Genomic DNA, 65,981 nt, shown 5'->3' with positions numbered 1-65,981 from the left:
TGTGTGGGCATAACTGTATGTGTGTGCGTGCATGTGTGTTTGTTTGTAAAGGTGGGTATGTCCGTCTGTCCCTATGTGCGTATGGGTGTGTGTTTTGTGTGTATGAAGTTTTTTTGTGAGCCGGAGAGTGAGTGTGTGTATGTGTGTGTGACTTGGGGTGTGTGTGCGTGTATGTGTGTGTGTATGTGAGAGAGAGAGAGAGTGTGTGTGTGTTTGTGTGTGTGTGTGTGTGTGTGTGTGTGCGCGTGTGTGTGTTTGTGTGTGTATGAGTGTGTATATGTGTTTGTAAAGGTGTGTGTGTCTGACTGTCTATGTGCGTATTTGTTTGTTTGTTTGCTTAACGCCCAGCCGACCACGAAGGGCCATATCAGGGCGGTGCTGCTTTGACATAGAACGTGCGCCACACACAAGACAGAAGTCGCAGCACAGGCTTCATGTCTCACCCAGTCACATTATGCTGACACCGGACCAACCAGTCCTAGCACTAACCCCATAATGCCAGACGCCAGGCGGAGCAGCCACTAGATTGCCAATTTTAAAGTCTTAGGTATGACCCGGCCGGGGTTCGAACCCACGACCTCCCGATCACGGGGCGGACGCCTTACCACTAGGCCAACCGTGTATGTGCGTATGAGTGTGTGTTTTGTGTGTATGAGATTTGTGTGAGTCAATGTGTGTGTGTGTGTGTGTGTGTCTGTGGGTGTGTGCGAGCGTACATGCGTGCGTATGTACATGTGTGTGTGTGTGCGTGTGTGTGTGTGTCACGGTGTGTCTGTTTGTAAAAGAGAGAGAGAGAGAGAGAGAGAGAGAGAGAGAGTGGGTGGGTGGGTATGTGTTTGTGCGTGTGCGTAAGTGTATGTGTGTGTATGTGTGTTTGTAAAGGTGTGTATATGTCCGTCTGTCTATATGTGCGTATGGGGTGTGTTTTGTGTGTACGAAGTGTGTGTGAGAGAGTGAGGGAGTGCGTGTGAGTGAGTGTGTATGTGTGTACGTGTGTAACTTGGGGTATGTGTGTGTGAGTGTGTGTGTGTTCGTGTGTGTTCGTGTGTGTGTGTGTGTGTTTGACAGAGACAGAGACAGAGAGGTTTGTCTTTCGCTGGGGTATGCAGTGCCTTGGCGTTGCACATCTACTTAATTGTTATTTGCAATTTTTAGAATGTTATGTACCAAATTTTATAATACATTTCATAACTTGACGAAATGTAAAACAAGTCGCGTAAAGCGATATAAAAACATGTAGTCAATCTATAGGCATCAAAATGAAGGATAAACTATAAAAAAAAAAACCCAGTCCGATCGGCGAGACTAAATTCAGATAGTCTCGGCTAACCATACCCGAAAACCGTCACGGATCACACTCATCTCCGCGAAGCATACTCAACCTGTTTTCTTTAATTCTGAACGCGTTTTTAAAGTAAACATAACATATGTATATATATATTTTAAATCAGGAGAAGAAGTACAATGCAGTAGTGTTTGAATCTGTAATGAAATATTCGTTTTTGATGACAATTTTAATGAGCGAACTAATTCACTTATTTTCAAGCTACCTGGCTCAAATGCAATATCAAAGTCCCGACTTAATCAAAGATTACTTAACAGGTCCGCCTCAACTATCACAAAAACGGAAATGACGTCATCAAAGACTGTGGCAGAGTACCTTAACGCAGTCCTAGTATATCCACTACTGACTGAACTGTGGCATAGTACCTGGACGCAGTCCCAGTATATCCACTACAGACTGAACTGTGGCATAGTACATGGACGCTGTCCCAGTATATCCACTACAGACTGAACCTTAATGTCTTGCATTTTCTACAACAACTACTCTGCACACATAAGAAAACCCAACCCCTCTCGCACGCACACATGCAAGTACGCACGCATCAACACTCACGCATCAACACTCACACACACACACACACACACACACACACACACACACACACACACACACACACACACACACACACACACACACACACACACACACACACATAAGCTAACACAAACGAACACGTGCGCACAACGCTCGCGCGCACGCTTACACACACGCACACACACACATACACACACACACACGCACGCACGCACGCACGCACGCACGCACGCACACACACACACACACACACACACACACACACACACACACAAACGAACACGTGCGCGCAACGCTCGGCCGCACGCACACACACACACACACACACAGCTAGATAATACATCATCTGATATGTTTCCTTGTTCATATGCTTTTTTCAAGTCATAAACGTAAACAATGAATGGTTTTACTGGGATTTTGTGCAGCGTTTTGTATTATCTGCGTTGTTGTCGGATTTAAATACTCTCTCAAAAACTGGGTATCTAATCACGACCGATAAGATTTTCCCCTTTTCGATTAAAAAGTACAATGAGATTTAGTCAGAACCATAACATTATTCTTCCAAAAACACTTATTAACATCCATGTAAAAGAAACACAACTCTGTTCATCAAATTATCTCACCCTTTGCAAGAAACGTATGGCGAAGGCACATTTCGCGCCGCGGTACAGATGACGCAATTAACTCTCGTGACGAAACGATTGGTTCGTGACGTCGCGTCATCAACCGTTCATGAATGGCCCTTGTATGAATGGCATTCTTTCTGTTGGGATGACGTGTGAACCTCATCATTAGTGACTTGGAAAATCGGTCGGATTTAGGTATCCCCGAAGTCGGTCGGAATTGGATACACTTACCCTACACTCTTCCACACTGACAGGCGCGCGCGCACGTACGCACGCACATATGCAACAATAACAATGACAAAAATCAAACTTTTAAAAGCACTTGAAAGTTAATAAACAAAGCAACTATTGATTCCCTACGATTATATGATCGTGACTGGCTCTCTTTCCAAGTTGGAACGTTTTCAATCTGCTGTCTGACGTCATCAAAGTGTTGAAAAACGTACGGCGATGTCTATAAACCCTCACTTGACCACAACATTCACAATGCAGTGCATTCAAGGATTGAAAAAACCACTGGCGTTGATCAGACACAGTCACTGAATGTTGTTATTTTACAAATGAATCTGCTTAACATTTGGTAAGAAATGACCGTCAATAGTGCCGGGCGGTCGTGAGAATTCAAGGTTTTCAGAGACAGACAGTAAATAACGTGCTCTGAAATAAACACATGCCGAAAAATTCTTTAGTCAGCCAGTTGATCATCTGCCTGACAACGGATAGGAAGTATAACATTGGTCGCATCATGGCAATTTGCTGTGTATGGCGGTCATAGCAGACGATTTGTCTTCAGGACGGTCGTGAGAAAAAATGAGACAGACACCTTGCCCGAGTGACTAGACAGTAAATAACGTGCTCTGAAATAAACACATGCCGAAAAATTCTTTAGTCAGCCAGTTGATCATCTGCCTGACAACGGATAGGAAGTGTAAAATTGGTTGCATCATGACAATTTGCTGTGTATGGCGGTTATAGCAGACGATTTGTCTGCAGGGCGGTCGTGAGAAAAAATGAGACAGACACCTTGCCCGAGTTACTAGACAGTAAATAACGTGCTCTGAAATAAACACATGCCGAAAAATTCTTTAGTCAGCCAGTTGATTATATGCCTGACAACGGATAGGAAGTGTAAAATTGGTTGCATCATGACAATTTGCTGTGTATGGCGGTTATAGCAGACGATTTGTCTGCAGGGCGGTCGTGAGAAAAAATGAGACAGACACCTTGCCCGAGTGACAAAATGACCAAGCGCAAGTAGAATAAGCCGTAGTTAGCCTTTCAAAACCCTTTCATGTCGTGATTTGATGGAAATTGCTACTTATCAAAAGCATGTTACGTCCAAACCTTTTAACAGCCATTCCAACTGAACAGATTTGTAATTAACGTTTTTGAGACAGACACATTTAGAAAAAAGACCGTTTACTTCACATGCGATTGTATCGACTAAACATAAACACATTCATTGTTTTTTTTAACTAAGTGTGTTCATCTATCTCTGTTCTTTGGTTTCTAATGTACTTTTCACTGGATTTCTTTGTGTGTTTTTGTACTGGTGCCTTTGTCTATTGCAATGTGGCTAAAAAGGGAAATCGTGTCTGTCTCATTTCTCACGACCGACCTACCTTTTTCGCTGGTGGGAAATACAAACTTGACTTAAATTCGATCAAAGTTTATTTTTCATATGTAAATTCCGAAGACATTCGACACAGACCAGTGAAAATTCACGACTAAACAAAACGAAACATTTTATTTAATATCAAAGTCAGGGACATACCCGACTCTGAAGACTGTGAAACCTGTCTACTGCGAGAGAGTAGGGAAGAGCGAACCTTTGCATACTAACCAGTCTAACCAGAGGTAAGTTTTCATGTTTCATTCTTTTATTTAGAGTTTGCTGTGTGTACTCGTTTGCCGTGTCACTCACTCTCTGTAGTCTGTCAGTGTCATGCGTCATTATCAACATCCTCAAAGAGTCTAACTCTAAGTCAAACCACAGGCAGAAGGTATCGTTCACTGGACCACTACTTTCATAGAAAGACTACAAGGTATGTCACTCAGCTTCGAGTCGTCTGTGTTCTTGGAGTCGCTTCCTGCGGACAATTTTTTTGTTCAAGACGGTTGGCCTCTTCCCACAGTCTGTGTAAGGTCAAATAAATACAGTTGAATGATTGTTTTAACTATATGTACCTTTAATTTTCAGCTGCCGTACGCTTCAGGTTGTTTCTTTTGACGAAGCAAAGATATATCTGTAAGGACACACTAAAAATCTCTCTGAAAAAACCTTGATATTCAGTTCCAATAATGGCGTAGCATAAGCTATACTGGTGCCCAGACCGCGGAAAACAGAATAATCCACATTGCAGAGCAAAAGCGCACAATCCAGAAAACCAGGGCAGCCACAACCCCAACAGCTGAACACTCGCATGCGGAACGGGAATCCTGGCCCGGACAAGCTTATCAGTTATCTACTGGACAGACTAGAGATCCAAGCATACCATGAGCCTGCGGTCATCTTCCAAAACAAAGGACGAACAACATTTACAATGAAGGTAAATCTTCTGGTTGTTTATGTTGGAGCTACACATAGCTCATTGATTAACAACAATATGTGGAGACAAGTCTCACTGTATAACCATTGAGTGGCAAACATATGCTTGTGTATTTTATGAGTGGCACAATCCTGGTCAAAATTCAGTATGCTTCAGACAGTGATGCTTATCATATTGAACTAGGAAGATAGTGACTTTGCTGGTCATCATTGACATTGATCTAAATTAACCAATCAGTGCTTTATAACCAATTTTAAACTAGAACATTTGGAATTAATGGCGTTTAATTCAGAGGAATTTCTATCAATTTCCTCTCAACATCGTCAATTACTTAAGTTTGTGTGTAAGATAACCATAATTTTATTGTTTTGCTATACTAACTATCAATCACTGTAGTTGTATTTACTACGTTGTGTTGTGTTTTTTTTCATGTATTATGTTCTAAACTTTGTTGCTTATTATTGTACTATCGTTTTAGGGTCACAGTTATTTTACAAATATCATCTTCTAGTTTTGGTTTTGTGCTCAGCTGTTAGTGTGCCTCGCATTTCTCGCTTAGGTTGTCTCCCCCTTTTTGTAAACTCATATTTTTTAATTAGCATTTTTGGTTATTTGGTACGTCTGGTCATCTTATAACAAAAATGTCATTGAACTGAAAAAAGAAATAATAACTTAGTTTCATATTTGAACATTTGGCAGTATGTTTCTTGTGAGCCAGAAAGATCTCACCAGGAACCCAACCTTTACCCAGTTAATTCTACACATTAAAATTTAAATGGAAAATTACGAAACACATAAGAACATGCAACTAAATACACACTGGCAGTACTTGTTATCTACAATCAATTGATATACGGTATACGACACGTCCTTGAAACACATAGAACAGTTCTCAAGAAAGAACATTGGCAATTTCCAGTCTTTTTTGTGTTGCAGACATGCAGTGATCACCACCACATTGACCTCCGTCCTCGTCTTCATCTTCACTCTCCGACAAGTCAATGTCGTCCTCGTCCACGCCATTTTCTATGATAAAGTTATGTAGGACACATGCTGAAAAAATTAACATTGGAACTTCACGGATGTTCGTCATCTTGAGATCCTTCAGTCTGCGGAATTTTCCTTTCAACAAACCAATAGCCCGCTCCACGTCAACTCTTGTCCTTGCCTGGGCTCTGTTGTAGGCAGTTTCCACAGGGGTCAGATGGCCGTTGTCGCGGAATGGAACCAGCAGGTACTTGCGGAGACTGAGGGTAGGCCGAGTCCCAGATCATAAGGTACTCTGGAGGCAGCTTACTTGCGTCAGACTCCAACACTCCATGGAGATCTGAGTTGGGGAAAACTCGGCTGTCATGCACGGACCCAGTGTAACCCGTAAACACATCCAGAAAGAGGAGGTCTTTGTCGCATACAACCTGAAACAAGTCGCGTAAATCAATATAAAAATAATCTATCAGCCTGAAACTAAAAACCAACCACAACAGAGGCTACATGTATATCCTAATGCTTCGCTAGCCTAAACCATAAGACTGAGCTGAGCACAGCTCCTCTCTGCAGAACATGCGGATGAGGTGCCTACTGTCCCATATAATTCATTTATCATTGAGTGCATTTTCAGCGTAACCATGACATGCATATGAAATGATAACGAATAATCAAAAAATATCATGTCTTTGAAGCTGGTAAACATCCCCATTAGGCCAAAAAAAAAAAGGTCTGTTTACGGTAACATAGGCCAAAAAAATAGGGTCGGTAGGTCGGGATTTTTTTTTTTTTTTTTTTTTTTTCCCCAAATGCCCCAAAAAAAGTCTAGGGTCGCGCGAAAAAAATAGGGTCGGTCGGGTTACCGTAAACAGACCTATTTTTTTTTTTTGGCCTTATCACACCAGGGACTGTGTTCCGCCTTATTTCAGCCGGGCTCGTTGTTACTCCGTTTTCAGCCAGGCTCAGTGTCACGCAAACGAAAGTGTCTTCATAAAAACACAAACTATGACTTTCACACTGATTTAAGCTAAAATTGATGAATGTCAGTAGAAAGAAGAATAATTGTTTTCTTTGTAGACAGCTAAAAACGTCTTTTGCTTACCTGGTTAATTGACAATAGCCGAATGGAAGGCATGCATGCGGTTTTTTTAGTGAAAAATGAAGGTTCAACGTACATTTCTCTCAAACATGGATTTGAACAACAAATATTCCTCTATTTTTACTATTTTGGGTAAAGCTATAATCATCTGTATCAATTGCGTGCTTCAATGCATCCTCACTATGTCATAAGAAGCAATCAAAACAAGCAAGTGGTGTACGTTTTGTTCTGCGCTGGGCCTCCTGCATTTTTGCACTGGGCTTGCTTTTGTTCTGGGTGTCCAGCGCGGAACAAAACTCGCCTGACATGGGTTTTGGTTTTACTTCTCGTGCCTCAACGCAGGTTCGGGAAAATGCATCAGCATAACAGCAAGAAACTATAGAACAAACTTATGATACAGAAAAACCATAACATGATACCATTGCTTATCATTTTTTCAGTTTGATCAGCTTTTTTGCCCAAAAAGCAACAACCCGCATGTATTTCAAGCCGATGGGGGTCACATAATAAACCTTGTCAGATAAAAATAACACCAATAGAGCTCTAGACAAATTACTTAGGTTAGTGCTAAAAACATCCGTTCCTGGAAATGAGGTTTTTTTTAGAAGACATAGTTTGTACTTTAGTGCAGACACTTACGTTTGCGTGACACCAAGCCCAGCTCAAAACGAAGTAACAACGAGCCCGGCTGAAATAAGGCGGAACACAGTCCCCGGTGTGATTATCCATGCTTAGTCAAGAAATGCTTGAACAAATTTTTAATAAATTTGATCAGAAAGTGCTGCCTCAACTTTCACTAAAAGCGGTATATGACAAACAACAGGAAAAGAAAAGTCAGAGAAACGATGTGTAGGTACATTTTCATGATGGTTTTCTTGGAATAAATCCACACACCATCATAATTCATACTTGTCTGAACTCCCAATATCGGTTTAAACATTTAATATTTCTCACGTAAACCATCACAGATACTGTCAGGCTTTTACACACAGTACAAACACCCTTTCATTGAAACACTCACCCCTTGAGAACATAGGTGCTTTCCGTAAAAAGCGAGCAATTTTCACACAAAAATTGTTTTGCATGGTTTATCTTACCCCGGAGCCATCGACATCGTGAACTCTGTTATTCCACTTTCCCTTTTTGACAAAGCAGTCGTCAGGAATTTGAATGCGACTCGCTGTGAGCTTGTCTGCAATAGCACGTTATTATGTACCTCTGACTATGCACGAAACAAACGGCTGTGGTTCACAAGAACCCTCGTGATGACTTTTGACTATTCACAGGAACTGGCACACCTTACGTGAACCTGCTTCCGGGCGTTCCTTATTTTAACTTTAAATACTTCGAGTTTTAATGATCTTGTCTTGATGAAAAAATATTTATTTTATGATTTAAGAATGTTTGTGTAACACGCTGTCAATTTATTATTTAGATTTGAAAAGTTCGGTCTTGCGCCAAAACGCACCTCGGTCCGATTGTCTTGAAGACAATCCGCAACATTAAATCTTTGAAAATTACTCGCTCAGCCTCTTTACGTAGGGCACCTAGGATGTTCCCTTTGGTGAGCGTGATGGTTTACGGGAGGCGCACTTTGCCTTTAAATACTTGTCTTTAAATTCAAAGATTCATATAGTGACTTAAAATTACAGTAGATTCCAAAATTTATGAAATGACACTGCTAGTGTTACTCCAGTATTTCAATAGGGAATAAATACACAGGCACCATAATGGTCAGGTCCTCCAACCTTTCAGTTCTGCCAACATTAACAATCCACCTATCTGAAACAGAAAGTGATCAAATCTGTTACCTGGAGATGCATCGCTGGGAAACCTTTGTGGCAGATGTACGCGTCGCTGTTCTCAACCCTGGTTCCTGGTATCTTTATGTAGGTCCCACCAATCGCTCCAACTACGCCGGGAAACCAGCTCTGGCTGCCCATTTCCCAGCTAATCGAGCCAGGTCACATCTTGGTGGCCACTGGATGACATCTCCTGTAAAGAACAGAAAATTGCGTTAAAATATGCTGATCACAGTGTTAATTATATTCAAAATTATCTGACAGTTTACCCATGTCTGTACTATTTACAATTAAAGTTACAGGTCTCCCAGTCCCAGCCACACGCCGGGGAAGTGTTACGACAGAAAAAATTGCCGTTTGTTACGATAGCATTCTGCAGTCCCATAGTCAACAAGGTTTCGAGCCCGAAAGGTGTGTAACTTCCAAACTAATAATTATTGTGGCGTAATTATCGAAGCCAGCAAAGTTTATTTGTTCTCAGCGGATTTATGATTGCATGAGGATTAACATGTTATCGATTTAATTTTTGAGGCTTCTGTTTTAGATTTGTGACAGTCGTATTTGTTGAAATTGTTTGATTTGGGGATTTCTTTTTAAATGGTGGAGATTACAAGAGGCTTGAAGCAACAACGGTCATTTGATCAGGTAATGTGATGTATCATAACTGAAATGCATCAATAGCAGTGTCCCAATATTCAAGTGTGTTTGTGTCATCGGCTGAGGAAAAGAGCATGTGTATTTTTTTTGGTACGCGTCGCCGTGCTAGCAGTTACGACCGCCAGCGATGCACTGATACGGCCGCCCCACTTTTCTGTTACGACCGCCGTTTCGGCTAAGGCAGCCGGCAATCATTTTATTCGTTTAATAATGTTATTGCCAAAGTTTATGACAGTTTGCAAACAAATATGAACGGGTTGTGCACCGTCGTGTTATCAGGAATTTTGATTCCCTGCCCTCTTTTATTTAATATCGCATTCGTCACAGTTTATATCTAGAGTTGTTCTACTTCCAGTTAAGCGTGCACATAGTTTCAACGGGCATGTACATGACAAGTTCAAATGTCAATTGTCAAAATCAGTCGCTGAAAATCCAACTCGGTCTAAAAGACGGACATAAAGGAATCCCACTCACCAATTACTCGGGTGAGTCAGGGGGGAGATTGGGGTGGGGTGGGGGTTAATAACTAGGAGTCAAATTCAGATTAAAAAAAAGATTTGAACTGGGTATGCATTAATTACTGTTGTCAATATTTTTGAAGAAGAAAAATGCCTCTATACAAAACTTTGATTGTAATTAGTTACCTTGATGCGTCTATGAGTATGAGACACTGAACCGCCTAAATATCTTTCTTACCTGCACAATCTGTATATCCAGGACTTTCCCCAGTCCCTGTTCGATGAGAGTGTATGTGCCATATTTGGCACAGTGTCCTGGGCTATCTGACCGCCCATCACCAATCAGCTCTAGACTTCTTCCCTCGTCCTGAAGCTGCGAAATGAGCTCTGACTGCTCCCGTTTCCATTTTCTTTCCACTGTAGAAAAAATGAAGTGCCGCTGATGCCAGAAGAACTTGCTCTCCAAAATGTAACGCACATTGAGCAGGTAAAACAGCCGGAGAATTTTTTTCGGGCTGCAGCCAGAGAGCACAACAGTTGATGACAGGAGCAGGTTCCCGCAGGGCATCTGCTTTATGTACGGTTGGCTGGTCCACTCTCTGAAGAAACAGCACTTGGAGCAGTCTTGTCGGACGTGGATGCAAGATCCAACTGTCTTCGATATGAAGGCCTTCGCAGGGTGAGAGCATCGAGGACAACTCTCAAACAGCTGCATCAAGTTTGCCTGGAAGACAATGTACTTGTCTTCCAGGTCGGGGCTGGGTCTCGGCTCAGGGGCATTCCTAAAACACACAGGTTATACACTTTCTTAGCACATAAAGGGTTACTATGGAAACTACATGTGCCATACACAAGAACAAATTGTTTCACTGCTAGTGCTATGGATATAATTACTTCATGTTATACATGTCGCAATGACAGTGAAATCCAGTATAACAAAAACATTAAGATGAAATTAGCTTCTTACTTGTGATGAGAAATTAAGCTAAATAATGTCACAACAAAAATGTTTATTGACATGTTTTTGGTGTTTTCCCCCCATTTAATAGACAAAAAGGGGCTATGGCCAGTGAGATAAAGACCAGAGAGAGAAAGACAAAAACAAAGGACACAGTGATAGCAGCTAAAAATAGCTGACTGTCACCCAAAGTAACCCTTGACTTCTGTCTTACTTTTTAAAATGTAGAGAAGTAGATGTCTATTGAAAACTTACAAGAACTGCGGATCTTCTGGTTCACCTCCATCCTCGTCAGCAGGCTCGTCCTCTTCCGCAGGTGCAGCGCGCTGTCGTTCGTCTTTTCGTTCTTCCTTCCCCACACTCTCATCTGTTCCCACATTCTCATCTGTAGAACCGGCATTGTGTTTTAGAGGTGGGGCGTTGATCAGGTTGCATTGGACGCTGACATCCTTGGTTTCGGCAATGGCAGAAACATCTGAAGAACAAATGACATTGCTGATAATTGATAATTACAAAACAATGTACAGCAATAGCCGCGCTCTGTGAATAGCCGCGCTGCACAGCGCGCCGCGCTGCACAGCGCGCCGCGCTCTGTGAATCGCTTGCCATTTTATAATCCCCGATTTCCTTTTATCTTCTTTAACCAAAGTTCACCTAGCCTACATCAATTCTAATAAACATATATCACATATGTTCTGAAAAAGAGTGGCACTGGCACAAATTGACAAAACATATATATATGGGGATCTAAATCAAACCAAAGCCGAACATCTGATGGGACAATGTGATACTGAACAGCTGACTGGCAATGGCATGGTGACTTGTTTGAATCTGAATCTGATGCCTGTGTATGGATAAACTGATTTGCAGAAAATTTTCCTTACATGAATGTATCACTTCTACTGATCTAGATGAAAACTGTATTTCCTGTCACTCACTCACTGTGTCAGGTCACTCCCCAGAGGAAAGTTATTCATCTAAAGTTTGAAAAAACTTAGAGTAGACTTACTCGTGTTGCGAAAAAAACCAAAGTAGGTTTTTGGAACAAACAGTGTAGAGTCAATATAGGGAGGACAGAGGACAGAGGAAATTATAAGGCGACATCTTGAGTTCTAGTCTACCTACCTCGCAGTTCGTCGACGACACACGGTCTTCGAGTCACTTTCAAAGTGACTTTTGAGTTTTGTTTCCCCGGTGATCTGTTCTCCTTGGGTGCCCCGACATTTTTGACGCAGACCTTTGCTGGACGAATGGTCGGTACTGCTCCGGTTTTAAGTTTAAGAGTGTTTGAAAATCCCATTTTCCACTTTATGTGATTGACAAATAAAAGTTGTCCTCTTCAAAGTTTGCACACGGGTCCGGTGCTGCCTTTCGACGTCACAAAAGCGGTCTGACTAATTACTACGCGACCGCACGCGACCACACGCGACCTTGCACTACCTTGCGCGACCTCAAACTAAAGCATGTGCATGTAATTTTTTTTTTATATATAGTATCTTCACAACATTATCTGACTTTATACCAAGGGTTAAGTCAAAGAAATTATCAAAACTTGACTAAATGTAAAAAATAACGGAGCGACCCGAACTTCCCAGCGACTCATGATGGGACAAAGAAATGGAAATGAAAATGAAAATGAAATGATTTTTTATTTGAAAGCTAGAGGAATAGTTATAGGTTATTTTCACCCCTCTGAATTAATCAAATTAGCCTTTAGCTTTTATGTTCTCAGTTGAGTTGATGGTGGTCAATATTTATTATTTAGGCGACACACACGTACGGGCTCAATCATCAATTTTGTACATCAACGCCAACAGTGTTGTTGTCCAAAAATAAAAGATTTGCACTCCGTCCTAAAACTGAACGATAGTTCAAAGTTAAAGGGGTATTGACCAAAGTGCTTTTGATGAACAATGAAACACTCCCCCCAAAATAATTATGTTCATGGTTTTTATTTTATTGTGTAAAAAGCATGCTGATACCGGGATGCAGTATACGTTAAATGTAAATGATATGATGCTGAATATTTAAATGTGAACCAGAAAAGATGCATCTTTTAACTTAATGGCGCCGTTAAAAACAAAAACTAATTTCTTGGTTACAAAAGCAAATGAACCTTAGTAGTCGATAGTGTAGTACTATTTGTCACTTTATTAGAGGTTGGTTGACTGAGTTACCGACTTCTCCGCTTTAATTCCTTTTTCAGTTTTCTCTTCACACTTTTCGTTTTCATGCGATACGTACGTGTAACATTTTCCCCGGCCTCGCACATGATGGACAGCATTCATTGGAGCGATATGTTTTCACCGGGTTTTCACAAAATTGTTTTTCATGCCACGCTATTATCGATTACCTCAAAATAAAACAAGTCGCGTAAGGCGAAAATACAACATTTAGTCAAGCTGTCGAACTCACAGAAAGAAACTGAACGCAATGCAATTTTTCAGCAAGACCGTATACTCGTAACATCGTCAGTCCACCGCTCGTTGCAAAGGCAGTGAAATTGACAAGAAGAGCAGGGTAGTAGTTGCGCTGAGAAGTATAGCACGCTTTTCTGTACCTCTCTTCGTTTTAACTTTCTGAGCGTGTTTTAATCCAAACATATCATATCTATATGTTTTTGGAATCAGGAACTGACAAGGAATAAACTGAAAGTGTTTTTAAATTGATTTCGAAAATTTAATTTTGATCATAATTTTTATATTTTTTAATTTTCAGAGCTTGTTTTTAATCCAAATATAACATATTTATATGTTTTTGGAATCAGAAAGTGATGAAGAATAAGATGAACGTAAATTTGGATCGTTTTATATAAAAAATATTTTTTTAACAATTTTCAGATTTTTAATGACCAAAGTCATTAATTCATTTTTAAGCCACCAAGCTAAAAATGCAATACCAAAGTCTGTACCAATACTCTCTCTGTGCCTCATTGTGCTTCTCTCTCTCTCTCTCTCTCTCTCTCTCTCTAGAGCTCTCTCTCTCTCTCTCTCTCTCTCTCTCTCTCTCTCTCTCTCGCCCTATATGCCTCTCTCTCTCTCCCTCTCTCCCTGAATGTTTTTGCCCCTCTCTCTCTTTCTCTCGCTGTCTCTTTGTTCCTCTCTCTCTCACTTCCTCTATCTCCTTCTCTGCCTCTTTGTGCCCCTCTTTTCTCTCTCTCTCCCTTCCTCCCTCTCTCTAGAGCTCTCTCCCCCTCCGTCTCTCTCTCTCTCTCTCTCTCCCTCCGTATCTCTCTCTCTCTCTCTCTCCCTCCGTCTCTCTCTCCCTCCGTCTCTCTCTCTCTGTGCCTCTGTGTGCCTCTCTGTCTCCCCCTCTTTCTCTGCCTCTGTGTGCCCCTCTTTTGGGTGTAACTGTCGACGATTAAAGGAAATGACAAACGTAAAATATGTTTGTTTCGATCACGCGGTATCCGTCTGGGGTAATCGATATAAAAACAAAGTAATAAGTCTCAATCTTAGCGTTTGCTTATTTATTTGTCATTACTATATCATTTTGTATGCGGTGACGATGCCCCCGACAGACAGAATTTAAATGAATTGAATTGATATAAAATCTTCTTTTTTTTAAACTCGATAAATGGGGGGTTTTTCCCGCGCTAACTTCATCAGAGAAGAGACAATAACAGGATCGCCGCTTTTGAATTTCCTATTTTCTGTGTAAATTTTTTCACACGTACTGAACTTATTCAGATCTGAGATGCCGATGAGTATGTCACATCGGCTGTTCCCTGAGTCGTAAATGAGTAAGTGGACCAATGCTTAGGTCTGCTCTTTTGTCGCGGCTTGTGAAAGCGACACTGTCGCGACCAGCTTCCACTTAAATACTTATCAAGAGCCAGATGTTTTTCAGTAAACGATTGTGATCATCAAAGCTTCGCGTGTTCAACACCTACCCGCCACATTGCGCAATACAGCCATAAACAGAATCCGAATCATCCGATGTTGAGAATGAACGAAACCTTGACATTTATGAGAAAATCAATTTCAATTTGGATGAGAGTGATCAAAATTATGCGAGTCAGCAATCTGTTCTGTCTGTCTGTCTGTCTCTCTCTATCTCTTTCTCTCTCTCTCTTTCTCTCTCTCTCTCTCTCTCTCTCTCTCTCTCTCTCTCTCTCTCTCTCTCTCTCTCTCTCTCTCTCTCTCTCTCTCTCTCTCTCTCTCTCTCTCTCTCTCTCTCTCTCTCTCTCTCTCTCTCTCTCTCTCTCTCTCTCTGTCAGTGTTCATTATAAAAGCTTTAATAACACATTTACTCATGCATGTGTATTCAGCATTGTTTTCACTACGTTACAGTCATATATTTGTGTATAATATGTAATATGTAAATATTCATATGTTGTTGTTTTTCTCTACCTTTTTTTCTACGTGAATATCCGTGTAAATAATTATGGGCTGGTTGAAAAAAAGCTCGTTGTATTGCTTATGCCACAACTCTCAAAAAGTAAAATTTGATTTGATTTGATTTGATTTGATCTCTCTCTCTCTCTCTCTCCCTCTCTCTCGAGCTCTCTCCCCCTCTGTCTCTCTCTCTCTCTCTCTCTCTCCCTCTCTCTCTCTCTCTCTCGCTCCGTCTCTCTCTCCCTCCGTCTCTCTCTCTGTGCCTCTGTGTGGCTCTCTCTCTCTCTCTTTCTCTCTCTCTCTCTCTCTCTCCCTCCCTCCCTCCCTCTCTCTCGAGCTCTCTCCCCCTCCGTCTCTCTCTCTCTCTCCCCCTCCGTCTCTCTCTCTGTCTCTCTCTCTTTCTCTCTCTCTCTCCCTCCCTCCCTCTCTCTTTCTCTCTCTCCCCCTCCGTCTCTCTCTCTCTCTCTCCCCCTCCGTCTCTCTCTCTCTCTCTCTCTCTCTCTCTCCCTCCCTCCCTCTCTCTCGAGCTCTCTCCCCCTCCGTGTCTCTCTCTCTCTCCCCCTCCGTCTCTCTCTCTCTCTCTCTCTCTCCCTCCGTCTCTCTCTCCCTCCGTCTCTCTCTCTGTGCCTCTGTGTGCCTCTCTCTCTCTCCCCCTCTTTCTCTGCCTCTGTGTGCCCCTCTTTTTGGTGTAACTGTCGACGATCAAAGGAAATGGCATACGTAAAATAAGTATATCTTTACAATGGCCAAAAGAAAAACTGACCTTAAATCGATCTTTTTTTGATCGTAAGATTTCTATGCGGATCTTTCAAATGTAGGCTATGTTTGTTTCGATCACGCGGTATCCGTCTGGGGTAATCGATATAAAAACAAAGTAATAAGTCTCAATCTTAGCGTTTGCTTATTTATTTGTCATTACTATATCATTTTGTATGCGGTGACGATGCCCCCAACAGACAGAATTTAAATGGATTGAATTGAATTAAAATCTTTTTTTTTTAACTCGATAAATGGGGGGTTTTCCCGCGCTAACTTCATCAGAGAAGAGACAATAACAGGATCGCCGCTTTTGAATTTCCTATTTTCTGTGTAACTTTTTCCACACGTACTTAACTTATTCAGATCTGAGATGCCGATGAGTATGTCACATCGGCTGTTCCCTGAGTCGTAAATGATTAAGTGGACCAATGCTTAGTGGTCTGCTCTTTTGTCGCGGCTTGTGAAAGCGACAGTGTCGCGACCAGCTGCCACTTAAATACTTATCAAGAGCCAGATGTTTTTCAGTAATGAACAAAACCTTGACATTTATGAGAAAATCAATTTCAAATTTGGATGAGAGTGATCAAAATTATGCGAGTCAGCAATCTGTTCTGTCTGTCTGTCTGTCTGTCTGTCTGTCTGTCTGTCTGTCTGTCTGTCTCTCTCTCTCTCTCTCTCTCTCTCTCTCTCTCTCCCTCTCTCATTCTCTCTCTCTCTCTCTCTCATTCTCTCTCTCTCTCATTCTCTCTCTCTCTCTCTCTCTCTCTCTCTGTCAGTGTTCATTATAAAAGCTTTAATAACACATTTACTCATGCATGTGTATTCAGCATTGTTTTCACTACGTCACATATATTTGTGTATAATATGTAATATGTAAATATTCATATGTTGTTGTTTTTCTCTACCTTTTTTTTCTACGTGAATATCCGTGTAAATATGTGATTAGATTAGTCCCCTCTCTGGGCGAGGGCTGGTTGAAAAAAAGCTCGTTGTATTGCTTATGCCACAACCCTCAAAAAATAAAATTTGATTTGATTTGATTTGATTTGATCTCTCTCTCTCTCTCTCTCTCTCTCTCTCTCTCTTTCTTTCTCTCTCTCTCTCTCTCTCTCTCTCTCTCTCTCTCTCTCTCCCTCCCTCTCTCTCGAGCTCTCTCCCCCTCCGTCTTTCTCTCTCCCCCTCCGTCTCTCTATCTCTCTCTCTCTCTCTCTCTCTCTCTCTCTCTCTCTCTCTCTCTCTCTCTCGCTCCGTCTCTCTCTCCCTCCGCACATCCATCAGCATCTCAGGTATGCCAGGAACCCACACAGCGCACTCACATCCCTGATGTGCCTTGCGCTAATGCTACCACCACACACTCTAAAACAACGTTATCGTTGGCTACGCTTAATGTCGAAGGCATCTGGAACTTTTTGAGAGATACAGATATCACAACCTTGTTAAAGTACGACATTCTCCTTTTCACGGAAACATTTAGTGAACTGGTACCGAACTCGTTATTACAGTGTCAATCCCATGTAATTTTCCCATCCCCAGCTGTAAAAGTGTCAGACAGTATTCATGCGCGGCGATTGGGGGGAATTATGTTTCTAGTGAGAAAGGAGTTGTGTAAGTACATTAAGCAGATTGAGATAGAAACGGATAATATTATTGTGTTGAAGTTGTCTCACCATGTCTTGGGGATCGACACTGACTGTTTGCTAATCGGTGCTTATCTCCCACCAGAATCAGCCCCATATTACGAAGAGACAGATATATATAATGGTGTTTCACTTCTTGAAGATAGTCTTTTAGAAGCTGTGAGGGAATGTGGATATCTGCCAATGATAATTTGTGGTGATTTGAACTCAAGAACTGCATCTCTGAACGTTAAAAACACAGACCCGATTGCTGATCTTTCCGACATTACTGCCCGCGTCAGTGACATTGATGACCTTAAGATGCCGAGAGTTTCCATGGACAAAGTTGTGAATGCGTTTGGCCGATACCTTCTTAACATTTGCGAAGAATTTGGTCTAGTGATTCTGAATGGATTACAGAAAGCAGGCTTCCCTGGAAATTTCACATACATATCACAAAGTGGCAGCAGCGTTATTGATTATTTTATTGTTTCTCAAAAATGACGTTCACTTTGCGAACATTTAAAAGTTGTGCCCATGGTTGAGACCAAACATTTATTGGTGGAATTGTTTATTGCCACTAAGAATGGCGTGTGTTACCCCAAAACCCATGGTAAACAATATTCTTGTTCGAAATACCAATGGAACGAAGAGAAATGTGCAGAGTTTCACTGTCACATGCAGAGCGACCATGTTAAAGGTATTATTGAAGAAGCAACGGTGCTCATTGATATTGATGTCAACCAGTCGCTTGCAAAGTTTAATGAAAGTTTGTTTTATGCTGGAGAATGCATGAGAAAGGTTATATTTGTCGGCTCAGAAAAAAGAAGAATTTGGTTTGATCTTGAATGTAGGCAGAGCCGTCAAGTTGTTTGGCAACTCCTTCGCAGGGCTAGCCATTCGGACGAAGATGAAGACAGATTGCAGTATTCTCAGAAGCGCAGAGAATATAAAGAGTTGTTGAGGCAAAAAAAGGAATTATATAAAGATTCTGTGGTTGAGTCATTGCATGCAAATTTAAAGGACCCTAAAAAGTTTTGGGAAACAGTCCGTTCAGTGCGACCATCTCTTGGTGGACAATGCAACATATCGATGGAACAGTGGTATGAGCATTTTCGTGATGTTTTTGGTACCGTACCACCTGCGGAAACAAATACCCCAGGTAATGAAGGTGATCAAAGTTTTGAGCAAGGAGAGCTGAGAAATTGTGACTCTTTAAACCAATTGATCACACATGATGAGGTAATGCGTGCAGCCCGGGCGCTAAAAAATGGAAAGGCAGCTGGCCCAGATGGGTTGATTAACGAGTTTTATAAGAATGGTATTGATATACTTTTGCCTTTTTTGACCAATTTTTTTAATCATTTATTTGACAACGGTTTGTTTCCCGATGAATGGTCACACTCGATTTTGCACCCAATTCATAAGAAAGGAGATATTGATTCACCGGATAATTATAGAGGTGTTTCGTTGCTGAATGTATGCAGCAAATTATATAGTTTTATTTTGAATAAACGTATTTCTGATTGGATAGAAGAGAACGAAGTTGTTGGGGAGGAGCAAGCTGGTTTTCGCCAAGATCACTCTACAGTAGATCACATATTTACACTGTTTGGAACCGTACAGAAACAGTTGTTGAGACATAGAAAACTGTATGCAGCCTTTATAGATTTTCGGAAAGCGTTTGACTCTGTTCACAGGGATAAACTATGGAAAGTACTGGATCAGAATGGCATGAGTGGAAAGATTGTTTTAGCCCTTAAAAGTATGTATACGACAGTGAAAACGTGTGTTCGAGCAGGAGGTGAACTTTCAGATGTATTCATGTGTCCAGTCGGCCTAAAACAGGGTGAAAACTGCTCACCGATTTTGTTCTCATTGTTTATTAACGAATTAACCAAAGACATTATGGCAAATGGAAGACACGGTATTCAATTGTCACCGGATTTAGTCGAATTATTGATTTTGTTGTTTGCGGATGATGTGGTTTTAATCTCTGATAGTGTCATCGGTTTACAAAACCAGCTAAATGTTTTATTGACCACCTCAAAGAAGCTTCAGGTAGTCGTAAATATGGCTAAATCGAACATAGTTGTGTTTAGAAACGGTGGTCATCTAGCATTACGAGAAAAATGGTTCTTTGGTGATAGTGAAGTGAAAGTTGTAAACATGTATAAATATTTAGGAGTCTATATGTCCACAAGAATCTCTTTCTCCCACACTCTAAACGACCTTGCTGATCGCGCGAGAAAGGGAGTATCAGCTATCCTCAAACTTCTTTGGAGTATTGGGGAATATTCTCCTGATACATTTTTTAAACTGTTTGACAGTCAAATACAACCGATCTTGACGTACGGTTCGGAGGTCTGGGGACTCTCTGCTGATCAACAAATTGTTGAAAGAGTACATTTGTCTGCCATTAAAAGGTTTGTCGGTGTCCATTCGAAGTCACCAAGGCATATAGTTTACGGTGAAACAGGACGTTATCCTCTGTTTGTGGTGACGCACATAAAGTGTATGAAGTTTTGGCTTCGATTAACTCGGATGGATGGCAACAGGTACCCCCAGAAAGTGTATAATATGCTACTGTCTATACAAAGGCAAAATTACACGACATGGGCTTGTAACGTGCGCAACAACTATTTTTTGAGGGGGGATTGTACTTTAAATCAATATTTCTAACTTGATTCTGTTTCCAGATGCTGATTCTGAACTCGATGCTCAATTTGAATGCTCTGACGTTTCTGATGATGACAACAAAGTCCCTCTCAACGTGACAGGTAGGTCCTATATGCACAGCTAAGCAGGCAGCTACCCTGCGATTTAAGTGGGAATTTCAGTATGGCAATAGCACACAATATTTCTTGTCTATTTTTTTCAAAGAAACTAGTTTCTGTGTGTGTTTTGTTTTGCTTGAATAATTGGATATCTACCATATATAGTACTTTCAGGACTGTAAGGTGCTACTGTTTTCCCCAATTTGGACCCATGTGCCTTATTCAGTTATTGATCTCTTTACCTATTGTATGGCTAAAGAAGGGAACACTTGTATGAATGTATCCGTAAACGCACCAAGACTTACTTAGAAAAATTGAAGTCGTGCATCGTCAATATGACTACAATCACAAACCGAATAAGGGGAAATCATGTCAATTTGGTGGTCTGGATCATCAGCTGTTGCTCATTCGCTATAATGGTCTACTTGACAAAGCCCGTCTTCATGTGCTTCTTTGTTTCTTTATACCTAGTGTAGACAACATGTAGGCGTTTGCAGACCGTTTATTGTATTGCTGTTGTTTGTTTGTGAGTAAACTATGGTGTGACCTCAATTGTTTGAAATTTGTTGCGTATGTTCTACTTTGTGTAAGGTGTTTCTCCATGCCCCCAGAAGAACCGACATTATATTAAATCCTTCATACCCTGAAAATACTTGCATACTAGATGTTGTTTCTTATTGTAATGATTGGGAACAGGCAAGCTCTTAAATTGTGCAAGCCTTCAGAAAACTGTCAAGTCTGATTTGCTAGAACAAGCGATATTAACACGTTATTAAGATGAATATTTGATTAAATATGTGCAGGAACTACTTCAGCAGATTCATATGGCCAGTCTCACAATGCAAGGAAGGTGAGTAAATTGAATTATGTCTTTCCCACCTGTTCTGTGTTTAGTGTCAGCCGTGATTGCCTGATGAGAATTTGAAAACATGTTGCTAACTAACATGAACCCAACCATGAAACGTGATGTAGGTGAGTAGCCCATCTAGAAAAACGAACCTGTTCTAATTCCGAATTAGAACAGGTTCTTTTTTCTAGATGGGCTACTCACCTACATCAAGTTTTATGGTTGGGTTCATGTTAGTTTGCAACATGTTTTCACATAGAAAATGGTGGGCACCTGAACAAATATCTGCACATTACAATGAAGTCTTACTTTGTGATCTGATGGTTTAATAACCCCCCCCCCCCACCCCCCAAGACGAAGCTCACATAACTACCAACTACACAATTTCCTTACAGAATCAAACAATGGGAAGAATCAGGATTCAGCAGTGCTAGGTCGTTGAGGGGGATAGCTATCACTAGGCACTCAGCAATGAAAAGTTGAGGTTTTCACGGACATTAACAAAATCCGGTAACCTACGGACAGTAAATTTCACAGGGAAGGGAACAAGAACGTCAAAAATGGAAAAGTATGTTTTTTCTTTCAAACCATTGATAGAGCTCTGAACACTGGGCGAAAAGTGGCGTTTTGTATCTTACAAAACTACTCAAAATCCCAACAAAACTTCAAGTTTCAATGGGTTTATCACATTTTGGTGTTCACGACAACGCCAGATTTTGATTGGATTTTGTTGAAGTTATCGCAGCGAAATTGCCTGGAATTTCAGCGCGTTTTGCGACGGTCAAAACATCATGTTAAACCATGTTACAGCATGTCTGTAACATGCAAAAATTCCAAGTTTTGATGGCATTAAAGCTTTGGTTTAACGCCAAGTAACATCATGTTATCGTAGACTTAACTTGCAAAACTGCTTGTTTTGGTGGTGTTACAGCTTGCTTGTAATGTAATTAACATCATGTTATCGTAGACTTAACTTGCAAAACTGCTTGTTTTGGTGGTGTTACAGCTTGCTTGTAATGTGATTAACATCATGTTATCGTAGACTTAACTTGCAAAACTGCTTGTTTTGGTGGTGTTACAGCTTGCTTGTAATGTGATTAACATCATGTTATTGCTGGTATAACATGCAAAACCCCATGTTATGTTGGTGTTAAAGCTTGCTCAAATGCCTATTAACTCCATGTTATGTTGGTGTTAAAGCTTGCTCAAATGCCTATTAACACCATTTTAGTTGGTGTAAGGCTTGATTATTAATGTAAAAAAACACCATGTTATGACGTTCACATAATTGTTTTCCACTGGATGGAATTTTGTGGAAAAGAAAGCATGTTGTTTGGGAATTGTGTGCGGGTTTCATGCTTGGATATTGCACTATGCTGACTTGTCACAGGTCAATTTACATTTAACAATATTAGTTTTCAAATGCATCATCCTTCACACATTATGTAAACATCTTTAACATTAACACTTTGGTTGTAAAATGATTGCACTTTATTCAAACAGGACAAAAACAAAAATGCTGATTCACAATGTACAATAGCAAAGGACTATTTTGAGTGGAGACAGTGTTCATCCACACTATAGATGCCCTGTGAAAACATTGGCCATAGATATATGTGAATTACTTCCCTTGGGTATGAACATGTATGAATGATTAAATGGGTGAAAGAAGGCCACACAAAATGAAAATCAGTAAATAACAAAATCACTTCCCTTGTGAGTAAGAACAGTCATACCATGTTCCAACTTTTTGCTAAAAATTCGCCCACAATGTGACCTTCAAAGTTAAAAAGGGGTAACTGAACTTCATGTTTGGATGTCATGGAGTCATGGAGTCCAACATGAAGAAATGTATAAGAACACAAGAATGTATGCATGACAAAGAACAAATGTTTATTTTTGAATGTTTTATGTATGTTATTATTACGGACACAAAAGCTCAGCAATGCAATTTCTCTTTTAGAGATTAATAAAGTTATTTTATTGTATTGTATTGTATTGTATGTCAGTAAATTTTGAAAGCCCTAGATTCATAAACATCTGAAAACTGCTCAACGTCTTTGCATCACGGCACATTAATAAAAGTAAGAGTTAGTAAGACTGGCCTAACTGCTATGGTGAGGCAGTAATAACTCGTTGATGAAGAATTATTTGAATTCTGAATTTCGAACAAACAAATAGTGTCCTTCCAAACCCCCTTTTCAGGCCTCCAAGAATAAAAAAATAAGCTGGTCTTAAAAAGGAGGAAATCTGCTTAATATCTAGGTAAATGTACAACAGGTTGTGAACAGAAAATCCAAAAATGTAAGGTCTGAAAAGCGGGGAAGTTTGAAAAGGGGGGAAGGGGGGGACCTAAAATGTGACGATCATAACAACCATAATTTATCTAACAAAGTTCATTCTGAAATCTTCTTCAGCGTTTGATTATGGAGAGACTAAATCCTCAGTTCAGATGTGGCCTTAACTCCTTGTCTCCCAGGTACACACAGTCACTATGTACATTGCATCTGTTATCATTCGGCACATATCCGCATCCTGCTTAGACTGTTAGCTTCAGTCGCTTCCTGTAACGTTGATCTAACGCCAGGATTCTAGCCTGTTGATACAGTTTCTACAATTCTGAGTGACCTGCTGCAGCACAGCTGGTCTCGGCTTAAAAAATCTTGGTCAACATAGATGGGGTACAAAGTGTTAAAATAAAGCGTCCTTCCAAAGTTGATGACAGGTCCCCAGAGTATTCACAAAATTATATGGTACTGGAACTGGAAGCCTTGCACGGCGACGAAAAAGATGTCCACGCCTACATGAAGAAGCATCCTTCACGGCTTCAGCGGAAACAGTCGGCTGGGGATGAGGACAGCACCTATGTAAAAAATATAGACAAGAACAAAATATATGTCAATGGGAAAACAAAGAAACAAGTAGAGAAGGACCTCCCCACCTTTACACAGTGAAAATGAAAAACACATGTGAATGTACTTATGTTTTAAATCTCCCCCCCCCCCCACCCCCCAATTAAGACCAATTATCCAAGATATATTTCAGTCCTCAAAGGAGAATTTCACTGTTCTCACGGAACCCTGAAGACAAGAAGAGCAAACGCTCGATCGAGTCACTTTCGCAGTTCTGAATATTATATGAGGCATCAGATGGACAGGAAGAAATTGCTATTCACAACACAATGAGTCACGTTCACATACAATTTGAGCCCGGTCACTTTTATAGTTTCCGAGAAAAGCCCAACGTTAAGTTGTGTGTTGCCGAACAGAAAAGGCTAGTTATCTCCCTTGTTTTTCTGATAACGTTCGTAAAAGGCTACATATGTAAATACTTTGATGTAAAGAATAATCCTACAAAGTTTCAATCACATCCGATGAACTTTGTCAAAGATATAAAATGTCTAATTTTTCCTTTGACGCTGACCTGTGACCTTGAAAAAGGTCAAAGGTCAACGAAACCATCGTTAAAGTGTAGAGGTCATTGGAGGTCACGACTAAACAAAATATGAGCCCGATCGCTTTGATAGTTTCCGAGAAAAGTCCAACGTTAAGGTGGTGTCTACGGACGGCCGGCCGGCCGGACAGACTAACACTGACCGATTACATAGAGTCACTTTTTCTCAAGTGACTCAAAAACTGAGCTGTGCTAATATATTACATAACTGTAAACATCCCTCAAATTCAATATTGCAAGCCACTATACATTTCTCATAAAGGCACTTCATGCTCACGTGTGAAAACTAACATAAGTTTACAAGTGTGTATCTACTTATAATAATAATAATAATAACGGGCATTTATAAAGCGCCTTATCAGAAGTTCAAAGCGCGTGACAACAATACGTGTATAAAAAATTCATACAATCACTGTCAGATTCAAACAACACATCATGCACATCTCACATCCCCAGACTCTATGCTAAGGCCAAAAAAAAAGAAGTCTGTTTACGGTATCCCGACCGACCCTATTTTTTTGCGCGACCCTAGACTTTTTTTGGGCATTTGGGGGAGAAAAAAAAAATCAAAATTTTAAAACAAAGTTTGTTTTTTGGCAAAATAATTTGATGTTTTTTGGAGAAAAAAAAAATCCCGACCTACCGACCCTATTTTTGGGGGCCGATGTTACCGTTGGCCTAAGGAACTATCCGTAATGTTGTTGGAACAAGTGAGTTTTCAAATTGGACTTAAAAGATGAAATGTATGGAGAGTGACGTAATAGAAAGGGGAGTGAATTCCATAACTGAGGGCCATGATATGAAAACGTGCGGAAGCCATGAGCCTTGCGTTTAAAGCAACCTTGACGGAGAAGTCGAGCATCAGCAGAAGAATGAAGGGTGCGAGAGGGAGTGTAGAGGGAGACCAGTTCCGAAAGATAGGCAGGTGCCGATTCAGAGATGATCTTGTAGCAGAAGCAGGCAGCTTTATACCTAATACGTTGAGACACAGGAAGCCAGTGAAGTTCTTTCATGAGAGGAGTGCTGCAGAGTGTTGTACTTTTTGCAAGGGTTGGAGAGTGGAGTCAGGGCAGCCTATGAGAAGGGATTTGCTGTAATCTAATCTACACAGAATGCAGGATGTAACGAGAGTTTTAGTGGCATCAACAGTCAGAAATGTTCTTGTGGAACCTATTCTTCTAGTTCTAATGTAGTACCTGTTTGTAGTGAACTCACCAGCAGGAGTATTGCATACATAATTACGCATTACTGAATTAAAGTAACTATTTTCAAAGCTTCTCGCTTACCTTGGAATAGTGTCAAGCAGCTTATGTTGTGTCTAGATCAGCAATCAGATCTTCACACTCAGCCTGCACTTGCTGAAAACTGGACATGCCTGTATCTCAATCAAGCTGTTGTTGCGGAGACAACGGAATCATGCTCAAGTCAGGTCCAACTGAAATAAAAGCATATTGTTAGCTGATAAATGATTTGATCAAGCAAAACCATGCGGTATTTTTTTAATAAAATATTTTGTATACCCCGCTAATGCAAAAATAATGTACTTATTTACTATTAGCATTAATTTTAGCTGGTCATTCAAACCAGAGCTTGTTCTAGAACTCCACAAGAACAACAATGGCAGTTGGCAATGGCACTGGCAGAATACAGATCAAAACAATATTAGTATTAGCCTCACCAAGGGTTGACTTCCCATCAAAATGAATGACGGACTGAATCAAACTTCAGAGACATTACAATTTTTCACAACGATTTTTTCAGCAAACAGCCACGTTTTAATACCTGTACAAATGTATCAGTGATATCACTATGAGTATGACAGTATGACAGTGTGGTAAGCTTACCGACGATTCGTTCAGTATAGTCTTTCTATGTAAGTAGTGGTCCAGTGAACGATACCTTCCGCCTGTGGTTCGAGACAGAGATTAAGTTGAAACTTAATTCGAGAAGCCAAACACTGACGAATACTTACGTATTTTGAGCAAAACCCACGCACGTCGACCACAAGTTGATGTCTGCTGGAGTACGTAATCATAACGTAGAGGACAACAGTTTCACTTGGCTGGCTTCGGTTATTCCCACCTGTATCTGTTCCTTGCTGTTCTCCAAGAGACACCATGGTGCAGCAAGCTGAAGGGTGTCCTGTCGTATTTCCTCGAAGTTGTAGTAGGCAACCAGGTCCAGGAGCAGGAGGTGGGGGGCGACTGACCTGCAGCAGAATTCAAATCAATTAGTCAAGTCACTATGACATATCTTTATTGTTATCGCCACACGACGGGCGCTGTGGCGGGGTGGTAAGACGTCGGCCTCGTAATCGGAAGGTCGAGGGTTCGAATCCCGGCCGCGGCCGCCTGGTGGGTTAAGAGTGGAGATTTTTCCGATCTCCCAGGTCAACTTGTGTGCAGACCTGCTGTGACTTATCCCCCTTCGTGTGTACACGCAACCACAAGACCAAGTGCGCACGGAAAAGATCCTGTAATCCATGTCAGAGTTCGGTGGGTTATGGAAACACGAAAATACCCAGCATGCTTCCTCCGAAAGCGGCGTGTGGCTGCCTAAATGGCGGGGTAAAAACGGTCATACACGTAAAAACACGAGTGTACATGGGAGTTTCAGCCCACGAACGCAGAAGAAGAAGTTATCGCCACACCAACCCTAAATTTTTCCTACCATACTGTATTTGTTATCCGAGAGAGAAAAAATCCATGTTGCAGACTCAACTGGAAAAATTCCCTTCTCCATCATCTAGTGGACAGAGCTCACATGATTTCAAACAAATCTTTTTTTAAAGTCACATACTTTGTGCGACAGTGTTAGTTTACTATAACTGTAATTTATAAATAGCAAATTAAAAAATATCACTTATCAGATAATCAGCTAAATGCTAAACTGTTATTCAATCTGTGAATATGTCATGTGTGAGGGGTATAACTGCAAGTAGCCTACGTTCGCTAATGTAGAGAAATAATTTTTGACTCAAACTTCAAGTTAAATTGTTTCTGCTGTCAGAGCCATCTTTCTGAAGGAACAATATTTTACATGCCACTGGATTGTTGTATATTCCTTCTTATTTTGCAATGACAGGCTCAGCTTTCATTTGATTGTAATGTGTTTCTTATTTGAAGCTTTGTATCATAAAAGCTCTGTAGAAGTGTTGCACTTGTTTTGCAGACTGCATTAGGCGTGGTGCCTATTGCACACACCCACACACCCCGCCTATTTATCTAAAACACCCACCCACACACATACACAGGGTGCTGATTTGCTTTCCATTCTCCTTCAGGCCATCGCTTAATTTCTTGCAGACTGAGGAGCAATGGACGTTTGAGCAGCTCCTAAACCTGGGGCACACAAGCCACAAGGTAAATAAGGTATCAGTATATGAACAAATGTTTTCCCTTTGATTTTTATCGCATCATTTTTTCATAAAACTCTGTAAATTGTGACAATTACACATGTATGTATGTGTGGGAGGGGGGGGGCGCGGGAGATGGAAGCTTGCTGTATGTTATGTAATGTATATATTGTGTGTGATACGTGGAAATGTGATACTATTTATTTGCATGTATGATACAGGTACAAATGTGATAATTGTAGGCTTATACTAGTGATTACTGTGTGTGATACATGAAATGTGATATGAATGCTGTTTTTATATGTTATACTCTTACTTTATCCCAAGCGCAAGACAAATTCTTCTATGAAAATTGAAGCCAATAAAATTTGAGTTGAGTTGAGTTTATGTCAATAACATTATTATGAAGAATGAAGATTTTCAACTTATCATTGAAGAAATGAAATCAAGCATTTTTGTTCATTCTGTATTTGATTATTATTTTCCAGTCTTTGGGTTGGCATAGTGGGTGAAATAAGGGTGAGGAGTGTCGGTTGGTGTTATTTTTTAGGTCTTGGTGATGTAATATTTTCCCTACGGTATTATTCATGGTTATCATAGTGCAGATTCCAGGGAAACTGTTTTTTGAACAGCCTCTTAAACTGAAAAACTACAAGGTCAACAAAATAAACAGGTTACTGGTGTCTCGGGCATTGATGTTTTTAAAAAGATTTGCACAGCAATTTTTGTGTGTGTAAAGAGATAATGAAAATAAAGCATAACAACTTTTATATTTTTGAAGTGGAATTAAATGTTTTCATTTTTTTATTTTGAAGTGTTTTTGTATGCAGGTTTTATTGGATGGGTGGGGGGTGGTTTTGATGGTTCTGATTTATTATGATGTAAGGGTGGTTTTTTTCCTTAATTATTTATTTAATTGATGCAGACTTAATGGCAGCCACTGACCTGACGATATGACAGCCATGAATATCGAACGCAGAAGAAGAAAAAGAAGAAGACAGTCTTACAGGAAAATAATTCTGGTATGCTCATAATTTCTATGCCAGTTAAAAAAAGTCATGAATTGAAGTTTACCCAGGGTAGACATTAGCATGTCGTAATTGTGACAATGAATGTATCCGTAAACGCACCAAGAGACTTACTTTGAAAAATTGAAGTCATGCATCGTCAATATGACTACAATCACAAACTGAATAAGGGGAATTAATCATGTCAATTTGGTGGTCTGGATCATCAGCTGTTGCTCATTCGCTATAATGGTCTACTTGACAAAGCCCGTCTTCATGTGCTTCTTTGTTTCTTTATACCTAGTGTAGACAACATGTAGGCGTTTGCAGACTGTTTATTGTATTGCTGTTGTTTGTTTGTGAGTAAAACTATGGTGTGACCTCAATTGTTTGAAATTTGTTGTGTATGTTCTACTTTGTGTAAGGTGTTTCTCCATGCCCCCAGAAGAACCGACATTATATTAAAACCTTCATACCCTGAAAATACTTGCATACTAGATGTTGTTTCTTATTGTAATGATTGGGGACAGGCAAGCTCTTAAATTGTGCAAGCCTTCAGAAAACTGTCAAGTCTGATTTGCTAGAACAAGCGATATTAACACGTTATTAAGATGAATATTTGATTAAATATGTGCAGGAACTACTTCAGCAGATTCATATGGCCAGTCTCACAATGCAAGGAAGGTGAGTAAATTGAATTATGTCTTTCCCACCTGTTCCGTGTTTAGTGTCAGCCGTGATTGCCTGATGAGAATTTGAAAACATGTTGCTAACTAACCATGAACCCAACCATGAAACGTGATGTAGGTGAGTAGCCCATCTAGAAAAACGAACCTGTTCTAATTCCGAATTAGAACAGGTTCTTTTTTTCTAGATGGGCTACTCACCTACATCACGTTTTATGGTTGGGTTCATGTTAGTTAGCAACATGTTTTCACATAGAAAATGGTGGGCACCTGAACAAATATCTGCACATTACAACGAAGTCTTACTTTGTGATCTGATGGTTTAATAACCCCCCCCCCCCCCCCCCCCACCCCCAAGAAGAAGCTCACATAACTACCAACTACACAATTTCATTACAGAATCCGTTCCAACATCACGGGTCTCACCGAACCCTTGGCAACGGTACGCTGACATGCGTCACAGGATCTGACGTACCTGCGTATGTCGTTACACATGCCCGGCCAATAGAACTCTGTCCAAATCCGGTTCGTTGTTCTTCGTACTCCTAGGTGCCCCGCCATAGGAGGATCATGCGCTAGGCGTATCACCTCGTTCTTCAAAGATGTGGGAACCACAAGCTGTCGGTGATCAACACCGTCAACTCCAGTGTACTCTCTCTGGAGTAATCCCTTCCTGACTATGAATCTAACTTTCCCTTTCCCCTGTTGTTTTGGAGGCATCTGATTACGCGCTAATGTCCACAATCTTTCCAGGTTGGGATCATTTTCCTGCTCATGCAGCACTTCTGCTACAGTCTTACCTGACACAGGTTCTGGCACAACAATCTCTGCTGGCCCTCGGTCCTCTTTCTTTTGCTGAGCACGCGTGACCACCCCGACAACACTCTTCTTTTTCCCATACACAGGAATCTCAACGCTCTCTCCTGAAGGGAGCTGTGCATAATTGCCAATGAGGACAGGCACATGTAACGTGGGTGCGACAGCAACAACCACCCATGTCGTGATATAACAGGAATCGAGGTGTACAATCTTTAAGGGACAAACCGTTCTCCCTTCCACCCCGGGAAACACTCCTTCGAGCTCCCTAGTCCTCCCTGTCTCTTCAGCGTCTATAGCCATCTCGTTGGCAATGACTATTCCCCTACACCCAGTGTCTCTCCACACTACACAAGGCCTTCCGTCAACTTTGGCAGTAGACTCAAACGTCTCCCCTTGAGTCCTAACTATGCAATCCTCACACAGACTGTTATGAATTGCGCAACCCTCTGGCATGTTCTTGCTGATTTCATCTTTCTTCATCTTTGACCTGTCAACTACACACTGGCGGGCCACGTGACCTAGCTTCCCACATTTCCAACAGTTACCTGGTCCTAAATGATGGAATGGCAAGTGTCTGGGAGAACTGGTTTGATCACTTCTATTGACAGGTGATGAGACATTTGAATTGTTTGGTTTTGTTGAGTCACTTGTTGACAGAATCTTTCAAACCGAATGAGGTACGTCTCGATATCTTCATCCTTCTCATTGAAATCGGGGAACACAATCTTAGCAGACTCAACTTTGATTTCCTTCTCTTCCCTATCTTTCTCTTTCTCTTCTCTTCTATTTCTCTCCTTCCTATCTTCCCTCTCATCAATCTGTCTTTGCACATCCTTAGCGGCTTGGATCTTGATGTCTTCTAGTTCCCTAGCCTTTTGGATTTTGACGTCCTCTAGTTCTCTAGCCTCATTCACACGCTTCACCTCAGCTTCTGCTTTAGCTTGAATTTTTAGTTCTTCTAGCTCTCTGGCTGCTTTCAACTCTTGTTCTTTCAACTCTTTGGCCTGTGCCCTAGCCAACTTGGACTCTTCTAACTTGGCTTTTTCAGTCTCTATTTTGATGGCTTCTAACTCCCTCTCTTCCCTAGCTGCAATAGCTCTCTTCTCGTCAAGGATATACTCACGCAAAGCCTCATCCCTAAGACCCAACTCCTCACCGACTGTACGAATAGCTTTAATTTCTTCCAAAGCAAGAGCTCTGGCTTCTTTCGCTTTTGCTTCCATAACTGATCTGGTTCGAGCCGCAACAACTGGCCTCGCTGCCATAAGACGGAAAGAATGGCTGTTTAAACGTTAATGGATCGATATAGCTCACAATATCTTTACAAGTTACAAGTTACTCATACATTAACGTTACAAATGTATCGAAATAAATTTACTGCATCATAGATGAAATCGAATTTGGAAAAGGAGATCTTTGTCTTTACAACAACACACTTGTTTCTCGGTCACTAATTGCGGACGTAATCCAACACTGGTTTATTTCTAAACAGGATCGCGGAAAAATAACCAGTACTATTGTTTTGGGAAAACAACAATAGAACAAGTATAATAAAATGTCAATTATATTTTAGGGAAGGAAAATGTCTAACCAAAAATGAACGTTTGCGAATAGTTTTGAAATTAAAGGACTGGGAAAAGATACTACCCTGGAATGAGGAAATGGGAGGCAGGTATCTAGCCCGCGGCAGTCCTAGCTATAGGACAAACCACCAGACAACCTCAATAACCACCCGCTGCTGTCACTTACACACCAGCACTCACCCAGTCCAACAAACAAAACCTCACAAACCGTCACAAAGAATAAAGATAGAAAAGACAAAGAAGATCAAATAAGAAAAAAAACAAAAAAAACTTGCTCTCTATTTATCTGATGGGAACTCTTACAGAGTATTCCCCGGCATCTCCACCATATGTCGCGGGCGCAAACCGCGGGCTTAGAGAAAATAAAACAATTCACTCGCACCGAGCCTTACACACAAGTACCACACACTCTCACATGATTCGCACCTCACTCATAAATTGTAATAAAATCTCCAAACGTAAAACGCTTTAGGGTTCAGATAGACAGGAGAGCAAAAGGGAGAGAGAAAAAAGAATGAAGCAAAAAAACCAGTTACTATTTATAAGATTAAATTCAACATGTAACCAACAACAGTTTACAAAACAATCAATCAAATCACACCCCAGTGGCCTGGTGGTTTCTGAAGAACGAAGAGCCACACAAACTTAGTATGCAGAATTGTTCGATGAACATACAGTACGTTGGCCACATGAAATACCAGTTATTATGAAGGAAAAAAAACAAATCGCGCACATCAATAGAACTGTTTCAGTGTGTCATTACACTGCCGAACGGCGACCCCCCTTCCACATGTAACCAAGTGCGAGGGATTTGTGGTGTAAGGGAAACAACTACGTTAGTCAAAAAGGGTTTGCGTTGCTGAGGTTAAAATGTAGATTTGCTGCAAATTATGTTTTGACAACAAAATACGTTTTTGTGTTATTAAGATTTTATTTTGATTGATAGGGTATGAGTTCACGAAGGACTTGTGAGTTGGAAAGTGGTTTGAATCACGAGTACTGAAGGATTTAGGTTTTTGGCAGGAGAGTATTTTTGGGTCATGTGATTGGAGACGCGCGCGAAGTTGTTCCTTTTCCGCCTGACTGAGAAGTCGAGAAGACATGCTGGCGCAGTATTGAGAAAAGAATCGGGAAAGAAATAGAGATTCTTGGCAGCATCCGGTGATCTAATGTGGTAGATTGTGATGCCAGACGTGGAGGTAATTTTGATTTTATATTTGTATGATCGATGGTGAGATTAAGGATGAAAATTTGTTGGATTTGAAGTGGTGCTTGTTGTGAGAAAAGCCTGTTTGTGGATGGCGCCGGTGCAAATCATATTTTTGATGAAAATTGATGATTAATCACAGGTATATTGGTAAAATAGGATGATATTTTGGGAGAATATTATGTTGGTAGTTATAAGGAATGGTTTTGAAAACGATTGATCAGAAAATTGAACTTTTAGTTGAGTTGTGAAAGACAGTCTATTTTTGACGAGGTGACGTCACAGGGTTGATTAAGAGTTGAAGTGGAAGCGTGATGTGACAGCCGATACTATGTTGTTAAACCGTGTTGTACACAGTATTAGAAGAAAGTGTACTATGATAACACATAAATTGTGGTAGATTTCCGGGAAAAGTATTAATTTCATAGTGAAGTCAGTCAGTAATCTGAGATGACAACATCTTGGATACGACAGGAAATCAAAATCGTTAATTTAGTCGCTATTGATAGTTCCGTAATAATTGCAGATGGAGGAGGATGCCGCGGTTTGCATGTTTTGGTCAGAGGTAGCGTGACCGAGAGAAGAGACATGAGAAGAGGTTCGTACATCCTTTCCTTTGCTTATAGTTGAATTCAGTGAAGAACAAGATGGCATTAATGTGTTATTAATGTAGTGTTAGCTTTGTTAATGAGTTGTATTGAAAGAATTACGACAGACATTGTGAAGATTTGATGATAAAATCGCCATTTAAACTTGGTGAAAGGGAGTGAAGAAAATTATGTTCCAACACAGAGAAAGCAGGTAAGAGGTTGTAATACCTTGATGTACATACCCACTGTGAAACAGGCAGTAATGTACCCTGGGTGTGTGTGCTTTTGTGTTTACAGGGAGCAGACGTCGTTTGTAGACTACTCTTTCCTAAGGGGTTTTCAGTTTAGTTTTAGGTTTAGTTTTAGGTTCAGGTTCAGTTTTATATTTTATATTTTATTTTTTTTATTTTAGATCTAGTTTTATTGTCTTACGGGGTTCTCTCGGTAATCATTATTTGTGACTGTTGTGAACGTCAAGTGTGCTCTCCCTGTATAGTGTAATCCAAACTTTAACCGGAAGTTGTGATGACATTGTCCATGGTAGGGGTGTTTGTAATAGTTGGCATTGTGAAGAGGACAGTGTATTGAATTTTTTGATAAAAGGATGGTTGTGTGATCTGCTAGTATTGGGGTCAGTGAGTGCCCTGTAGATGTATGAGAATGATCTAGCATGGGATTAACCCTTTTGTCGCCTGACAGAGATATTGTACGCTCAGGCTGAAGCCCACCAATCCTCTGAGAACTCGTCTTGTCTGTACGTATGTGTATTAGCTGCCATTATATTAAGCAATAAAGTACAAAGTGACAACATTTATTGTGTGTCGTGGTGGTGAAAGCAGACGCGAGTTTGTGTTGCAATTGTTCTCTACGTTTGTTTTTGTTTTGTGAAATTATTTTATCTTTTTCATTAGTTTCAATTGGCCAAGTCTTTCCCGGTTCTTATCTTATTTCTCAGCGGGGTCTCGAGACACGAGCCCACGGCAGGCCTTGGGTTAGAGCTCCCCCCAAGTAAATTTTGGGAGTTCAAAACTAGTTCCAACCACTCTTCTTGTATTTTTATCACATATTTGAGTGAGAGAGTGGAAGTTGATAAGTTCGATCCGTGCAAGTCTCGCAAGAGGACGTAGGAAATCCTCTCCCGGGCATAGTTCGTACGGAGAGAACGGGGCTAACTCAAAAATGTGATTGGCACCTCCTTGTTTATCTTAGATTTTTACTTCGGTCTTATTTGACCCATTGTGGCCTTTGTTGGGCATATTTGGGCTGTTATTTGACCGTGGTAGGTCTTACACACAACACCCAAGATATATAAGTAATAACTTAGCCTGTGTGACGGAGAAAAGTCCCGTTACTGTCTGCGATGAATGGAAGCAGACGACGTTACGCAGCGCCTCGCTGACGAAGAACGGCCCCCACAGACGTTGCTCACTGACGTCCAGTGTGGAGGTCTCCGCCTGACGATCCTGCGGAAAGATGTAGAAGGCGAAGGCAGGAGAAACCCGGATCCATCGGCCTGTAACTCCTCCTAAGATGTCCACGGGTCGAGATCAACAGTTGTCCTCTTGTGATGGACCCAATGGTAGTAGTAGCAGCAGTAGTAGTAGCGTGATACTGGTGCGACCATTACCTATATCGGAAAAGTGTGTCAAGACTTTCCGACCCTACGATTTCCCGAGTGCCATGCGGGCAGAGGGGAAACCGTAGATCAGCATGAAAACCATCAACATCATCACAACATCAAACGCCACAATGGCAAGTTATAACCTGAGTTATGGATTCCTATCCATGCCATTGCATAAATTCCAGCGTCAATTCTATCAATAAAATATAAAGAGAAAAATATTATAATAATTAAATGTTTCAAACACTTAATACAATTTTCCTCTCGCTGATCATCACAACAGTGACCCTACAATCTACCAATAAATTGTCACAGCTTCAACTCGAAAGTTGGTGGAAAAATTATCATAAATGCCAACACACAAGTCGACAAAAATATATCCACCACAGTAATTGTTATGCATTATACAACATAAAAGTTGACCTTTCTAAACATATTATTATTTAGAATTATTTTGATTATCAGAATACATATAACTGACTTATCAAACCACTGAACCACTGCACAATTTAAGCATATCAACGCTCGTCAATTACTGTAAAAATCATTCTGATAAAAGAACTTGGTTCATGAACTTTTGCACTAAACAACCCACGGACAATGCATGTCACTATCGTAGGAAACTTGCTTTTCCTCCCGCACAAAATAACAAAAGAACAGCTAAGGGCTGCACTCTTTCACTGACCAGTGGTCACACCAACAGTCTTTAATACCACAGCACGAATTCTACACCCGCAGTGCAAGGTCTTTCATAACAATGATACCCAGCTACGAACGCGTGCTGTCAGCAATATTAACTCAGTGCAGAAGCACGGAATATGTTGAACCAGCAATCTTTCGGATCACTGAACTCACTAGATAGCCACTCTTTCTTTTGTTCATTCACACACACAAAAGACGTCCATGCATACGACAGCAAACAAATACCCGCCTGCCATTTTCCACCCATTCCATGCAGCATATTTAAGAGGAAAAGAAAATGTACAACTTACTTTGCAGTTCCGAGGGACATACAGTGTTAAATTTACCGGCCTCAATGATACATGATTTTACCTTGAAAAACTTACGGAAAACGTTCAATAATCATGTTGTTCTTCTCCTGTTCCCAGTAAAACATTTTATAATATCATTGGTTGACGAGGGTAGGGATAAACTAAACTCACTAATTTAACCTCACCTGCAGTACATTGCAGAGTTGTCGCGTGTCGCTGGTGCTAATCTCCCGACATCTTTCCTCCTTACCAACTGGAATAGGAATGACTTGTCTCGCTCACTTGACCCACGATTTCAACGAACAGTTCTCAAACGGGAGGGAAAAAGTGCAGAAATGTTTCCACCCCAATCTACGACGCTCCGTTTGGTGACACTGTCTCCTCTACACCAATCTTTTCGCTCTCGCTCTCTTCGTATTTGATGGTTGGGTTTGCAATTTACGGGCATTTGATTAGCTAGTTATTCCGTGGCGCGACAGTCGGATTGGGCCTTCAATCAAATACTCAGAAACCAGCAGCTACTTTAAGTAATACTAGTTTTGTTGTTATTTTTTACAGCTTGTACTGAATGTGTTTTCTTTTATCTCCTCAGAATCGAGTCAGCCAGAGAAAGATCATTGAGAGGGAGAGCGCACAGTAAAGCATATAATTATGGCATGCACTTCGGTGGACCAGTGCCATCATCTTCATAACAAGAGATACAGATCATATTTTTTTATGTTTAAGTATAGCTTTTAGCAAAAGTATTTGACGATTCTTTCGTGTTTAATCCTATTAGCTTGTGCACAGCCCCAAAATCTGTTTTATTTTGATTTATCATTTATAGTTTGAATTTATTTTTAATGGAATTAGTCCAAATGTAAATACATCTAAGGTTGCAATATTGTTTTCTTGTATATACCCTTAAAACTACCTCTTCGTGTAAACAAAATTTAATTGTAAAAAGAAGTGTTTGTTCAAGGGAGATAATTTGAAGCGAATTTTTTTTTAAATCAGTAAAACTGCGTAGTGACATCCTCAATTAAATAAAAAGAATAAGGAATAAAGGTATACACACAGGTTGTACCCATTTTCTTGATTGCACTGCTTTTAAGTAGAAAGCTTTTTTTCTCAGAATTATTTTACAAATAAAATTCAAGGGAGGCAATTGATATGATAAAAAGGAAGAATTTTTCTTTTCTTAGAATACTGTACACATTTAGTAAAGTATAATTTACAAGACAAAACACAGGGTTTTTTGGGTTTTTTCTGTGCCTACTACTTGACAAGAGAACCACGAGATTTGTGCAGATTATTTAGGCTGTTCTGTACAGTATATTTTGCAGAGACAGATCCATACAAGATATATATAATTTTGTAATAGATGTTTACAATTTGTAGGTATGTTTTTGTTTTAAATCAACAGTTCGGATAGCCACAACAAGTGTGTATGTCTTGTGATTTGAGAGCTTTAGCACTGGATGCTTAGAATCCTCTTGATCATTTACTTCAGTAGGTTAAGCCACCTTCTCCAAAATCTTCTCTCCTATTCTGTGCTTACTACAGTGGGTTTGACAAGAGAACCACGAGATTTGTTGTTGTACATATGTTGCTTTTATTCTGTACACTTTAATATTTTAATCCTATGTGCACATTTTTTTTTAACTGTGTTTTTGTTTTTGTTTTCCTGTATTCAAAGTGTGTATGGAAACCACAACCTGTCACAGCAATATTATTAATCTGGATCTCCCTGCTAAGAACGTAATTAACAGAACGTGTGAATGTAGCTAAAGAACTTAAAAAGAATTTCTGCTATTTCACTCAAAATACGTCCATCCTCACACTCATATTTTCTTAAAATAATATTTGTTCATACAAACATGTTTGCGAATTATTCAATTTTGCGTAAAATATTCAATTACGATTTCTTTGTGTGTTGCAAAATTAAACTGTTCAAAAAAAGAAACGCATAGCTTGTAATATTTGGTTAATTTAGTTATATGGCTACAAGGATATCCACCAAACTGCAGAAAATGTTTATCTGGTCGTCGACCTTTCGTTCATTGCCACAAGTGAGCTCTGCACGTGACGCATGCATTATCAGTGGCTACAATGTCAAAATTGCTCATTTGGCATGACCACTCGTCATGCTTCAGTGTAATCTCGTGAAACTCGGGGAATATTGAGCTCTCACCATGTCTTCCAAAACCCATACAAGCGGATTGTTCGCCACAAAGAAATCAGACGACAATTCAGCGACGAAAGATGGCCCGATTGAGCAGAGAAGACCGCCAAATTACATTGGGTCGTTTACAAGCAGGCCAAAGTCAAAGTGCAATCGCCAGGCACTTCCACGTGTCCCAGAGCACCATCAGTGGACTGTGGGTCAGGTTTCAAGCCACTGGCTCCGTTGCTGACTTGCCACGAGCGGGAAGACCAAGGGCGACAACTGCTGCTCACGACCGCTTCATACGGCTCCGCCACCTCCGGAATCGTTTCCTGTCGGCCTCATCTTCTGTCCAGGCTCTCCCCGGGCCACACCGATTATCGGACCAGACCGTGCGGAACCGCCTGCATGAAGCTGGTTTGAGAGCTCGCAGACCTCACAGAGGAGCTGTCCTCACCCGCCGCCATCGCCAGAACCGAGTGCAGTGGGGCAACCAGCACCTTCGCTGGACCGTCCGGAATCACTGGAGACACGTGTGGTTCAGCGACGAGTCCTACTTCCTGCTTCAGCGACATGATGGTCGGAGGAGGGTCTACCGGAGAGTAAACGAACGTTACGCGCCCAACTGTGTGGTTGAGGCACCCGTTCATGGTGGTGGAGGCGTCATGGTGTGGGGACGATCAATACCGCTGGAAGGAGCACCCTGGTGCACGTCCAAGGGCGCATAACTGCCCAGCGATACGTGGAGGAAATTCTGCGCCCACACGCCCTTCCTCTTCTGGCTGACCAGGATGCCATATTCCAGCAGGACAACGCTCGCCCGCACACAGCACGACTCACCACCCAGTTCCTCCCCGACCACCATGTCCATGTGCTTCCCTGGCCATCCATGTCGCCAGACATGAACCCGATAGAACACCTCTGGGATGAATTGGACAGACGTGTGCGCAGGCGAGAAGAAGCGCCGGCAAATCACCGCGATCTATTGCAGGCACTTCAGGAGGAGTGGGACACCATCCCACAGCAAGATATCCGGCATCTGATCCAGTCCATGCCCAGAAGGTGCCGGGCAGTTGTTGCTGCTCAAGGCAGTCACACCCCCTACTGACTTGACAGCCTCGGCACCCAATCGTATTGATTAACTGATTGATTTGAAGATGCAAATGAACTGTGTGTGCATTCAACTGTGTCCATACCAAATTTCAAACAAATAATCTAAATATTGGATTTTCTGTTAATTTTTTCGAAAAATAAAACAAATTTGGCAAGTAGCAACTATGCGTTTCTTTTTTTGAACAGTATATAACATGTATGCATGTGTGTAGAGCACAAAGGAAAACAAATAATAGAACTTGACACACAGTTTCACTGAGAATGAGATATCCTGACAGTGAGTAAGTGAGTGACTGTTTACAGCAATACATTGTACTTTATTAAACTTAAAGGTACACACTGAAAGTCATGCGCGTCTAGTATTAGTAATGATTCTAATTTCTTTCTTTATTTGGTGTTTAACGTCGTTTTCAACCACGAAGGTTATATCGCGACGAGGGAAAGGGGGGAGATGGGATAGGGGAAAGGGGGGAGATGGGATAGAGTCACTTGTTAAGTGTTTTTTGTTCACAAAAGCATTAATCAAAAAATTGCTCCAGGGGCTTGCAACGTAGTACAATATATGACCCTACTGGGTCGTGGGAGAATGCAAGTTTCCAGTACAAAGGACTAAACATTTCTTACATACTGCTTGACTAAAATCTTTACAAACATTGACTATATTATATACAAGAACCACTTAACAAGGGTAAAAGGAGAAACAGAATCCGTTAGTCGCCTCATACGACATGCGGGGTGCAGAGAAATAAAGATGTGGAAAAGAAGACTTTTGGTAAGTGAAATAAAGGTGATGGATCCAGTCAGGTAGAAATAAGACAACAAGAAAAGAATTGGAAAACTGCAGGGAATAGTAAGGAGAGTTTTCTTGGAAGGAAATATAGGTGAAAGGACTGGTAAAGCAGAAATAAGACAAAAGAAGAGAAGAAACAGAAACGTTAGTCGCCTCTTACGACATGCTGGGTAGCATCGGGTAAATTCTTTCTAGTCCCAACCAATATGGGACTCCCCCTAACCCGCGGGGGGTAATGATTCTAATACTGGAGGAACTGCATGATCATCATACTGGTGAAATAAAGCTAAGAGATTCGAGCAGTTCTGTGGTTTGGACTCTAAGTCAGTAGGTGTTCATTATTTTATTATTATCCCTGAACATGAATAATACAAATAAAATGAAAACACTCTCTCAGTCTTGCTCACAGTCACACACACCTCCATATGAGTTATTCTGACCAGAACTTGAGAATCTGAGGGAGGGGAAGGAAAAACACACTGTACTCATAACACTGACAGTTGTACAGTATAATAAAACCTCTTCGCCTTACTCTTACCTGATTTGCGGCAGTGGCATCAAATATTTTACTTCTGTCAGTGACAGCCTCAAGATCATGCAGCAATCGGTTGGCTTTTTCGGCTGAGAGGAGACATTGAAGTTGAACATACTAGCTCTAGCTCTCTTCTGATTGATGCCAACCTGCAATAAAATAATTGGGAACCGATCAGGTTACCTATTTGAGTATTTCAAGTTAGACTCAATCTTTAAAAACAAAAGGAATTTATAAAATATTATCATTGATCATGCACCTTGAAAAGAGGTTGCAAAAACGTGGTAGTGGTAATCTTCTTCAAATTAATGAGAAAATCCCTGTACAGGGCAACTATCTACGTGTTGGTTCAGTGAACGATACCTTGCGCCTGTGGACTGACACAGTGACTCGAGTGAATCGAAATGACACATGTTGCAACACATACTACCATAAACCCACTCTCAGTTATGAAACGAAACATGGAAACTTACCTCTGGTTAATATGCAAAGGTTCGCCCGTCCAAATTCTCTCGCATTAGCAAACATCATTGACATTGGAGATTATTTCCAAACAGATCGCCGTCGACCGCCATTAACTAAAAACCGAAACGCAGTAGGTCTGAAAACCACGCTCAACGTCTAAAATAAGGAGGACAAAAAAGAGACCAACAATTTTTTGGGGGCAAAAACACTGTTTAAGCCCCACAAATATTTGTCCTTATTTTTTATGAAGCTTAATTTGTGCCCCTTATTTTATGCTCCACAAATACAGTTTGTGGCCCACAAAACCAAAATGTGTCCCATAAAAATAAGCCCCCAAAAATGTGAGGCACATTTGCAGTTTGTAGGCCACAAATTTGTGCCCTTATTTTGTTGGATTAATGACAACGAATGCCAAGGATACATAGACGCACAGAAAACTTTGGCGGTGTGTGTATCAAACAGTTGTCTAAAGACATGCGAAGTCATGAATTTGTTGGACACAAGTGAAGTAAACGAGTTTAACAACTTGTTCCAAAACAGTGCATACCATCTTAACACATAACTGTAACGATCCAACATTTCCTTGGTGCGACATTTGTTGCAATAATGTTTTGGCCAAATTTACTTTCAGGCCACCTACCTGCAAAGGTCACGTCCAAAGAAATATGTCTCCGTATTCCTATCTTATCACTCTGCTCTTGTTTTTTTTACATTTAGTCAAGTTTTGACTAACTGTTTTAACATAGACGGGGAATCGAGATGAGGGTCGTGGTGTGTGTGTGTGTGTGTGTGTGTGTGTGTGTGTGTGTGTGTGTGTGTGTGTGTGTGTGTGTGCGTGTGTGTGTGTGTGTGTGTGTGTGTGCGTGTGTGTGTGTGTGTGTGTGTGTGTGTGTGTCTCAGTGACTGTGTGTGTGTGTGTGTGTGTGTGTGTGTGTGTGTGTGTGTGTGTGTATGTGTGTGTCTGTGTGTCTGTCTGTGTGTGTGTGTATGTGTAGAGCGATTCAAACAAAACTACTGGACTGATCTTCATGAAACTTGACATATAGCTGGGTATATATAATATCCCCACTTTTTTCTTTTTTCTTTCGATAACTGTATTTGATGACGTCATGTCCGGCTTTTTGTGATTGTTGAGGCGGCACTGTCATTTTCTCTTTTTTTGTTTTAAACCAAATTGATTGACATTTTGGTCAAGCAATGTTTGACTCAATCCGGACTTTGGTATTGCATTTCCGCTCATAAGCTTACAAATGATTTAATCAGTTTGCTCATAGTTGTCATTAAAAACGATTTTTCACTTACAGATTAAAACATCATTGCAATGTACTCTTCGTTTTCTCCTGAATTCAAACATATATAGATCTATATGTTATGTGTACTTGAAAAACTCGCTCAGAATTAAAGAAAATAGGTCAAGTATAATGTTAGCATGCTTCGCGGAGACGAACGTGACCCGTCTCGGTGTTAGTGGAAGTTTAGCCGAGACTATCTGAATGTAGTCTCGGCGATGACTATTTGTTGGTGTTTATCTTTTAGTTTGATACAGGTCTACAGATTGACTAAATGTGTTTATATCGTTTCACGCAACTTGTTTTCTTTTACACACATTTTTCCTTCTTTTTTGACGGGTTTCTGGACAGCAAACTCTAAACAATTTATTTTCATTCCAAAAGTGATCTTTGGAATTGACTGACATTATCTGAAGAATTCATGCATCAACTTTCGTCAAGTATTCGACGTCATTACTTCGCATACCTTATGGTCTCGGTATTTCGTAGGCCTTAATTGTACATTTCTTACTTTTAAAACGACCCTCAAAGCTAACCGAGACTAGTTGAGGTTATATCAATGCGCCTCACCAGCAGGTGATCATTGGCTTTTGTAACTAGTGTTCATAGACAATTGGTGACCGGTCATTTTTAATGACCAATCTGACCAATCACAGAATCTGTTTCATTGAGTTGGCAACTTGATTGAATCTATATATATATACAACTTGTGTCTGTCTGTCTGTCTGTCTGTCTGTCTGTCTGTCTGTCTGTCTGTCTGTCTGTCTGTTCGCGATGCGCGGCCAAGGTTCTCGATGGATCTGTTTCAAATTTGATGGCCATATTCACGTTCACCCGGGACACAATCTGGTCGATGAGATATTTCAACACGTGCTCTCAGCGCGCAGCGCAAACCGATTTTGTTTTTTTCGGGATCCACTACCAGTAACTCATCCTTATCTCTCCAGTGTTGTCAGCGTTTACCTCCCTTCCTACGTGTGGCGCGCGGATATTCCCATTCCGTTACTATTTTTAGAAGGTAACTACACTGTCCAGAACGCTGTCCTTGCACCCCTACATTTTCCTCACTGTAAAAGTGCAAAGGTCGAATCAATTTATAGCCACGCGAAAATTACACTGTCATCTATCTCTATATATTTATAGATGTATCTATATATATATATATATATATACGGCTTCTCTGTGTGTGTGTGTGTGTGTGTGTGTGTGTGTGTATGTGTGTGTGTGTGTGTGTGTGTGTGTGTGTGTGTGTGTGTGTGTGTGTGTGTGTGTACCCATGTTTCCACAGGTTTGGTTGCCTAAATCACCATAAGGCAACCATCCACACGTGGATGGCAACCTAAACTCTGGATGGCAACCTAATTGTGTGGATGGTCGCTTCATTTAACACCGTTAAATTGACTTTTTTGACGGAAAGAATGTCATAACAATGTTCAAAATGACATTCTTTCCGTCCACACGTGTGGATGGTTGCCTTATGGTTAAATTGACACCGTTAAATTGACTTTTTTGACGGAAAGAATGTCATAACAATGTTCAAAATGACATTCTTTCCGTCCTCTATAGGCGACGAAATAGGTCAAATTTTGTGCATTTTTTAGTGCAAAATTCTTCGATGCCGGAGCGAGTACTGCACCCAGTGCTGTTGTAGTGCAAGTGCACTAGAAAGGCACTACACCCAGTGCCGCCTCTTAGGTAACCATCCACACTTTAGGTGTGTGTGTCTCTATGTGAGCAACACCTGGGGATTGTTCAGTTCTGTTTGTGATGTGGTCTGGCGGCTTTTGTGTATTTGTATGTTCTGGCCTTCCTTTGAGAAGCCGTAACAGTTTTAAAAGGGCTTAGAGATAAGCTCTAAATGTCTCATTCCTGTGTGAGTGGACTTCGCCTCCAAAGGTGATTATGGTGTTTCGGCACTCGATCACATTCGGCGTCGTCGACATGGATGGGACTCGACATGATATGATCAGGAATGGCATTATGGTCACTGAATCATTTTCGTGCTGTTCCCATTCCACGAATCTGGGAGGGACCTAAGCTTGGCGGGTCCATGGTTCGGTTCATTCAAACGGGGGCGGGTGTGACAGGGAGACTACCGCCGCCCTTCACAGCAGACTCTGCAGAGTTGTTCGCCTTAGAAGTTGTGAGATATTTATAGCTCTTTATAGCTCGCAAGGCAACACCTGTGGATTGTAGAGTTCTGTTTGTGATATCCTAAATATTCTGCATCAAATTTGGTGGGCATATTCAGTTGGACCCCGGGCACAAACTGGTGGATAAAAACCGGCGAAGCCGGGTATTTCTCTAGTTACAATATATTTTGATAACTGAACGAGAGCAGTCTAGAGATTCTACAACATGTTACAATGATGTCAGTTTTACTGTGGCCTGATTGGACCCGGCTTTCATAGCTGGATCAGAGTAAGGTTTAATATAACATGACAACGGCTGCCTCACGGGGGTTGTTAGCTCACGTAAAGACAGATACATCCGAGGTTTTCCGTTGTGCGTTGTGCGTAACCTGTTTGATGAGACTAAAGAGAAGAGACTTACCTCAGCATCGCCCTGTCTGTGTTTTGTGTCACCCAGGGCCTGTATTCCTGAAAAAAATGCAAAATTGTGTCCGTCAAAGTCAAACTGTCGTGTAACTACCGCCCAGTATTCGTTTATATCGCCCGATAATTATTTATGTTCCCCTGGTATTCATGTGAGTCTGGTAGAAGGTTGGCCACGATATCAGTTTACACATTCTCGACACTGTAATGCATTAAAGAAGACGCTTGCACGCTTTCGCCACAAAGCCGGTATGATCGAGCATCGGCGAGCAATATCTGGTATTTGTCCGCAATGCATTGGTGCTTAAATGACACCATTGTGTGACCATGAGGGACATAACCCTTCTAACAATATTGAACAAGATTTATTCAGAATTGACGGTTTGAATAACTATGAAAAGAGTGACATTGACAGTTTTTGTGAAGTTACCTGACAGGTAGCGACTTTAGAGGAGGGGGAGGGGTCCTCTAACTTTACAGCTCGGTGACACCCCGGTAAGGCCTTATCGGGGTTTCATAAATAACACTTAGCGGACTTATCGAGCAGAAGTCGTTCTATACTGGCCAGTATATGAGTTGCAGCTTTTTCAAGAATACGGGCCCAGGTCACTGCTGTCAGTTGCGGTCTGACTGGTGTCTGGAGAAATACGCTACAGCATAATATTGCTATGTGTTCAGTGTCCACTTTACATTTAGTCACATTTTGACAAGATGTTTTAGCGTAGAGGGGGGAATAGGGATGAGGGTTGTGGTGTATGTGTGTGTGTGTGTGTATGTGTGTGTGTCACTGTGTGTGTCACTGTGTGTGTCACTGTGTGTGTCTCACTGTGTGTGTCTTACTGTGTGTGTGTCACTGTGTGTGTGTGTGTGTGTGTCACTGCGGTGTGTGTGTGTGTGTGTGTCACTGTGTGTGTCAGTGTGTATGTGTGTGTGTCAGTGTGTCGCTGTGTGTGTGTGTATGTGTGTGTCACTGTGTGTGTGTGTCACTGTGTGTGTCACTGTGTGTGTCACTATGTGTGTGTGTGGGTGTGTGTGTGTGTGTGTGTGTGTGTGTGTGTGTGTGTGTCACTGTGTGTAATAGTGTGTGTGTCACTGTGTGTGTCACTGTGTGTAATAGTGTGTGTGTCACTGTGTGTAATAGTGTGTGTCACTGTGTGTAATAGTGTGTGTGTCACTGTGTGTGTCACTGTGTGTAATAGTGTGTGTGTCACTGTGTGTGTGTGTGTCACTGTGTGCGTCACTGTGTGTGTCACTGTGTGTCTGTGTGTGTGTGTGCGTTCCCAACTACATAACTGGGTTCCTTGCATTAACACACAAGCGTCCAACTGGGTTTGAAGAAAAAGTCGGTTTATGAAAATGGGACCCACTTTTTTTACTACTGTTTCTTGAAGAAAAGTGTCAAATGAGGGTTCTCAGAAGTTTTCAAGGCTGGAACCTCTTTGTACACTTTAGTCAATTTTGTGTGTATATTAGTTCACACATCAAAGTGTGTGAACAAGTTTCTGACATGCCAAAACACACAGCCCAAGGACAGCTAACTCTAGTTACTGACGCGTTGCAGTTTCAAGGTGGCGATGCCTCGTGGATCCAAGGTGAGCGGGAAACTTAATTTTACGATTGTTTGATGTATAATATATATTAGGGAACATAAACTGAATGCTTTTGTCATTGTTCTTTTTACTTTATTGTGAATAAGGGATTTTGTGAAGGCTATATTGTCTTGGGATGAGGCAGTGACTGATCGAATGGTTGCGAACGGCGAAGATAGTCTGGATCTATTTTTCACGCAAGACAAATTTCGTTACTTCGAGACATAGTATGTCTCTGCTTCTAATTTCATGCTTTTTTTTTCCTCCAGTGCTGAATTTATAGGGGTAGGTAACTTGAGAATGGTGATAATAATATGGCATTTCTTAGCTAAGCTTACAGAAAACACGATTTAAAACGACTGGCTGTCAATCCGATCTCTAATAGACGCACGCTGTTAGTGTTTAACACAGCACTCTCGGGGCAACTCTAATAATATTGATAGACATGCACAACAACATTGAATATTGACAGCATGCGCATGCATGTGTATATCATTGCTGTGAGTGTAATTGTTTGCATTTCATTTGCAGATGATTTCTTCAGCAAGCCAGGTCTTTGCATTTCTAAAGGAACGACGGGTAATTCAAAGGTGAGAAGGATCACGTTTAATCAATGTCAGTGCATCCTGGCTGGTCCATGAGAATTGGGAAATCTGTGGGTTGATCTGTAACCAAATGGCAAATCAAACCAATACATTTCATTTTTGTTGAGCTCCAGCCTGGCATTTAATATTATAAATGATGAGAAAGACTACATGGATCATTGGGTGAACATTCCATTGCCAGACATGTGTGATTGGGTTTTTATTGATTGTTGGATGCTTAACGCCCAGTCCACAACTATAGGCGACCTCCGGGACGACTCATGATAGGGTTTTTAAACGGGAAAATACAGGCGTATGGACATAGGGCGGCTAAAACAAAATGTCCCTCACAAAGAGAACACCACCTTGCGGCGAAGAACATTGGCGACCCCTGGAAACTAAAAGGGCTTAACCCCCTGTCCACCCCAACCGTTATGACTGCTTAAATGTCATCTGTCCCTCCGTTCGATTGTTCATCTGGCTGTCTGTCCGTCTTACTGTCCGTGCACGCCGGAGACATATGCAGACGAGTGTTCACTGAAGAAGCGGAGTCCGTTGGGAAGAACAAAATATCAAAACAAAACAAAATCCGTGAATCATGTTCATGCCCAGTGACCAGTAACCCGTGTCAGCCCGGTGTGGTGCACAGATTTACAAAATAAAATATCAGCCAGTGTTCAAACTGGGTCATCAGCTCCTCGCAAACCAGACAGCGAGACTGGTGTAGTCACTGGGCGAAAAGTCACGTTTTGGCACTATAACGTGGCATATAACATGAAACATGAAGTTAATCAACTGAATTTTGTGGCATTATACCTGTGCGATTCACATCAAGTTAGAAAAACTGCCGTAACGCAATAAAATCCCTGGGATTTTAGCGGGGTGCAAAACACGGTAAAACATCGAGTTTTGGTGTCTGCGTTTTGGACGTTTTCGCTACGTTAACGCACGGCGATTCACGTCGTGTTAAACGCGTTTCAGCAGTGCGCAAAACACCACAAAACCTATGGAGTTACGATAAGTTTTTCTGGTTTCTAAAACTTGATGTTAGAGTGTTGTTTTGATGGATTATTCTGCGTTTTAATCAGCCTGGTGCCGAACCCCGGCCGCCTCTCGGCGAGTCTGCAGAATCAGACGATTATCGGCTCCCTCTCTCTCTCTAGTTTCTCTCTCAGCACGGTCACACACACACACACACACACACACACACACACACACACACACACACACACACACACACACATACACACACACATTCACACACACACATTCACACCGTCACTGCACACGGCACACACACATGCACACACACACACACACACACACACACACACACACACACACACACACTGTGACTGACACTGACTGACCGTCACACACACACACACACACACACGGGCACACAGTGACACACACACACACACACACACACACACACACACACACACACACACACACACACACACACACACACACACACACAACTGAACACACACATACACACACTGATCATCAGTTTATAAATGTAAAAAAAAATGCAGTGCATATACATTTTTGGGGGGTATCTCTTATTTTCTCTATATGAGCCTTGTCACGTGTACAGGTTTAGGAGAGTAGGCTATGCATTTCCCGAATGCCCGTGCGTTGAGCAGAGAAAGTAGGTCAGTTCTAAGCTCACAATTTTAGTGGAACCAGATCGTAGTTTCCTTCTGTATTGCCATGCGCATGCAACACTTTTGCTTGGGGCCCTAGCCGAGTTAATCGTTTTCCCATGTGTTGCTGACCACAGATAGGCCTTTGTTCTACTTCCCCCCACCCCCCTCCCCGAAAAATCCGTCCGAGATGGTGGCTACTGACTGGACTTGCAAATTTCTCAACTTGTAGTACGTACAGTACAAACTGGATTGACTCGAATTTGAGTTTTGGGATTTCTCTTGCTCTACCTTTTCTGATAATGTTTTACTCACCTCGTGTTTAGATGCAATACATAATGTCTCTTTACATTTAGTCAAGTGTTGACTAAATGTTTTAACATAGAGCCGGGGGAATCGAGACGAGTGTCGTGGTGTATGTGTGTGTGTGTGTGTGTGTGTGCGTGTGTGTGTGTGTGTGTGTGTGTGTGTGTGTGTGTGTGTGTGTGTGTGTGTGTGTGTGTATGTGTGCGTGTGTGACTTGTGTGTGCGTGTGTGTGTGCGTGTGTGTGTGTAGAGCGATTCAGACCAAACTACCAGACCGATCTTTATGAAATTTTACATGAGCGTTCCTGGGAATGATATCCCCGACCATTTTTTTCTCTTATTAAAAAAATACCTTTGATGACGTCATATCCGGCTTTTTGTAAAAGTTGAGGCGACACAGTCACACCCTCATTTTTCAATCAAATTGATTGAAATTTTGGCCAAGCAATCTTCGACAAAGGCCGGACCTCGTTATTGCATTTCAGCTTGGTGGCTTAAAAATTATTAATGACTTTGGTCATTAAAAATCTAAAAATTGTAGAAAAAAAATGTATAAAACGATCCAAATGTACGTTCATCTTATTCTTCATCATTTTCTGATTCCAAAAACATAAATATTTTTTTTTTTTATCAAAATTAAGTTTTCGAAATCGATTTAAAAGCAATTGCATCTTATTCCTTGTCTGTTCCTGATTCCAAAGACATATAGATAAGATATGTTTGGATTAAAAACACGCTCAGAAAGTTAAAACGAAGAGAGGTACAGAAAAGCGTGCCATTCTTCTCAGCGCAACTACTACCCCGCTCTTCTTGTCAATTCCACTGCCTTTGCCACGAGCGGTGGACTGACGATGCTACGAGTATACGGTCTTGCTGAAAAATTGCATTGCGTTCAGTTTCATTCTGTGAGTTCGACAGCTTGACTAAATGTTGTATTTTCGCCTTACGCGACTTGTTTTGTTTTAGGATCGATTTTGATAATGATTGAGAAAGGAGAATAGCCGGTGTTAGTTTTACAGTCGGTTTTATGAAGTTTGAGTAAAGAAGTGCGTGGTTTTTACCCTCCCTTTCGTTTTCCTTCCCCTTCTTTAGTTTGCTATTATTGTGCCTAAGAGCCGAAATGGCTGCACTCTAACTCATCTTTGATCTCCCAAAAGACTCCATAAACAAACTAGTGTATCAAGAGGCTGGCTGCCCCTCGATGAAGAAAGAAGACTAAAGTCGGCCCAGTACGTATCAAGAGCAAGTACTTTTGACAATGCGGTGAACGAAGAGCTCACAGCTGAGTTCGACACAATAACCTCGGCCTCTTACCAAAACCTAACAAGTCGCGTAAGGCGAAAATACAATATTTTAGTCAAGTAGCTGTCAAACTCACAGAATGACACTGAACGCAATGCCATTTTTCAGCAAGACCGTATACTCGTAGCATCGTCAGTCCACCGCTCATGGCAAAGGCAGTGAAATTGACAAGAAGAGCGGGGTAGTAGTTGCGCTAAGAATATTTATATGTTTTTGGAATCAGAAAATTATGGAGAATAAGATGAACGTAAATTTGGATCGTTTTATAATTTATTTTTTTTTTACCGATTTTTCAGATTTTTAATGACCAAAGTCATCAATTAATTTTTAAGCCACCACGCTGAAATGCAATACCGAAGTCCGGGCTTTGTCGAAAATTACTTGACCAAAATTTCAACCAATTTGGTTGAAAAATGAGGGCGTGACAGTGCCGCCTCAACTTTCACGAAAAGCCGGATATGACGTCATCAAAGACATTTATCAAAAAAATGAAACAAATGTTCGGGGATTTCATACCTAGGAACTCTCATGTCAAATTTCATAAAGATCGGTCCAGTAGTTTGGTCTGAATCGCTCTACACACACACACGCGCACAGACAGACACACACACGTACACCACGACCCTCGTCTCGATTCCCCCTCTATGTTAAAACATCAAAACTTGACTAAATGTAAAAAGAAAAACACCCAGAATACACGAAGCAACGATCCCACTAGCAGACTATATGTTCAACCGATATTTCAAGAAAGTGGGGGTAAACCCAGGTAGGATGGCCCACATTCCCATTCACCCCTTCCCATTTTGGTTCATGGAATCCCCCATTATCATCCCTGATCATGATCTGGGTGTAACAAAAAAAGATAACCCTGTACTTGTCTCATCAATAGTAAAAGAAATAATCTCAAACAATAACAAAGATCACCTACAAATATTTACTGACGGCTCCCAAAAAATGATGACCAAGCTGACTGTGCTTTTGTCATTCCTGACCTCAAAATAAGTTTAAAAAAAATTAAACTCAACAAGGATGTGTCCATTTTCACTGCAGAAATGCTGGCTACGTTATCTTAAGAGCATGCCACTATATCAATGACCCCCCCCCTCGACCTCCAACAAGAGTCGTGATTCTCTCCGACTCAAAACCAGCATAACTGCTCTTCAAAATGGTTCCAGAAACCGGGAAGAGCTTCAGACGGAAATATTGTTCCTCTGTCACCAGATCATTGCCTCTTGAACAGAACTGACCCTTTGGCTACGTATACTTCCCCTCACACACATGGATCAGAGGCAAGGATATGGCTGATCTACGACTCGTTTAAATGTAAAACAGAAATGTAACACTATCTGTGACAATGACGGTTCTACGACTCGTTTGAATGACGGTATAGATCGAACCTTAACCCACAACTACGAAAATTTGTGTCAGACTTTTTTGAACAGGAAAATATGCCTCTATTCAACAGTAACCAACACATAGAAGATGTTTTTGAAACTTTACAGAAATGTAACACTAGCCTATCTGTGACAATGTTGCTTTTGAATTGAACCCACATTTGTTGAACAGGAGAGAATGTTCCTGTTCAACAGTGCCCAAAACACTGAATCTGACGTTTTTGAATCTTTTCTGTCATCTAACTGAATCTGACGTTTTTGAATCTTTTCTGTCATCTAGCCCAATTGCTCATGACTTCATCGATCTTGAACATGCCTACTTTTCAAAGAAAGACAGACAAAAGCGAAATCTGCATGTTAGCCATCTGCCTGAAATGGTCAATGCACTTTTGTAAAATTGTCACAGCTGTTATGCACTTTTGTGAAATGGTCAGTGCTGTTGTGCACTTATGCAAAACTTGGTGCTGTGCTGTTAACATTTGAACAAAAAGCATTTTGTTCAAATGTTTAGTGCAACTTGCTACTATATAATCGCTGTATGCGCTTTGTGGTTTTTCATGCACTGTTGTGAAAAGTTTGCGCTAAATGTTGGCACTATGCATCATTGTTGGAGCACCCTCCTGTAGTAGATGCACCATGCATAAAAATGTACTTATGTGAAATGTTTCGTGTAAATTATTGTCACAATAATGTTTTGTGCGCCCCCATGTATGTGTTCTGTGCTAATAATGCACGGTTGTGAAATGTCCGTACACATTTTGTGGCACTATGTAATTGTTAGTGCATCCTCCTGCGGATGCTTCGTGCTAAAATTGCACTTCCATTAAAATATTGTACGCTCATGTCAACTGGTACTATATTTTCAATTGTTTCTCTGTCAATTTCAGATGTTTGTTTCCAATTACTTCAGTATCTCCCTGTTGCAATTCCAGGTGATTCATTATGCATGTGCCAATTTGAGGTGTTTAATTCTGATTCCTGTATTTACAGTGTAAAATTAAAACTATTGTTTTCAAACATTCCTATGACACCTGGTAATGGTTCTGTGTTTTTTTTTCTAATTTGTATTTTGCTTTTCTGCAATAAATATTTGAAATGGATCTGAGACTGACTTACTACTTTCAAGTTAGCACTCTTTTTCACCACATTCCCACGTACAGATATTGCAATATCAACTCTTCCTTTCTACCTGTTTCAAACAAGCTCTATTTTTTAATTAAAAAGTTTTTTTTTCTTGTGGCTGTTTGATCAATTCATAGCAAGCATTGACTGAAATAAACAATTTATATATATCCAGCACAACATGCAATTCATTAACTTTTGACCCTAACCTTTAACACGTCCCAAAATAAATCTTTGGTGGACATTGCATCGACGCTGTTCATTTTGAATGAACATTTTTCTTGTTAGATCAGTGGTCTATGCCGGCGCATAGTTGTGTATTGACCGCCAACTCGCTGCGCTCGCGGTAAGTGCTGACAACCGGAAGAAAGCTGCATTCCGAAAAAAGTCACTTCCGTTTCGCCATTTTTCGATGATGCCAGAGAAGTGAACCATGATTTCAAGATGCCCGGTGCAAATTGTTGTATGCCTGGATGCAGCGTGAGCTCACTAAGATCTTCAACGCTTATAACTTTCCATGGTATACCAAACGGAAAAGCGGATGCCGAATGGAGAGCTGCTCTTATCCACAAAATCAACCGTGCTGACAAGCTTTTCAACCCGAAGAATGCGAGGATATGTTCCCGACATTTCAAAGAAACATGCTTCAAATACGGTACGTAAAAAACTAGTAATATAGCGAAAATAAGCTTTCATCTGATTGTCTGTGCTGTGTTGTTTTGCTTGTAATGCTTCAAGTGACGAAGTTCTAGCTAGTATCAATCAATCAATCAATCAGTATGAGGCTTAGTACTAGTAGTAACTAGTACTTTTACAGCTCGCAGACAAAAAATAACACAATCGTATTCTGAATCATACATTGACAAAGGCGTAATTCTGAGCTATAATTATTAGGTAATGGGGAAAAAAACCACTCTTTGTTCTTGTGATAATGTGTTTTTGAATATATTCTAGTAAACTTCTGGGTTAGAACTTAGATTTCTTTTGTTGTTTTACTCGGTCACTGAGTCAGTCTTGTTCATTCTTGACAGATTTGCAGTAGTGTGTTTTACTAATTCTTGTTTCTATTTCAATAGATCTAAATGTATAGGTCTGTTTAGTTAATTTAACTTATAATTTCGACTGAGCATTTTGAACATTTTCTTTGCATGTTTTTTTGCTGGGCCTACAGGCAAGCGAGCACTCATTCCAGGAAGTTTGCCAACCAACCATGTGCTACAGAAGTCAGTAGAAACACCAAAGACTCCAGCCAGGAAACCCCCAGTGAGTAAAAATTGCTGTTATTTGCCCAGTATAGTATGCTATTAGTGATACTGATAGTGATAATATGCTACTTGTAACTCTTTTGTGAGTACCGGTACATGTATACTGGGTGTTTTCTCAGTTTTTGTCCGCTGTCAGTGTGAGATTTATATTGTGGTATAACCTGTTTTTCTAGTTTCATGGTTTAGCCACGACTCACTTTGAATGAGGGTCATCTGCCAGGCATTTAGCTGATTATCTGATAAGTGATATTTATTAATTTGCTATTTATAAATTACAGTTACAGTACACTAACACTGTCGCACAAAGTATGTGACTTTAAAAAAAGATTTGTTTGAAATCATGTGAGCTCTGTCCACTAGATGATGGAGAAGGGATTTTTTCCAGTTGAGTCTGCAACATGGATTTTTTCTCTCTCAGGATAACAAATACAGTATGGTAGGAAAAATTTTGGGTTGGTGTGGCGATAACTTCTTCTTCTGCGTTCGTGGGCTGAAACTCTCATGTACACTCGTGTTTTTACGTGTATGACCGTTTTTACCCCGCCATTTAGGCAGCCACACGCCGCTTTCGGAGGAAGCATGCTGGGTATTTTCGTGTTTCCATAACCCACCGAACTCTGACATGGATTACAGGATCTTTTCCGTGCGCACTTGGTCTTGTGGTTGCGTGTACACACGAAGGGGGATAAGTCCCTAGCAGGTCTGCACACAAGTTGACCTGGGAGATCGGAAAAATCTCCACTCTTAACCCACCAGGCGGCCGCGGCCGGGATTCGAACCCTCGACCTTCCGATTACGAGGCCGACGTCTTACCACCCCGCCACAGCGCCCGTCGTGTGGCGATAACAATAAAGATATGTCATAGTGACTTGACTAATTGATTTGAATTCTGCTGCAGGTCAGTCGCCCCCCACCTCCTGCTCCTGACCTGGTTGCCTACTACAACTTCGAGGAAATACGACAGGACACCCTTCAGCTTGCTGCACCATGGTGTCTCTTGGAGAACAGCAAGGAACAGATACAGGTGGGAATAACCGAAGCCAGCCAAGTGAAACTGTTGTCCTCTACGTTATGATTACGTACTCCAGCAGACATCAACTTGTGGTCGACGTGCGTGGGTTTTGCTCAAAATACGTAAGTATTCGTCAGTGTTTGGCTTCTCGAATTAAGTTTTAACTTAATCTCTGACTCGAACCACAGGCGGAAGGTATCGTTCACTGGACCACTACTTACATAGAAAGAGGACACTGAACGAATCGTCGGTAAGCTTACCACACTGTCATACTGTCATACTCATAGTGATTTCACTGATACATTTGTACAGGTAAACATGGCTGTTTGCTGAAAAAATCGTTGTAAAAAATTGTAATGTCTCTGAAGTTTGATTCAGTCCGTCATTCATTTTGATGGGAAGTCAACCCTTGGTGAGGCTAATACTAATATTGTTTTGATCTGTATTCTGCCAGTGCCATTGCCAACTGCCATGGTTGTTCTTGTGGAGTTCTAGAACAAGCTCTGGTTTGAATGACCAGCTAAAATTAATGCTAATAGTAAATAAGTACATTATTTTTGCATTAGCGGGGTATACAAAATATTTTATTAAAAAAATACCGCATGGTTTTGCTTGATCAAATCATTTATCAGCTAACAATATGCTTTTATTTCAGTTGGACCTGACTTGAGCATGGTTCCGTTGTCTCCGCAACAACAGCTTGATTGAGATACAGGCATGTCCAGTTTTCAGCAAGTGCAGGCTGAGTGTGAAGATCTGATGGCTGATCTAGACACAACATAAGCTGCTTGACACTATTCCAAGGTAAGCGAGAAGCTTTGAAAATAGTTACTTTAATTCAGTAATGCGTAATTAGGAACTTCCGGTTGCGCGTCTGATGTCAGACTGCCCCTTCTTCGAGAGCTCCAGTGTTTTGGGTCTACAACCTTTCAAAAGTGGACCTACACCAGCTTCTCGGCCGTAGCTAGTCTACATACAGTCCCAGCGACGTACAAGACTGTTTTTTGCTCGTTTAAAGGTACTGTCTTTTGTGTGTTTTTCCGCCGATTCAATCGGCAGCGACCGGCTTCGTCCTTGTTTCAAGATGGCCGCGTATACCCAAAATTCAGACACTATCCAACCTGTTTTTGTTCAACACAAACATCTGCCTACAGAATCAGACAAGCCTTACACGGTTCATGAGATATGCAGCGCATGTGAACGAAAAACTGGACATGACACCATTCTCGGTGCACAGAGGCTCGGAGCACTATGGAGAATATACCCCAAGTCTAGGGCAACGCGATTAAAGCTTCTGCTCAACGGGGTGGCACTACGAGGGGTCACCGTAAGCTTCAGGGACAAAAATCCCTTCATCATCCAAACCCAAGATGGAGAAAAGGAGCTTAAAACAACGAAAGTTACAATTGGGAATCTCCCAATCTCATTCAGCAACAAGGAAATCCTCGCTATGATCCAAAAGGTAGGGGGGAAACCCCGCTCAGAGCTATACATGGAAAAAGATAGGGATGAAAACGGTGGGCTTACCCGTTGGTTGACCGGCCGACGTTTCATTTACGTCGAGGTTCCCGATCGTCCTCTCCCAGCAAGGGTAAACCTGGGAAACTTTAAAGCGTCCATCTACCACTTCGAACAGAAAGAAGAACGTAGAATCCAACAAGGAACGTGTGGGCGGTGCCTCACGCAGGGTCATACAGCCTCGAACTGCAGAAATGACGTCATTTGTCTTGATTGTCACAAACCGGGTCACAGAAGGGGAGACCCGCACTGCGACGCCTTCCCAAATGACACCGACACCGACAGCAATGAACCAACACAGGGGAAGAACACAGATGCCACCCCTCAGGACCAAGACGTGGATACCGGTAGCACTATCCTCGCCACTCCTATCACAACCACAACGACAGAAGCCAACCCCAACCACTCCCAGTCCGAGGACACAGGTCGAGTCAACACAACTGCCAAGACGCGGAAAAGCCGACCATGCACACAGCAGTCAACCTTGGCCTTCCCTAGGTCAAGATCTTACACACCAGGCAAGAGACTCAGGGATTCCCCCCCTGCAGACCAAAACTTAGTGAAGATGACACGCACTGACGCTGCACGTGAGAAAACAGACTCAGCCAATGTTGACAACTCTGACATAGAAAGTGTGTGCGAAGACCGTGACGAAAACACGCCGCACAGCGTGTGGGGTTGACACGTGCCTCGACCTTGTGTCTTGACCGTATGTGTTTTTTTTTCTTCCACCCTGGCTTGCCCCACGGACTCTGAATTTTGATCGTGATTTCAACAATATGTAATCTACCTTCGCCATGGCTTTATCAGTCTGTTCGATAAACATACATGGTTTATGGAACAGGACAAAACGCAAAACTATTTTTCATAATCTTAAAAAGAATGGATTTGATATTGTATGTTTGCAGGAAACCTACATAACAGACAGTGACGTTGAACAGTGGGAAAGGGAATGGGGAGGGAAAATCTTCCACGTTTCCTCTACCAGCCATAGTCTTGGACAAGTCATTTTAGTGAAAAAATCCTTTCCTTATGACGTTGCATGTGTTGTAAAATCTAAAAGAGTGCTTGAATTGGAAATCCACGCAGATGAAGAAAGTATATATATTTTTAACGTCTACAGTCCAAATGAAGTTCATGAGAAAAGGCTTTTTTACGAATTCCTCTCCAACTGTCTAAATGAGCGAATTTATGAGAAAAAAATTGTCTGTGGAGATTTTAATTGTGTACTTGATAATCAATTAGATATCATAAGCGGCGGAAAGCATAACAACACAGATGTTGAAATGTTTAAGACGATGTTGACTACATGTGCATTAAACGATTTGTGGCGTTTGGCACATGGAGACGACAAGGAGTTTACATGGTACCGGAAAACTCCTTTCATAGCAAGAAGATTGGATTATATACTTGTGTCGGATAACATTTTAAATCGTGCACATGAGTGCGAAATTCAATCCGTTGCCCAGAGCGACCATAGAATGGTTAGAATGAAATACAGTCTGACTCATATGGAGAGAGGCCCGTCATACTGGAAATTTAACGACAGTTTATTGAAAGATAGAGTGTTTGTTGAAGGTTTAAACACCTTTTTGGAGAATTATGACAACGAGTATCTTGATTTTGATTCACAAGTTAAATGGGACCTATGTAAAATAAAAATTAAAGAATTTTCTATTGACTATAGTAAATGTAAAAAACGGCAAACAGTTGTAGACCAACAACAAATGCAAAAGGATTTGAATCAATTAGATAAACAGATATCCATGCACCCTGAAAATTCAACATTTATTGTTGAAAAGGAAAAATTAAAAGCAAAGTTGGAAATATATGATATTCAAAAGGCAAAGAGTGCTCAAATTCGATCCCGTGAAAAATATATCGAAGAAGGTGAAAAGAATACAAAATATTTTCTAAATATGGAAAAAGTGAAAGCTAATTTAAAATTTATGGACAGATTAATTGATGAAAATGGCTCTCAGATAACGACGCAAAAAGGTATTTTACAGGAGCAAGTGAGATTTTACAATAACGTGTTTGATAAAAATGGGAATTTTGTTGAGGAGGATGCTGAAAGTAAAGTTCTTAATTTAAATATTCCTCAGTTAAATGACGAACACAAATATGTTTTGGAAACTGATTTTACCGTGTTAGAAATCGGCAGGGCGCTGTATCTATTAAAAAATGGTTCGTCACCAGGTTTAGACGGATTGACTACAAGTTTCATGAAATTTTGTTGGCCTAAAGTAAAAAATATGGTGGTTAATTCCCTTCAAAATGCATTTAGAGTCGGTGAATTGTCAGATACTCAGAAAAGAGCAGTTATCACGTTAATTCATAAGGGTAAAGATTTGCCGAGAGATAGCCTTAAGAATTGGAGACCTATATCTGTAACCAATACAGATTATAAAATGCTGGCAAAATGTTTATCGCAGCGCTTATCTGGTGTTATTTCTGACCTCGTGTCGGAAGATCAGACAGGATTTATTAAGGGAAGAAAGGCAAGTAACTTGATTAGATTAATCGATGATGTCATTAATTACGCAAATGAAAGAAATCAACCCGGTATATTACTTGCCCTTGACTACGCCCGAGCCTACGATTCCATCTCAAAAGACTATGTGGTCTGGTCCTTTAAAAAATTTGGTTTTGGCGAAAAATTTGTGAAATGGATTAAAGTTCTAATGACAAACACCACGAGCTGCATAAATTATATGGGCTGGATTTCGGAAGAAATAAGTGTGAATTCCGGAATCCGTCAGGGATGTCCCCTCTCACCTTTGGCCTTCGTGCTTGCTGTAGAATTATTAGCAATCAAAATCCGAAGTCACCCCAATATTAAAGGATTTGCCTTACCAGATGTAGATTTTGCAGAACAAACATCGCGTATCCTGAAACTGGCTATGTACGCCGATGATATAACTGTTTTACTTCAAGATAAAAACGACATGGAAACGGTTTTGGAAATCATTGATGATTTCTCCAATATATCTCGCTTAAAATTAAATAAAAGTAAAACGGAAGCAATGTGGTTGGGATCGCGTAAAAACTGTCAAGAGAAATATTGCGATATTAAATGGAATACCCAGGTTAAAATCATGGGAATTATTTTTAAAAATGACATCCCGGCCTCTGAAATTATGGAAAATTGGTCCAAAAGACTTGAAAAAGTTGAACAAATCATTTGCAGATGGTCAAGAAGGAATTTAAGTATAAGCGGCAAATTGTGTATTATTAAGTCCTTCTTAGTTTCACAATTTGTTTACGCTATGCAGGCGCTTCTTGCCCCTGTTAAAGTTCTCGATAAGCTGAATACTATTTTGTTCAGATTTCTCTGGAAAAGGAAGTATTCAAATACAAAAGCCTTTGAAAAAGTTAAACGAAATGTATTGTGTAATGTGGTGGAAGAAGGTGGTATTAACATGATAAACGTCCACGATATGCAGACTTCTTTTTTACTCACATGGGCAGCAAAACTTCAACAACGAAAATATGAACCGTGGACAACGATTCCATTAAGTCTTTATCAGGTATTGGGAAGAAATTTACTTTGTTTTAAAGCCACAACACCACTAAAACTGTTTCAAGGTATTGAATGCATTCGATCAAACTTTTGGAAAGAAGTTCTCTTAAAATGGATCCATAATAAAGCATTGATTTATGAGAGAGAAGATCGCTTTGGTGATCAATGTTTATGGAACAATATAAATGTGATGTATAAAAATAAAAGCTTATATTTTAAAAAATGGATAGAAGCACACTTAGATACGGTGAAAGATATTTGGGATAACGGAGATATGATTCCTTTTAACCAGCTGTGCACAAAGATAGGATACAGTCCCTCTAGATTTTTTGAGTACGGCGCAATGAAGACCGCTGTGCGAGCGCTTGCACTTCGCAAAAACACAGCCAGCCCGCGAGCAGGCGAACACAATAATGACCTTGACACGCGGAACCCTGTGATCACTAACCCTTCCGCGAGAAAGTTTCGCATGCTGATAGTCCAGTCTAAAGCGAGCGAGCCTTGCGCTGTTACATTTTGGTTACATAAATATCAGGTTAAACTAGATCACAATTATTGGCTGTTAGCAAGCGAATGTACAAAAGAAGAAAGATTGAGATTGTTACAATGGACAATTTTACATAATATTTATCCCACGAATATATTATTAAATAAAATGAAAATTAGAGAAACAAAATTATGTACATTTTGTAAACACATTGATTATGTTGAACACTTTTTTTGGCAGTGTGAGAAGTTGACGTGCTTTTGGGAAAATGTTGTCCATTATATGTTTAGAAATACAGGATTAAATGTGCACCTCTCAGAACAAGATATCTTGTTTGGTTATCAACCTAATAATATATGCCAAAATAATAAGGTAATTAATCACATTATTTTGATTGCAAAAATGTGTATTAGTAAATATAAGTATGGTGATAGATACGATTTGAATAGTATATTGGAAAATGAAATGTACATTAGAAGATTGTGAGTACTGTATAAGTCGAGACGAGGTGAAGTTTGTTCATGGAACGTTTGATAATTTGAAGAAAAAAAAAAAAAAAAAGAAAAAAGTATACATTATAAATGATACCACCACCATCATTACCCACCCCCACCCACCGCCTCTCTCTCTCTCTCTCTCTCTCTCTCTCTCTCTCTCTCTCTCTCTCTCTCTCTCTCTCTCTCTCTCTCTCTCTCTCCCTCTCTCTCTCTCTCTCCCTCTCTCTTTCCCCCTCTCTCTCCTTCTCTCTCTCTCTCTCTCTCTCTCTCTCTCTCTCTCTCTCTCTCTCTCTCTCTCTCTCTCTCTCTCTCTCTCTCTCTCTCTCTCTCTCTCTATCTCTCTCTCTCTCGTCTGTCTGTTATGTCTTAATGTTGTATATATATATTTATACTTGCCATTTATGATACATGTTGAAGGATGAATGATGATACATTGTAGACGGATGCATGTTACTGATTAAAAGCCCCACAATGATGTGCTTGGCAAATACAAAAAAAAAAGAAAAAAAAAAAAAAAAAAAAAAGTAATGCGTAATTATGTATGCAATACTCCTGCTGGTGAGTTCACTACAAACAGGTACTACATTAGAACTAGAAGAATAGGTTCCACAAGAACATTTCTGACTGTTGATGCCACTAAAACTCTCGTTACATCCTGCATTCTGTGTAGATTAGATTACAGCAAATCCCTTCTCATAGGCTGCCCTGACTCCACTCTCCAACCCTTGCATAAAGTACAACACTCTGCAGCACTCCTCTCATGAAAGAACTTCACTGGCTTCCTGTGTCTCAACGTATTAGGTATAAAGCTGCCTGCTTCTGCTACAAGATCATCTCTGAATCGGCACCTGCCTATCTTTCGGAACTGGTCTCCCTCTACACTCCCTCTCGCACCCTTCGTTCTTCTGCTGATGCTCGACTTCTCCGTCAAGGTTGCTTTAAGCGCAAGGCTCATGGCTTCCGCACGTTTTCATATCATGGCCCTCAGTTATGGAATTCACTCCCCTTTCTATTACGTCACTCTCCATACATTTCATCTTTTAAGTCCAATTTGAAAACTCACTTGTTCCAACAACATTACGGATAGTTCCTTAGGCCAAACAAAAAAATAGTCTGTTTACGGTAACATCGGCCCAAAAAATAGGGTCGGTAGGTCGGGATTTTTTTTTTCTCCAAAAAACATTATCAAATTATTTTGCCAAAAAACAAACTTTGTTTTAAAATTTTAATTTTTTTTCTTTTTTTCCCAAATGCCCCCCAAAAAAGTCTAGGGTCGCGCAAAAAAATAGGGTCGGTCGGGATACCGTAAACAGACTTCTTATATTTAGTCAAGTTTTGACTAAATATTTTAACATCGAGGGGGAATCGAAACGAGGGTCGTGGTGTATGTGCGTGTGTGTGTGTGTCTGTGTGTGTGTGTGTGTGTGTGTGTGTGTGTGTGTGTGTGTGTAGAGCGATTCAGACTAAACTACTGGACCGATCTTTATGAAATTTGACATGAGAGTTCCTGGGTATGAAATCCCCATACGTTTTTTTCATTTTTTTGATAAATGTCTTTGATGACGTCATATCCGGCTTTTCGTGAAAGTTGAGGCGGCACTGTCACGCCCTCATTTTTTAACCAAATTGGTTGAAATTTTGGTCAAGTATTGTTCGACAAAGCCCGGACTTCGGTATTGCATTTCAGCGTGGTGGCTTAAAAATCAATTAATGACTTTGGTCATTAAAAATCTGAAAATTGTAAAAAAAATATGTTTTTTATAAAACGATCCAAATTTACGTTCATCTTATTCTCCATCATTTGCTGATTCCAAAAACATATAAATATGTTATATTCGGATTAAAAACAAGCTCTGAAAATTAAATATATAAACATTATTATCAAAATTAAATTGTCGAAATCAATTTAAAAACACTTTCATCTTATTCCTTGTCGGTTCCTGATTCTAAAAACATATAGATATGATATGTTTGGATTAAAAACACGCTCAGAAAGTTAAAACGAAGAGAGGTACAGAAAAGCGTGCTATCCTTCCCAGCGCAACTACTACCCCGCTCTTCTTGTCAATTTCACTGCCTATGCCGTGAGCGGTGGACTGACGATGCTACGAGTATACGGTCTTGCTGCGTTGCATTGCGTTCAGTTTCATTCTGTGAGTTCGACAGCTACTTGACTAAATGTTGTATTTTCGCCTTACGCGACTTTTTTGGGCCTTAGCATAGAGTCTGTGGATGTGAGATGTGCATGATGTGTTGTTTGAATCTGACAGTGATTGTATGAATTGTTTATACACGTATTGTCACGCGCTTTGAACTTCTGATAAGGCGCTTTATAAATGCCCGTTATTATTATTATTATTATAAAGTAGATACACACTTGTAAACTTATGTTAGTTTTCACACGTGAGCATGAAGTGCCTTTATGAGGAATGTATAGTGGCTTGCAATATTGAATTTGAGGGATGTTTGCAGTTATATAATATATTATAGCACAGCTCAGTTTTCTTCAGGGTTCCGTGAGAACAGTGAAATTCTCCTTTGAGGACTGAAAAATATCTTGGATAATTGGTCTTAATTGGGGGGGGGGGGGGAGATTTAAAACATAAGTACATTCACATGTGTTTTTCATTTTCACTGTGTAAAGGTGGGGAGGTCCTTCTCTACTTGTTTCTTTGTTTTCCCATTGACATATATTTTTGTTCTTGTCTATATTTTTTACATAGGTGCTGTCCTCATCCCCAGCCGACTGTTTCCGCTGAAGCCGTGAAGGATGCTTCTTCATGTAGGCGTGGACATCTTTTTCGTCGCCGTGCAAGGCTTCCAGTTCCAGTACCATATAATTTTGTGAATACTCTGGGGACCTGTCATCAACTTTGGAAGGACGCTTTGTTTTAACACTTTGTACCCCATCTATGTTGACCAAGATTTGTTAAGCCGAGACCAGCTGTGCTGCAGCAGGTCACTCAGAATTGTAGAAACTGTATCAACAGGCTAGAATCCTGGCGTTAGATCAACGTTACAGGAAGCGACTGAAGCTAACAGTCTAAGCAGGATGCGGATATGTGCCGAATGATAACAGATGCAATGTACATAGTGACTGTGTGTACCTGGGAGACAAGGAGTTAAGACCACATCTGAACTGAGGATTTAGTCTCTCCATAATCAAACGCTGAAGAAGATTTCAGAATGAACTTTGTTAGATAAATTATGGTTGTTATGATCGTCACATTTTAGGTCCCCCCCTCCCCCCCTTTTCAAACTTCCCCGCTTTTCAGACCTTACATTTTTGGATTTTCTGTTCACAACCTGTTGTACATTTACCTACATATTAAGCAGGTTTCCTCCTTTTTAAGACCAGCTTATTTTTTTTTTATTCTTGGAGGCCTGAAAAGGGGGTTTGGAAGGACACTGTATTTGTTTGTTCGAAATTCAGAATTCAAATAATTCTTTATCAAAGAGTGATTACTGCCTCACCATAGCAGTTAGGCCAGTCTTACTAACTCTTACTTTTATTAATGTGCCTTGATGCAAAGACGTTGAGCAGTTTTCAGATGTTTATGAATCCAGGGCTTTCAAAATTTACTGACATGTTGGACTCCATGACATCCAAACATGAAGTTCAGTTACCCCTTTTTAACTTTGAAGGTCACATTGTGGGCGAAATTTTAGCAAAAAGTTGGAACATGGTATGACTGTTCTTACTCACAAGGGAAATGATTTTGTTATTTACTGATTTTCATTTTGTGTGGCCTTCTTTCACCCATTTAATCATTCATAAATGTTCATACCCAAGGGAAGTAATTCACATATATCTATGGCCAATGTTTTCACAGGGCATCTGCCCCCCCCCCCCCTCCCAACACACACTCACATGGGCTAAAACTTACATGGCTCTTATGGGTTTGACGCTCTTACTCACAAGGGAAGTAATTTACTGATGGTGTGTTTTCATTTCGTGTGGCCTTCACCGATTTAAATAATTTATTTTAGCTTATCCAAGTATAGTGTGGATGAACACTGTCTCCACTCAAAATAGTCCTTTGCTATTGTACATTGTGAATCAGCATTTTTGTTTTTGTCCTGTTTGAATAAAGTGCAATAATTTTACAACCAAAGTGTTAATGTTAAAGATGTTTACATAATGTGTGAAGGATGATGCATTTGAAAACTAATATTGTT

General features: G+C 40.7%; 3 protein-coding genes and 3 long non-coding RNA genes across 8 annotated transcripts in view; 2 read left to right on the top strand and 4 right to left on the bottom strand.

Annotated features, from left to right (window-relative positions):
- Positions 1-5,476: 5,476 nt before the first annotated feature.
- LOC138951239 (putative nuclease HARBI1) lies at positions 5,477-10,503 on the bottom strand. The gene is made up of 3 exons (XM_070322890.1): positions 10,293-10,503; positions 8,949-9,132; positions 5,477-6,469 (listed from the first exon to the last, which is right to left on the bottom strand). Exons 2-3 carry the CDS (start codon positions 9,078-9,080, stop codon positions 6,206-6,208), a joined length of 396 nt encoding a protein of 131 aa, XP_070178991.1. The 5' UTR covers positions 9,081-9,132; positions 10,293-10,503; the 3' UTR covers positions 5,477-6,205.
- On the bottom strand, positions 9,088-11,989 carry LOC138950064 (uncharacterized). The gene is made up of 4 exons (XM_070321844.1): positions 11,955-11,989; positions 11,268-11,507; positions 10,293-10,836; positions 9,088-9,132 (listed from the first exon to the last, which is right to left on the bottom strand). The coding sequence occupies exons 1-4, from the start codon at positions 11,987-11,989 to the stop codon at positions 9,088-9,090; spliced, it is 864 nt and encodes a 287-aa protein (XP_070177945.1).
- A 10,827-nt stretch (positions 11,990-22,816) lies between these two features.
- LOC138951238 (uncharacterized) lies at positions 22,817-26,995 on the bottom strand. The gene is made up of 3 exons (XR_011451067.1): positions 26,774-26,995; positions 26,088-26,236; positions 22,817-24,211 (listed from the first exon to the last, which is right to left on the bottom strand). It is a non-coding gene; the product is annotated as an uncharacterized lncRNA (long non-coding RNA).
- Positions 26,996-33,047: 6,052 nt separating this feature from the next.
- Positions 33,048-34,858, top strand: LOC138951237 (uncharacterized). Its single transcript, XR_011451065.1, has 2 exons — positions 33,048-34,056; positions 34,346-34,858. It is a non-coding gene; the product is annotated as an uncharacterized lncRNA (long non-coding RNA).
- Positions 34,859-45,449: 10,591 nt separating this feature from the next.
- Positions 45,450-65,981, bottom strand: part of LOC138951001 (uncharacterized) — a 72,865-nt gene continuing 52,333 nt past the window's right edge. The window contains exon 3 of the long non-coding RNA XR_011450916.1: positions 45,450-45,596. This is a non-coding gene — a long non-coding RNA (uncharacterized lncRNA). The remainder of the gene's footprint in view (positions 45,597-65,981) is intronic.
- LOC138951236 (uncharacterized) overlaps positions 53,848-65,981 on the top strand; it is a 12,373-nt gene continuing 239 nt past the window's right edge. Inside the window, exons 1-5 of one of the 3 annotated variants that reach the window (XR_011451064.1) lie at positions 53,848-54,155; positions 54,693-54,763; positions 55,664-55,899; positions 56,433-56,581; positions 64,526-65,981. The exon at positions 64,526-65,981 is cut by the window's right edge and continues 235 nt beyond it. Coding sequence is in view for 2 of the 3 variants with exons in the window: in XM_070322888.1 (XP_070178989.1) it covers positions 53,945-54,155; positions 54,672-54,763; positions 55,664-55,840 (480 nt within the window). In the remaining variant the exon portion in view is untranslated. Of the gene's footprint in view, positions 54,156-54,671; positions 54,764-55,663; positions 55,900-56,432; positions 56,582-64,525 lie in introns of all 3 variants that reach the window. The other 2 variants (XM_070322889.1, XM_070322888.1) reach the window with 2 other exon arrangements.

This window comes from Littorina saxatilis, linkage group LG16 (genome assembly GCF_037325665.1).
Source record: "Littorina saxatilis isolate snail1 linkage group LG16, US_GU_Lsax_2.0, whole genome shotgun sequence".
Lineage (NCBI taxonomy): Eukaryota > Metazoa > Mollusca > Gastropoda > Littorinimorpha > Littorinidae > Littorina > Littorina saxatilis.
Note: the sequence above shows the minus strand (reverse complement) of the source record. Positions and strands in the feature narration are given on the sequence as shown.

Coding starts and splice junctions, on each gene's coding strand:
- LOC138951239 (XM_070322890.1), bottom strand. CDS start 9,080: ATGGGCAGCCAGAGCTGGTTTCCCGGCGTAGTTGGAGCGATTGGTGGG. Junction 6,470..8,948: donor TCCCAGCGATGCATCTCCAG/GTAACAGATTTG, acceptor GACTTGTTTCAG/GTTGTATGCGACAAAGACCT.
- LOC138950064 (XM_070321844.1), bottom strand. CDS start 11,989: ATGAATAACTTTCCTCTGGGGAGTGACCTGACACA. Junction 11,508..11,954: donor CTGGGGAGTGACCTGACACA/GTGAGTGAGTGA, acceptor ATCAATTATCAG/CAATGTCATTTGTTCTTCAG. Junction 9,133..10,292: donor TGGATATACAGATTGTGCAG/GTAAGAAAGATA, acceptor TGTTCTTTACAG/GAGATGTCATCCAGTGGCCA.